The sequence below is a fragment of the Lacerta agilis genome, chromosome 17, assembly GCF_009819535.1.
Source record: "Lacerta agilis isolate rLacAgi1 chromosome 17, rLacAgi1.pri, whole genome shotgun sequence".
NCBI classification, from domain to species: domain Eukaryota; kingdom Metazoa; phylum Chordata; class Lepidosauria; order Squamata; family Lacertidae; genus Lacerta; species Lacerta agilis.
This window is the reverse complement of record NC_046328.1, coordinates 33,079,546-33,140,493: the sequence shown is the minus strand read 5'-3', so window position 1 is coordinate 33,140,493 and position 60,948 is coordinate 33,079,546. Positions and strand designations below refer to the sequence as shown.

Sequence of the window (60,948 nt, the reverse complement as noted above, 5' to 3'; positions counted from 1 at the left end):
AAATGTGACAATGAACGAACAAACGCAACCGAGAGGGAAACCTGTGGCCCTCTGGTTGTTCTGGACTCCAATTCCCATCAACCCTCAACCAGCATTGCCAATGGTCAGGGGTGATGGGAGTTGTAGTCCAGCAAGTATCTGCCTTAAAACTGCCAGTTGAAAGGTTTTTTTAAAAACTCTGTGTTTGGGGCCATTCCACACACAAGACTAGCGATATAAACACCTTTATTCATTATAATGTGACTGTTTGGCAATTTTGGAAAGAGCCACTCCTGCCAACCTGACTCATTCAAGCGTGGCTTGAGGCCTAGTGCAGGCCAGAAGCCCAAAAGACAACTGTACTTCTTTCCCTCTTCCTTGGTTTATTATTTTATTCTAATTCATTTTCAATGCCAAATTTGAGGAGGGCAACAAAGGCGAGGGTGGCCAATAGGGGCCAAAATGCCCTGAGGGAAGAGGACGGGGGCCAATCAGGTCTCCTTCCTCCTCCCCCGCCCCCACACCTTTATTTTTTTGCCTGCCGACACATCCATCCATGAGGCGGCCGGTTACCCGGATGTGGCGGCTAAAAAGGGGACCCATTAAAAAGGCGCCCCGCGGGGAACTCCGCCGCCGCTCGTTGGCCTCACGCGACGCCACTCACCCGTCCGGCGGAGCCAATGGGCGCCGCCAGGCGGGAAACCCCGCATCCGCCTCGCCGGACCATTGGCCCGAGCGCTCGTCGCTCAAACAGCGCCACCCAATGGGCGTCGTAGCTGGCCGTTGGGAGGCGGGCCGTGCCCGGCGGGGCCCGCTGCCCAATCAGGAGCATTGTTTGTGGTGGGTGCCGGCTCCGGCGGCGGCTGCTGGTGGTGGTGTCGGTGGCGCCGCGTCTGCTGTCCGCCGCCAACCCACCCCTTCCCCTCCCGGCTCCCCGCGCCGCCCTCCGCTCGGCCTGAGGGGCCTCGAACTCCACACGCGAACACCCCGTCAGGTGAGGGGGGAGAATAAAGGGGGCGGGGCCGAGGCGGTGACTGACAGGGGCAGTGCCCTATGGGGGTCCCCCAGCGGGGGGCCTTCAAATGAGGGGGGGTTGTGGACCAGAGTTTTTTGGGGGGGTCAGTTCGAATATTAGGGTTCCAGCGGGGTGAGAGCTTTTGTCTGCCGCACTGGGGTGTGGGTGGCCACCCCCGTGGCCTTTGAGCTTGTGTGGGGGTGCAATGAGAAAGAGCTTCAATTTTGGAGGGGGGAGGGGAGGGGTGCCATCTTGAATTTTGCAGTGCGGGGGGTGGGTGGGTGTCTGCGTGGCGTGATATTGGGGGCGCCACCCACGTGACGGGTGGGGAGGCTGTCCTTTTCAAGGGGTGCCTCTAGGGCCTTCCTTGGATTTTAGGGTTCAGAAGAAAGCAGTCTGGGTTTTCGGCGGGGGGTGTCGCCTCTTGCCAAACAGCAGCTGCTGCACCATCCCTTTGGGGGCTGGGGTCACTTATTTGTGTTGGGGGTGTCATTTTAAATATTGGGGTTCAGTCTGGGGTCGTCCGTGTGGTTTGGGGGATGCCGTTCAAACAGCCCTTCTGCTGAAATACGAATTGTGTGCTGGGGGGTGTTTGGAGGAGCCATCCTGGATATTGGGGTTCGGAAGAAGCGGTGTCTGTGGAGCTTTCCTGTTGCAGTGAGGTGAGATGCCTTCACGGTGGCTTTTGGGCCAGGATGTGTGTGAGCCCAATGAGGGATGGGGTAAGGTGTTGGTTTTTTTTTAAAAGCAGGTGCTATCATGGAAATCGGGGATCTGTCTGGCAAGGTATATGGGGGTGCCGTCCATGTGACTTGTGAAGCTGGAGGATGGGTGCGGAGGTGGCCTTCCTTTGATGTGTCTGGTGTCATATGTTTTTGGGGTTCAGAAGAGGGGAGTGTCTGGGGCTCTCCTACTGCAACAGGGAGGGCAAGGTGCCATTCTAACACCCTCAGGGTTGTGGTGGGCGGGGGTGAAGCCTTTTTTTTTTTTTAGGGAGTGCCGTTCTTCATATCAGGGTTCAGGAAGAGATTTACGGACACTAATTTCTTGTAAGGCATTTACATTGCGTTAATATCTTGTGAATATTAAGCTAGGTAGTGAATAGGTCCTGGTCTGGAAAGGTGGGGGGTGTCTGTGGGGCACAGCTGATGCAAGCCATGGAGGTACTGAACCTTTCTAGTGACAGGAGTATGTATGGGTCACAGGAAGGGGGTGTGCATCCTTCCCCTGCTATCCTGAATATTGGGAGTTCCAAAGCGAAAGAAAGGTGGGGTGGATTATGAAGGCTTGTCTGGTGTAGGGTGAATATGATGCTGTAGATCCAGTTGAGGGCTCTTTTGTGAGGTGTTCTGTCTTGAATATTGGGGCTCACTAGTGGGTTGTCTGGGGGCAGGGAAATGCCATTCTGGTGGATATCCATCTGGGGTTTTATGTGGGTTAGATGGAGGGTCAGGATCTTATTTCACAGAAGCCTGTCATCTTCAGTCATTGATACAGAAGGAGATGCCTGTGGGGATGTACCTATTCTGAAATGTGGGGGTGCTGCTGTGAGAGGGGCTTTGGCTGTGCAAGTCAAATGTGTAGTGGAGCTGTCCCTTTTATTTTTTGCGGGGGTGCTTGGGAGATGGGGGCATTTGGTTGAGAGCGGTGCCCTTTTTTCTGGGATGGGAGTAAGTTTTCAACAATAAAGTTATAGAGGACAACCTTAACGAAGGGAGCCTGAAGTGGGGGGTATTTTAGCCTGAATTTTGGGGGTGGTACAGCAGAAACTGGGGGTGGTGATGGAGAAGCTTTGGAAGTTCTTTTTAGAGTGAATGTAAGAAATGACAGAGATTAAATACTGATGGGGAGAAAAAGCTGTAAAGGAGTTCCTCTTAGGGAAGGTGAGTCTTCAGGGAGTTTTTCCTGTGGTGTTACTTGAGGATGGGGGAGAGAAAATGATAAGCCTGGCCTAGCAGAAAGGCTCTGAATCTCCTGCTAAGGGGTGACAGCACTGGCAGGGACAGATGATAAAATGGGGGTGTACACCAGGCCTTAACTGGTTTTCAGGTGTCGTTGGCCGAGTATTAAATTGGCATGTCTCAGATCGGTAGACAATGCAAGGATTGCAAGGAGCTTGTTTTAATGATGTGGAGCACACAGCTAACATGACACCGAGTCAAGAGGGCGGCAGTGTCTGTGTGTGGAGTTGGGGTACCTGCTTTATAAATTGCAGTCATCCTCTCAGGAGAAGATGTGGGGCTTGTCTTGTTCCTTTCCACCTGTGGGGTGGGATGCTGGAAACCCTGAATCCTGCTTTGGATTTGATGCCGGGGGGGGGGGGTGAGCCAGAGAAAGCAAATCCACCCTCGTGCCCCCCCCTCCACTGCTTTTTCATCTCCAGGCAGTCAGGGACACGTGGAGAAAGGGAAGCCTCTCCCCAAGAGCTTGGGGTGTGTGGTGGGGGGAGTTTGTCATCTGTCTAGTCATCACATAATCCTGGCGAAGGGTTTGAAGTGGGGGCAGCTGAGAAATTGGGGCTGGGGCAGGATCATTTTTTTAAAAAAACAACCTAGGGTTCTCTTCCCTCCCAAATCTGGACTGTGTGAGTATCTTAGCCCCTCTGTCTCCCCCCCCCCCCGCCACGGCTTTCTCATAGATTTAAGAATTGGGAGGGGGGAAGCATGGGCACCCCCTTATGCCTTTTCTTCACAGAGCCTAGAGTGAATCTGCTTTCTCCACCCACTTAGCCGTTGCTGGTGCCGCCACTGCCTCCCCTGTGGGTGGTAAGAGCAGGCTACTTGCATCCTTCACATTAAAATAATAATAACGATGATGGGGAGGGGGAGGGGCGACTTTTCTCTCTCTCTCTCTCTCTCTCTCTCTCTCTCTCTCTCTCTCTCTCACCCTGGACGCATCCTTCCTAGCCAGTGGGGCAGAGGTATGCCCTAAGGATGTTTCCTAACTGGAGAGGCACATGCCGGCACTGTCTGAAGAGCCCTGTGGGGACAGCGGGTGATGCGTAGGACTCCTTCTCTCGCCCCCCCCCTCTCCTCGGAGAGGACATTTTATTTAGGAGTGTGCTGCTTTCTTGTTCTTCTGCCAGAGTGGAGGGTTAATGCTTCGGAAGCTTTGACCGGAGATGGTGGAATCGACTGTGGGGGCGGGGTGGAGGAGGCGGCGTCTGGCCGGAGATGCTGCCTTATTGATGCCTCCACCTGACGGTCACCGCCAGTTTGTTAAGGGGAAGGTTTTGTCGAGCACAGAAAGTGGGTGGGGAAAGGGTCCAGCCCCTCATCTGGGATTGCAGGAGGGAGGGGAGGACGCATGGTTGTAACAAGCAACCACTTAGCGAGGACAATGGTTATTAAGCATCATGCGCAGCTGATTGGAGGAAACCGAGTCTAATTTTTTGTGCGTTTAGGGGTGGGGTGGGGGCACTGCTTGCAGCTCCGACTTTCTCCGTGTGCCAAGTGGTGGGTGGGGAGGACTCCCCTCCTTTGGAGATTTGGAAATAAAACCCTCTCAGCTTCAATCCTCAAGGCAGATGGGTTTCAAATTGCCGGAGGAAGAAGCTGCTTTGCTGGATATTGGCGCCTTTTTTACTGGAATGCCAGAGCCCCACCCTAGCCCAGGGCCACTGTGAGGTGTGTGTGTGTGTGTGTACACCAAATTACTGTGTTGGGCACATAGGTAGGTTCCTGAGCTGGGAGGTTTTTTGGTTCGGCGCTCCCTGGCCTGGAGCCCTTGCGGGACGCCTCCTGATGGAGCCGATGAGAGGAAGGGAAGTTAAATGTTGTCTGTATAAACTGGAAAAACCAATAAAAAAGTTCTATATTAAAAAACAAATGCATACACAGTCTGGGCCATTGTGCAAAGCTCTTTAGTTTGCTGCGGCAACAACCTGGTTTTGGAAGATCTCTGGGCATGGCTGCTGAGCCCTCATTGTCATGCCTTGGCACGGTAGACATCTTATACCTAGTTCTTCGCTTCTGTCGGATTTGCTCCCACGAGTTCAGAATTCCTTTCTCCACCCCATGTGGGTTGCTTAGGACTGGGCTTTGGAACACCTGACTTGTAGGGCCACTGCCATGAAGAGAACAGGATGTAGCCCAGTGTGATACAGGGTACCTGTTTTGCATGCAGAAGGTCCCAGGTTACGTCTCTGAATAGGGATGAAAAAAATCTGTGTCTAAGGCCCTGATGTGTAGCGAACATAATAGTTCCAGTTACAGGTAGGTAGCCGTGTTGCTCTGCCATAGTCAAAACAAAATAAAAAATATAAAAATTCCTTCCAGTAGCACCTTAGAGACCAACTAAGTTAGTTCTTGGTATGAGCTTTCGTGTCTGAAAAAGTGTGCATGTACACGAAAGCTCATCCCAAGAGCTAACTCAGTTGGTCTCGTAAGGTGCTACTGGAAGGAAGTTTTTATATATTTTTATTTTGTTTTAACATAATAGTGTTATTCAGAAGTTGTTGGACTCCCTGGTCCCAGCAGCCTTGGCTAGGATGGCCAATAGTCAGGCTGCTGAAAGCTGCAGTCCAGTAGCTATAAGGCATCAAGTTGGTTCCCCCTGGTGTAGAAATTGAGTTTAAAAGAGGATTAGACACATTCACAGATAAGCCTATCAATGGCTACCATCCACAAAGGCTATGTCCCACCTCCCCTCTTTGGCCAGTATACTTTTGAACACCGCTTGCTAGAAGCCATAGGAGGGAAGGGTGCTATTGCACTTAGTTCCTGTTTTTTCAGGCTTCTCCTTGGGGCATTGGGATCTGTTTGGCCACTGTGGGAACAGGATGCTAGGCTAGATGGGCCTGATCCAATAGGGCTCTTCTTAGGTTCTTGATACTGTGCTAGAGGGACTGGTTCCCTGTGAGGCAACTTCCTGTGTTCCTAATTTAGGTGATCACCTAGATTTTAAAACTTCTTCTCTTCCCAGTGTGGTCCCAGAGAGCCAGTGTGGTGTAGTGGTTAAGAGTGGTGGACTCGTCATCTGGTGAACTGGGTTCGCTTCCCCGCTCCTCCACATGCAGCTGCTGGGTGACCTTGGGCCAGTCACACTGAAGTCTCTCAGCCCCACTCACCTCACAGAGTGTTTGTTGTGGGGGAGGAAGGGAAAGGAGAACGTTAGCCGCTCTGAGACTCCTTCGGGTAGTGATGAAGCGGGATATCAAATCCAAACTCTTCTTCTTCTTCTTCTTCTTCCCCACCCACCACATCCTGCCAACCAGTCAAGACTGGGATTGGTCCAATGCCAGTGGGCTGGGCCCTTGCTGATCTTTGTTGGTACAGTAATTTGTTGTACCCAGTTGGTTGGGTCCAGCTGAACAATCTGTGATTGGACCCCATGTTGATTTTACTTTTGCTGTTAAAGAAGTTGGAGGGGGTAGGTGGGCAGGCTCCATCCTGATTGGACCAGTGGTACTGTGGAGCATTTAACCCTTCTCCTTTAAGCCCTGCCATGCTTTTGATTCTCCTCCCAAGATGCTGTCAGTCCCCGGGAACACAAAAAGGGTTTCTGGCCCTGATCCTCGCTGTTCATCATCCCAGAATGATTTGAGAGGAGGAGACCCTGTCTTAATACAAAGTCAAACCCACCAGTGTTGTCTACTCCAAGGGTGGGGAACATGCATTTCCCATTTGCAGCTAGACTACCAACTCCCATGAGTCCCAGCCGGCACATTGCCTCACCCATGGTTTCCCAAACTTCTGAGTTCATTGAACCCCTTTAATGAGTCATTATTGAGCCCAAACCCAAATTCTTAGGGATGTGCATGAAATAAAGCATAGAAATAACAATATACAATCAACATTTATTAATCATTGGTCACCATTAGTAGGAATCATAACACATTAAAAAATAAAGATCTTATTAAATTCAAAGCTTCCTCGTTGGCAAGGGAAGTGCGCTCTGCGTGCTCATGACCTTTATTCTGAGGCTTTTTGTGCTAAATATCATTAACTTCTTTCCCACTCCAAAGCTGTTTTCGGGCTCTTAAGTTTTTTATTCCCCCACCTCACAATCCCATCAACCTCAGGGGGCCATTATTGACCTCTTTGAAAAACCCTGGCCTGGCCAATGGTCAGGCGTTACAGGAGTTCCAAGGGAAGCACAACGTAAGAAGTCAGGCCATTGGTCCATCTAGCTTAGCATTGCCTGCACTGACTGGCAGCAAATCCAGGATTTCAAACTAGGGTCTCTTCCATCCCTACATGGACATGCCAGGGATTGAATCTGTGACCTCCCTCATGCAATGCAGTTTCTCTGCCATTCCTGAAAGATTTCCTGTTCTACTCACACACACAATTTATGCAGTGCACCCACAAAATCGGGATGCTGTTCTCAGTGCCGATGCCTCTACATGCTATGAGGATTACCACAGAGAAGTGCTTTGCTGGTGGATTGGGAAGGCCCAGAAAGCAATAGAACTTTCTGAAAGTGGGCCTCCTGTGCCCCCAGAAATTGTTGGGGAGGGTGAACTTTTGAGAAATGTTTTTGGCAAAACATTAAATTGCTTTTCCTCTGAGTGCCTGAATACCCCTTCTTCCCAATCTGCAGTGTGGAGATGCAGTCAGAGACTTACCGGTAAATGTTCCCACAAGCTGCCTTTCCTGTTTCCGTAGAATATGATGCAATTCCAAGCTCCTCAAAACGTTTGTAGATCTCATCTTGCTAGGCAGTAGAAAAATGTAGATGGGGGGGGTGGGTTTAGAAACGAGATCTCCCACCCATGTAACCTCTCTTTCCCCTCCTGACTGGTTTTCAGTGGGATGGGGGCACCCATATTTAGCCTGCATGTGCAGAGCATCAGCAAAGGGTGATCAAAGTCAAACCTACCACGTGGGCATGGTGACAATAAAATGGATGGGGAGAATCATGTCCTACCCCTCAAATTCCTTGGGAGGAAGTGCATAATTTTTTTGTTTCATTTTTAAACTCCATTTAAATTCCATTCATTTCAGAGGCCATTAAATACCCGGACAAAAAGAACAGCTTTGTCCAGATGGCTAACTGCTAGCAAAGTAGACATCTGATCAGTAGATATGCAGAAAGTCCTTGTAGTCAGCACAGTCCATTAAGAGCACCCCCATCTATTTGTTCCCTATAAAAGAACTCTCTTAAATTGGCTTTTTCCACCATCTGTTGTTTTATGCCCTTTCTTTCTGCCTTAGGTGGGGGTTGTTCTTAACCTCCTTGCTCATAACATGGGGCCCCAGATCAGCACCCCGGTTCTAACAGCAGAGAGCATCACAGGACTTTCACTGGGGTCTCCAACCTTCTTAAGCCCATGGGTACATCTTGGATGTTTTGAGTGAGTGTCATGGGTGCCACACACAACCTGTTCCCTTCTCTCCCACTTCCCAAGGGTGGTGCCCCCCACTTCCAAGAGATAGAAAGTGCACATAACCTCCCTTGAATTTCCCAAGAGATCTGAGTAAAAGTCAGATCTGATAGAATTAACCCAAGCCTTGAAAAGCACGCAGAGCTGAAAGAGGAAGTGGGGAAGGACGTCGCTCATCCAACTTCCTCTTTCAGCTGTGTACTTTTTAAGGGAGACGAAGACAACCGCCCACACTACCTGATGACCTAGGGGACAGTGATTAGTGGGGGGAGGCTCAGAGGGTTTGCCAACACCATGGGATGGCCTCAAGGCCACCATTGCACCCATGGACACCACATTGACAACCCCCTAAGACATTGTGGTCTGCGAAGCTATGATAATGAAACTTTTTCAGGTTTTATTCCAAATGTAGGGATGCAGGCAAGAGTTATACCAAGGGCTTGGGAAAAGCTGCTAGCTGTCGTGTGACTCTCCATTTCCCAAAAGGTGGGTGGGAAATTGAACTGCCTGCTGTTCCTGATAGGGGTGGAGAGGACCTACTGCATGAAAATGCCTGTTTACAGTAATGGGGCTTCCCCAAAGCTTTTTGATGGCCATCAAAGACATGAGCCCCCCCCCCTTCAGCCCATTGTGGCCAGCACTGCTGGCTCATATTACCACCACCCACCTGCAGGTAGCCTATAGTGCGGGGAATTGATCAAGGGGCAGGTGCATTCTTATTTATATCCCATATTTCCTCCAAGGAGGTCATGCATCGTCCTTCCGTTTCATCCTCCACAACCCTGTGAGGCAGCTTAGGCTGTGAGGCGGTGACTGGCCAAAGGGCGTGCCCACTGAGATCCTCATGGCTGAATAGGGATTTGACCCCTGGTCTGCCTAGTCTGGCACTCTAACCACTCAGGAGTTTGGGGGTCTTGCCCCTGCCCCCAGCCCCTTTACAAAGAGCATAGTATCTACATCAGGATCAAAAGCACCTCCTCCAAGGGTGGGGTCAAAGGGGGAAGAGGAACACATTCATCTTTTTGAAGCAAATGGAAAGGGGATACTTCTCCCTCTTTTTAGCTGAGGATGACAAGCTGTGCCTGGGCAGAACAAGGGAGCTCCAGTGAAGGTGTCTGGAGAGAGCAAAGGGGAGGAAAAGTGCAGAATGACCCTTTTAACTGCACCATCCCTCATTTTTCTGAGGAGGGGTCTCATAGCGATGGCAGCTGTGCCTCCGTTTGAAAATACCACAACGTGTACACCTTATTTTAAAAGAACGGGCACGCCTTTAAAATGCTAGGTATTTTTTAGGATATTAAGACTGAAATGTGCCTCCAGTAAACTATCAGTAGTTTGAGAGTTGGGCTTTTGACTTAGGAGATGGGCCGCCACCTTTAAACCCCACTTCTTCCCAAGGTCCCAGGTCCATTTCTCCTTCTTTTAGTCAAGTGGGGAAATTCAGGCCCTGGAGCCATTTGCAACCCACCCGGACTTCACTGCCTGGACCTTGGGACTTCTCCTCAGGTTGCACACTCTGACTCCTCCTCTTCTCCTGCCCCCGAGTGTTTTTGTCTCACTGGAATGTGCCCTTGAACTCTGATAATGCTTCTTGTTTGCCTGCATGGAGGATTGGAGAAGGATGTGTGTGTAGAAACAAGTCCACTGTAAGAAGGTAAAATTTACATTTGTTGCTCCTCCCACTTTTGCCTCTGGCCCTGCCCACCACTGGAACTCAGGCTGAAAAGGGTTCCCCCACCCCTGAGCTAAGTTTTGGGAAATCTCAGGTACCCAGTTAACTAGGGGTCTGTCCCCCCCCCCAATTCTGCCTTTCTAGCAAACTTGGGGTTATTTTTCTCCTAGCTTCATTTGGAGCCAGCTTCTAAAAATTTCCTACCGGCGGCTTTAAAAATTTGAAGTTGTTTCCCGGCCCTTGCTCTTTGTCCTTGCCAATAAAATACTAACTTTGCTCTTTTTCTAACAAGGCACATTCTGTGAAGTTGGTAGACATTTGCCAGATTTGCAAAGCATTCGGAGTGTGGAACTGGGTGGTGCACGTCTGTTTATTTTAGGCCAGGATACTGTCCCGTCGGTGTTAAAAGTTTTGGGCCAGTGTTTCCCAAATGTCTTAACCTGCCTAATTTTTTTTTAAAGAAATAGTTGTCAAACAGTAGCCTTCCATTAACATGGGTGTAGGGAACCTTTGGCCCTCCAGATGTTGCTGAACTACAACTCCCATCAGACCCAGCAAGCATGTCCAATGGCCAGGGGTGATGGAAGTTGTAGTTCAGCAACATCTGGAGGGCCAAAGTTTCTCCACGCTTTCTGTCACAGTCCTTACGTTGCCTCTGAATGCCAGATCCTCGGAATCGCAATTAGGGAGAGTTGCTGTTGCACTTGGGTCCCGCTTGCAAGCTTTCCATCGGGGCATTTTGTTGGCCCCTGTGGGAACAGGATCCAGCAGGCCTCTGCTTATGTTCTTAACTTCATTCTTACTAACCTACCAATTTTATGTGCAGAATGTTTGGGAGCAGGGCTTTGAGGAACATTTAGCCATGCAGACATTCCCCACTGCCCTAATTCTGAGGTGGCATCCTCAAAACACAGGTATTTAGCACCCCACTGAGAACTACGGTAAGACCCTAAGTGGAACAATGTAGAGCTACCTTTGGTTAACAACTAATTAGACCAAAGGCGGCCACAGGATAATCTCCGCTACCGCCTCCCCCCCCCCAACAATGGTTCGAAAGAAGCAGTCTGTTGTAGCCAATAGAATAGATTGTGCTGCTTCAGAAGGTGGTAGGCACTCAGACTACAAAGATTTTCAGGAGAGCTGCCATTGCAACCCATGAGGATCCTGTTCCGAGCAGGAAATCAGACTAGATGAGCTCTTAGGCTCCTTCTAATCTTCTGGCATGCTTTAATTTTTAATAAGTTACAACCCATCCTGGGACATGGTGAACGGCAGTGAAAAAATCTGATAAATAGTAATATTAGTAGCACGCGAACCCAGGGCAGCAACTCATACAGAGCAGTGATGGGAAAACCTCCTCTGTGGGTGAGTACTTTAGGTTCATTGAGTTTTTCTCTCTCTCCTCCCCCCCACTGTAATTTGACTTATTTCTCATGATTGGCCATTGATCGTACTGCACACTTTTGAAATTTACCACAGCAGAGCAAGTTCACATGGCAACTCCTGTCCCCCCCCCCCAAAAAAGGACACCCCCCAGCTGTTTCTCCACTTGCTTCCTTTCCTGCTCCTTTGTTAGGCTCATTTATGTCACTCGGTGGCACCCATCAACCAGCCACTCGGGGCGGCTCAGCCTGCAGAGTCTCAGTTGGCGATATTGAATCCTGCTTCCGAGAGGAGCGCGGACGACATTAAGTGAGATGGATAACTGGGAACTGATCGGGAGACAAGATTTTTACTGCTGAGTAGCTCTCTCTCCCTCTCTCTCCCTTTGAACGGTTTGCTTGTTGGGGTTTCCATCCTCTCTCCTCTCCCCCACTCCCACCCCTTACAGCCCCATTCTCGTTTGTATGAGGAGCAAGATAATTCACTTTAATGAATTATAAAACTTGTTTCACTGCAGTGGGTCTTCATTTTTCCCCACCCACCCTCTTCTCGCTGCCACAGATTTACTGTTTGGGAGTGGAACAGTATTAAGTTAGATCTCATTCCACTTGTTTCAAAAGACCACAATTCCCTGGCTGGTATGTGCAGTGGGAGATCCCATGAGGTATTTCACTTGGATGAAAGGATGCTTGCTAGGGGAGAAGGTTGGGGTGTGAAAGAGAGGTTGTTGGCCCTTAGCAAGGATCGGGGCTCGGGCCACTAGAACCTGGAGGGTTGGCAGGGGGTGGGGAGGCAGAAGGAGGTACATGGTCCTCATCCAGGCAGATCTTGAGCTCTAGAGAAGGGATGGGGAACCTTTTCCAGCCCAGGGGGTGCATTCTCTTCTTGGCAAGATATTGAGGGCCACTTGCCAGTGGTGGGCAGGGCCAGAGGCAAACGTGGGCAAAACAGGGAATGTAAATTTTCCCTTTGTAAAGTAGACTACACACACTCTCCATTCATAAAACCACTGTTATCAGAATTCAAGGACAGAGGGTGGAACCTAGCAGAGTCCCAGGAGCCCAGACAGAGAGCTTGGAGGGTCGTATTTGGCCCCTGGGCCTCAGGTTCCCCACCTTAGATGTCACTAAAGCTGTTGTGGCTGTTTCAGCAGGTGTTCTTCCAAGGTTACATAGTGAAACTAGCTGCCACCCCGTTTGCTGCCTAGCAACCCAAAGCCAGGTAATCCCAGATCTTACAGTCCTTGGGATATCTCATATCAGCACTGGGACAGCCTGAGAATGATGACACATGTCCTTTCCCTAGGTCTTAGTTGCTGGTGGATATTACTTGAATATTTGATAATACCTGAGCAGCCCATTTTTTTTTGCAGGGGCGGGATTGGTAAAATGCCAATCCACTTTGGGACTGGGCAGCCATAAGATTGCCCAGTCTCCTAACCCAAAGGCTTTGTGAGCAACTTCCCTTCTCCGACATAAAATCCCTCCCCTCTTGCATTTTTAAGAGCTAACTGTGGTTAACATTAACATGTGCACCAATCTCAACACCAACCATGGTCAGTTGCAAATTTAAAGATGGAACCAGGTTTGCAAACTCTTGGTTTGAACTTAACCACAGCTAAGACGAATTGCGCCCTTGGAATGCCAACCATGGCTAGCTCTGAAAAGGGTAGTTGTTTTACGCATGAGAGAAGAAGGGGCATTAAAAAGAGTGTGTGAGCCCAAGGGATGCTGCTTATATTTCCTAAGTACAGTTGGGTCAGCCTTGCATTAAGCACATACCTGTTAGCCAGGGGCAACAAGGAATTGTATGCAGGCGAGCGAGTCAGCTGTTGGAAGATGACACTGGTGCTCTGTGCCTAACCCTGACCCTAACCCTCCTCTGTGCCTAGCATAGAAACCAAGGCCACATCTGCCCCAAACGTTTAAAGCACCTTGATACCACTTTAAACATTCGTGGCTTCCCCCAAAGAATCCTGGGAGCTGTAGTTTGTTAAGGATGCCGAGAGTTGTTAGGAAACCTCTATTTCTCTCATAGTTACAATTCCCAGCATTACCTGGGGAAAAGAGGGAAATGTAGCTCTGGGAAGGGAACAGGGACTCCTAACAACTCTCAGAACACGTAACAAACAACAGCTCTCAGAATCCTTTTGAGGGAAGCTGTGACTGTTTAAAGTGGTATCATACTACTTCAAGTGTATGGCACAGATGTGGTCTTAAGTCACGTCCATTGGTGTCAATGGATATACTCTGTGCATGACTTAGTTGGAGACAACCCAAGAATTTTCAGCTCAGTTCCACTAGAGTGCAGGAAAGGCACAGAATATCAGCTTTTAATTTCAATTTTTTAAATAGCTTTTGTGGGCTTATTTACAAGGCTGGGTTAGGGGACCAGACTGTGTCGTCTACGCTCGGCCTTGGCGGTTCCAAAAGCCCTCTTTAAAAGTTTCCTGTTTTCATCCCTCAAAACTTGGCTTCTCTTCTTGAAGTTGTACATAGAGTTGCAGTGCTTTGATTTTGGCAAATCTGGAGGCTGCCTGTATGGAGACGCTGTTCAATTACTTTCTTCAGACCATTTTAAATTGTCTCGGGAAGTGGTGCAGGTAAAGATGGCTACTACATCTGTTTGCTTTGTTAAAAAGAAAAAAAAAAAGATAATTGGGAAGCTTCTGCCGTCTTTTCTTTTCTTTTTTCTTTTTTGCCACAAGCAAACTCCTCGCCCGCATTCGGAATGAGGGCGGCTATAGCTCGCTTCCCAATTTTTCCTCCTTTTTGGAAGAAGAAAATCCATCTGTTCTGGATGCTGGCATTCAAAATGGTTGCCTGGAAATGGGCTCCTCTCCTTCCCCCCCCTCACTGAACAAGACCAAATCGATTACGTATCTCTCTTCCGCCACCCCCACCCCCCCTTTTCACCTCTCTCCCTGAGTCATTCTCTAACTCAGGCAAGTCTCCCATCCTAATTCAATCAGGGACGGGGTGTGGGGGGGGGGAGCAGACTTCACAGCGGTAAAATACTTGAGGGCCTTCTTTTTTCAATAGCTTATTGTTCAGGTTTTCTCGACCATTATGGGGAAACAAACAGCCACAAGGGGGGCGGGAATCTGGGCATTCAAATGGGTGCTACCCAAGAGAAGTGGGAGAGAATACATTCCTATGCTTCGGAGTCAAATTCTCAAGGCACCTGGGTTTGGGGCTCTTTTCTCTCCTCCCCCCCCCTCCTTTCTTTTAGCCCAGGTGTCTGGTACACTTACCAGTTTGGCAGTATGGTTGGTGGGCAGAGTTCCACCAGTGCACAGAAAAGTCACAGAATGCCGGTTCTGCAGTTTTATTTTGATTTTTAAAAAGGGTTTCTAGGCCTTATGGCGGCAGAGGTAGGCTTGGTTGTGTGCGAGCAACGCCAGCAGAAGCCTCAGGCTCCCACTATTCCAAAGGTGCCTGAATAAAGGTTGTATCCAATTAAGTCTTACTGAGACCCATTGATATCAATTGACTTAAATGGGGCAAATTCACAACAGTGTAACAGCACTTTAAACAGTCCCCGAAGAATCCTGGGAACTTTAGTTTAAGGGTACTGAGAGTTTATAGGAGACACCCCCCATTTCCCTCATAGAGCTACAATTCCCAGAATGCACTGTGAAGAGTGATTGATTGTTAAACCACTCTGGGAATTGTAGCTCTCGGAGGGCAATAAGGGTCTCCAAACAATTCTTGTCACCCATAACAAACTACACTAAGTCATGACTGTTTAAAACGACATCATAGGTCTTGACATCAATCTCCTTTACAGTGGAACCTTGGGTTATGGCGGGGATCCGTTGCAGAGGCCCTGCCACAACCCGAAAACGACACAACCGAAAGCGTCGCATCTGCGTAAACGTGCACGCGATTTAGCGCTTCTGCACATGCGCGAACACAGAAGTAGCCCATTCCAGGACTTCCGGGTTTGTACCAGTCTCAAGCCGAGGGTGACGTAAGCTGGAGGCAACGTCACCAGAGGCTCCACTGTTTTGGCATAGAAAAAGTGCATCATATACATGGATCTTGACATATACAGTCATACCTCGGGTTGCGCTCACTGCGAGTTGCGCATTTTCGGGTTACGGATGCGCCAAACTTGGAAGTATCGGAACGGGTTACTTCGGGTTTCGGCGCATGCACAGAAGCACTGAATTGCGTCACACGTGTGCGCCGACACGGCCCTGCGGGTTACGGACGCTGCGGGTTGAGAATGCGCCTCCCGCATGGATCACATTCGCAACCCAAGCGTCCACTGTACAGGATGTGAATGTGGCCTTTGTCAAGTCCATTGATATCAATGATTCTACTCTGAATAAGATGTAGTTGGAGACAACCTGAGGATTTTTTGCTCAGTTCTACCAGAGTACAGGAAAGTCACAGACTATCATATTTTAATTTCATTTTTAAAAGTTTCTAACCCTCAGGCCTTCAAATACAGGCTTGGACGTGCGTGTGAAATGCCTGCCTAAACCTCAGGCTTCCCCAAAGGTTGGCCGCATAAGATTTTCCAGCTATCAGCAGAGTAAAGAAAAGTAAAGGTAAAGGAACCCTGACAGTTAAGTCCAGTTGCAGACGACTCTGGGGTTGTGGTGCTCATCTCGCTTTACAGGCCGAGGGAGCTGGCGTTTGTCCGCAGAGTACTTCATATGAATGTCTTAATATCTCTCCTCCCCCAATATCTAATAGTAGCAGTGCTAATTATATGCAAGTAAGCATGGAAACGGACATCATTTTTATGCAGGTTGCAGAATTAAGGCTTCCTGAGCACAGAATTTGGATTGGCTCAGGTAAGGATTTTGGTTTGTGTTTATGCATACAGGCATGCATAACTTCAGTACAAAGTGCAATATCTGCAGCCTGTTCTTAGTGCAGAGAGACTCTTTCGGGGAATGTAATTATGTAAAGTGCGCTACAACGGGAAGGTGCCCATTAAGAACACAAGAGCCCTGCTGGATCAGAACCAGTAGCCCTTCTAACCCAGGATCTGGCCTCCCATAGTGGGCAGCCAGATGCTGCTGAAAGCAGAGCAATGAAGATGATAGCTGGCCCCCATTTCCTCCTGGTATTTGGAGAGAGAGTGCTTCTGATCGCAGAGGTTCCATTTAACTATCACTCCCTCTAATAGCAAACTCGGGATGCCGAGTGTTGATGGCTTTGTGGTCAATATGAAGTTACTGAGTAACTAGAGGGGAGGTATCAATATGCTTAGGGGAGGACCACAGAATGGTGAGTATCTCCTGGCAGGGGTTGGGAAATGGAAACCAAGAGGGTAGAGGATTGGAATTAGAGTGTCCTGGAAGACATTGTGGTGGGCACCTGAACAGGAGCACTTCATACTGCAACACTTGGTTGCAGCTCCAACTTAACATGGAGACTAGCCATTGGCAGAGTTCTCCATTCATTCATCCTATCCCCGTTTAAAACCAGAGACTATCACCACATCTTTTGCCAGGGAGTTCCACCAGTTAACTCCATGCTGTTAGAAGAAGCGCTTTCTTTTGTCTGTCCAGAAGCTGCTACCTGATGGATTTCATTGAGCCACTCAGAGCGTTATACAAGCTTTTCTTGAGCCCCATCTGGAATATTTAAACCAGCCTTACAAATAAGGAAGTCTTGATGCTCACAATGGTTGTTTTGTTTGTTTTTAATAGTTGCCCTGCATTGTGTTATTAAGGGAAGGGGGGAGATCCAAGGTTTTAATGAGGTTTCCCTACCTGTTGCCTGGAGGCAAGTCTGACTCACCATAGGAGAGTGAGCTACTTACCAACTTGGCATTGGTTTACTGGGATATTCTTGAAGAAATCTTTCTAAAGAGACCCTAATTTTCCTTTAAAAAAAAAAATGACAACTACCTAAAGATGCATGATTGCTATGAAATGACAGCTCCCATAAATCCATGTACCTCCAGTTGCGGACGGGATTCGTTCTGGAGGTCCGTCCGGATCCTAAGGTTTTCGTAACTGGGGAGTGATCTTCTGTGCATGCGCACGCAGAAAAAACGTGGAAAAATACTTCCAGGTTTGCTGCTTATGCATCTTGAAGTTTTCGTAACTGGAGGGATACGTAAACGGAGGTACCACTGTACCTTTAAAAGAATGGGAATGGAGACTGCTTTTTCCCCTCCCTGGTTTTCCCCTTTGCTTGCCCCCCCTTTTTTCCTCACCAGAACTTCTCCCCGCCAGCCACACCACATTCCTTCATAAACTGTAACACCTTAGAAACAGAGTGAATTATACAAATTAAATGTAATTGACTGGATTTGCATAGTTCTAAGTAGAAAATTTGGAGTGGAGTGGGAGAGTTAGGATTTCTGTGAATTCCAGTGTGAACGGACCTGATTTGCACCCCCAAGACTAAAGTGTGGTTTGGAACATAATTTTGCCTTTGCCCGAATTTTGTGATGCAATTCTCGGCTTAAAAAAAAAACTGCCAGGAATGCTTTCAAAATGTGTATATTGAGATAAAACCCATTTAGAAATGTACCCATTGAGATGAACAATGCAAAATTTAGTGGCAAAATGTTTTATTTAAATTTGTGTTTGAACTTGTACTCTAAACATGAATTTTCTTGGAGTTTTCCACGATTAAAATTTACCGATTAACATGAAGTCTGAACTGGGCTTAAAAACAGGCACGTGTCCGGTAGGCCAGGACTGCAAAGAGACTGATCCATCCATCCCTAGAGGGGAATACACCCTTCCCTCTGCATAATTACCCATTAATTACCTTTCTTGTTTCTGTTGTGGGCCAGAATGGGCCACTTTTCCTAATAAGCTCAGCTTGGTTGGCGCCAGGCTGGAAATTCTACAGCAATTATCAGTTTGAATTAGGGCCACAGCGTTTTAGTTAGTTAAGACTAATCATTTGAAAACATCTTTTGATCAACCAAAAAACTCTTCTGGTTAATAAGCAGGCAGGGTGAAACCACTGCCCCACAGGCTCAAAGACAGTCTCCCTCCGAGTACCATTGATTGGGGAACAAACAGAGCCACTCTTTGCTGTGCTAGAGGGCTTCCTACTGTTGACATCTGGAGGGCCACAGTTGCTCTGTCCTGACCAGTAAACAGGACCCAGCATGATGAAGGGTCTAAATTCTGAATTCTGCGGGACTCATCAAGCAAGATTCCATTTTTGGCACAGATATCCCTGCAAACTGGGGTCATCTAGGGCGGTGTTAGCAACCTTCCCAACAGTGTCCCAAAATTTACAGTTTTGCTGTCATGTATATTGATGGCTGCCATATTCCTTCTACAGAGGAAAGAGGACCAGGGGAGTGGGGGCAGTTTTGTTACATGGTGGCATCTTGGACAACCATCCCTTGTCTTGGATCAGCCTTTAGCAGCAGGTATCCCTGGGGTGGACAGAAGGGCCTGGCTTGAGGCAAGCTGCTCCAATAATCAGCCATGCGTTCGCAGCTGGGGATACGCAAGAAATTCAATCCAGGTTGAGGCGAGCTTGCATAATTCGCACTGTCCGAAACAACATAAGAACCAAAGGACACAGCAGTCCTCTGAAATCCACACTTCGACGAATTTTGCAGTGCATTTCTCCAGCCTAGCAGCCCAGAAATGCAGGCGCTGGGGTTAAGGCATGAATGAAAATGCATATATCATTGAAAACGCCATTTCATAATGCATTATATTAAAGGAAATTATTTGCCAGCGGGGGGACGGGGACGTGTACATTAGGTAAAATCGGCATATAGTAGGCATGTCTATTAGGAAAAATTCGCACTCAGTTACTGATGAATTTTCAGGAGGACCGTTTTCTTTGAAAAATCACAAACTGGCGGGGGTGGGAATCAAAAACTGAACTGAACTTGAGAAATGAAATGGGACAGCTTTGCCCATCCCTACTCCCATGTTGAGGCCAGCTTGCATTGGGGATCATGCTGGTGGAAAGGGGACTCAGCTATTGGAGTCAGCCAAGGTAGTACATGCGTTGCATTGTTACCTGCTGCAGTAGAAAGCTCCCCCCCCCTTGCACACATACATTTGTGCCTTTGCTCACTTGGGAACATTTACTTTGGGTGAGCCATCAGGTGCTTTGAATGCACAGCCTCTGAGTTTGGATTAGTCCGGACATATTTGTGATTGACCCTTATGAGGGTAGGGGGCTGGCATCTACCATGGATAAGCTCTCTTCAACATAGAGCGGATGTGGGGAACCTTTCACCCTCCAGAAGTTGCTGAACTATGACTTCCATAATCCCTCACCATTGTCCATGGGTGTAGGGGCTGGTGGGAGTTGTAGTTCAGCAACATCTCGAGAACCTAATGTTCTCCCACAGTTGATGGAAAAACAAGGGGGGAAAAACCCGAGCAACGTGTAGGCTGAACTTTGGGTACTAAATCGAAAGCCACCATGAATCTCGTGATGGTATGGTAAGCATGTTGCTCTGTCTTTACAACTCTGTGGTGAAAGGCTGATATTCCTGGCATTAGCCATTAGAGTGCCAGCCACTTCCATTTAATACCCAAAGTGCTCCTAAGGACTGGACTGGGACTAGTCCCCTGACTTTCCACCCTGACCAATGGCCCAGATAGACCCGGTCAGTGGTAGGTTGACAAAGAGTCTGGCCAATCAGACAGGGCATGTTGATTAGATTTCCTGGTTTGTTTGCTCTGTTCGCATTTGGGCATGTGGGAGCCTTGGGGAGAGAGATGTGTCTGTCAGAGCACTCATCACTGCAATAATTCCTCCAATAGAACCTGCTGAGGGCAGGCCGCCTCGGAGCATTGGAGCCTAGCAGCAAAAATTGGTTCAGAGACCGTCAGGCAGAGCGATTTGCCGAATGGCCGAAACCAGTCTTGGAGGCGGCCCGGGAAAGTTTGAGCTGAGGAGGTTATCTTGGTTAGCATGTCTACACAGCTTCCGGCCTACCTCGCGTGGCCTTGTAGCAAGAACCGAGAGTGTGCTGGCCTTGACACTTTTAGCACTTAGGTCGTCACAGTTGGCCTTGGGTTGGAAGATGGCGTCTGCAGCTCACAGCTGACAAGGCGTTTTGCAACAGCTGAGTTCGGAGGCAGGTTTTTGACCCATCATGCTCAACTGAGCACCCGTGACACATCTTGTGACCAGTATACAACTGTGAGGGGTGGGTGAGTGTGCCAAGGCTTCTCCCTTCCTTGAGTTCTCTTTCGCTCTCTCACAATATTGCGCACATTTTTCTTTTTCTTTTTCTTTTTTCAGAATAATGGGCTGTGCATTGGTTCCACCTTCCTGTTTTTGCTTGATTCCCCTCTTCACAAGATGTTCCACCTTAGGTGCTTCAGGTCAAAGGTGCCTCCCAATGGGACATCTTTTTTTTTTTTTAAAAAGCCAGCCAGCCAGCCAACCCACAACCACCCAGGGAACTTATTTTCAGCTGCTAAATGGTTAAAAGACCCTTGGAAGCCAATGCTTATGAATGAGAGAGGCAAAGTTTGGCCAGGTGCCAGGATACGCTTTAAGGAGTGGGGGCAACCCAGCGAGAGCGTGAGAGAGACCTGATGATGGAATCCTTGTGGGGGGGGGAAGGCAGGGAAGGGAAGAGGGGGCGCCCGCAGAAGCCACGCAGCTGACTGCCTCCGATGCCACGACCAACTTAATTTTTATATTTATTTATTTTTTTCTTAAGCGATAATTCCATGTCCTGAGGTTACAAACCGGCTGCAACTGGTTTTATTTTTTCTTCTTCTTCTCTCCCCTTCCCTTCCCCTGCCCCCGCTAAGCATCATGGGTAAAAGTAAGCATCCCCCCCTTTTCTTTTGTTTAATATAACGGCACCACAGATGATTGGCAGGGACGTGCCCGTTCCACGACTGGGCTCCGGCAGGTCCCTGGAGGGGGATGGCACGCCGCGGCCATCCATGTTCCACCGAGGGGGCTTCTGGTGAAAAAGCACCCTGGCTTTCCCCCTTACCCTCCTCGCGGGCTGGCGAACCGACTCCCCCTCCATCTGTCTGTCTCTCCCCTCCTCTTGACAAGTCGGGGAGGGAGTGGGAACACGCTACCTGTAAGTATATTCCTCCCTTTTTTCTTTCTTTTTTTTACTGCCTTAAAAAAAAAATCTCTTTTTAAAATTATTATTCAAACAAAAGGTTCTTTAGGGATTAGGGAAGTCCGTTCCCCCCAAAAAAATCTTTCATCACTCTCGAACGTCGGGTTTTGTATTTTTATTTATTATTATTATTATTTTTAAAAACACCCTTACTGTCTTGTCTAAATGCAATCATGGATTAATTCATTGATTTTTGGCTTTTGCCCTCCCTGCTCACCCCCCCCCTTTTCACATGGCTACCGGTTTGGAGCCACGGAAAGAGAATATATTTTGTGCTGGGGGTGGCACGGGCGGCGGAGGAGGAGGAGGCAGGAAGGTGGCTTATTTCGGAGAATGTGGCAAAGGCATTCTATTGTCTCTCTGGCATGCTGATAGTTTGATCGAATACCCGAACCTTCTCTCTCTCCCCCGTCTCTCTCTCTCCCCCCCCTTTCCATCTCCACCCCCCCTTCCTTTTCATGTCAGCTACAACCCCACTCTGTGAATGGAGGCAGCCAGCTGACGAGGGAGAGCGCTGGCACGGTGCCAAGGGCTGGGAGACGCGTTTGCGCGTGTGTGGAGCTTATACGGCGAGCACAAAGCAGTGGCAGGGAGGTGGAAGCGGCATGTGGGGGGGGGAGAGAAGAGAGAGAGAGAGGCCTTCCTTGCGGTCTAGGAAATCGCAGCCTATTATATAAGGGAGTCTGCGTCACTCAGGCTGACGGGAGGAGAGTCGGGGGGGGGAGAGGAGAGAGAGAGAGAGGCTGGTCTCTTAAACCTCCTTTTGTCGTTCCCCCCACCCCTCTTTTTTCATTCTGTTTACAGTGATCACCGAGCTAATGCTGACAGCTTATATTACTCCCCCCCCCCCCAAAAAAAAAAACTTCCTCTGCCCTTTCACTGAAAGAAAGAACGAAGAAAAACCCACAGCTTCTAAGCAAGCCTGTGTTCCTGGAGGATTTCTTTGCCACCTTTCCTTGCAGAAGGGAAGGGAGAGGAAGAGAGGAACTCCTCTTACACACACATGCACTCCCACCCCCTCAAAAAAAAATGCCCCCTCTTCCTTCTCTCTCCGACCTGACCCACTAAATTCGAGAAATGAGGCATTTCTACCTTGAAAGGTTCCTGGATTCCTCCACATCCCTTTGAGTCAAAGATTTCGTTTGCTGATGCTGCTTTCGTTTGCTGTCGCGGAGCGGCTTTCATCGCCTGCTTCTTAATAATGTTGTCTGCTTTGGTTTGTTTGGGGCTTCGCCAATGTGGTGGGCCAGCTCCTGCGAAGGTATCCCATCATTATGTTTCGTTTTACTGGTGTGGGGTTTTTGTGTTGTTGGTTTTTTTTGCACCCTCCGCTTTGAGAAGCCGCAAGGTTGTGTTGGCCAGCAGGGGTTTCTCTGTTGGCAGGGAGAAAGGCACTCTGTACCTGCTCAGTGTATGTCTTTACGCGTTGCAAGGTTTCTGTGGCTAAGCTCTAGGTGAAAATTCACACCCAGGGGGAGCTGAATTCAATGGGAACGAAGAGTTGTGAGCCTGCTCTTGCTCAAAGCCTTCCACTCTGTCCATGGCTGAAATGAAACCCGAGCCCCTAAGAACAGGAGCAGTTAATGCCTGTTGGGACTGGCAGGGCAGAAGGCAGAGAGGCCAACCGTAGCTGGAGCCAGAACCAACCAGAGGCAAAGCCAAGGGCAGGCTGTAATCCTAGAGTAAACACAGTGCGGCTTCCTTTGCTGGTAGACTGCTCAGGCAGGGACAACAGTGGTGGCTGGTGTTCATTGGGACTGATGGGGTGGAAGACCAGGAGCCCAACAGTAGGTGGTGCCAGAGACAATGAGAGGCAGAGCCAACCAGTTCAGGTTTTGTTCACACCCCCTTCCTGCTAAGTTCTACGAGGGTCAACACTGAGACCAAGAAGCTGGCAGGCAGGGCCACCGCCTAGACTGGTTGTTGTAAGCGGGTAGGTGGGGGCTGGCTGAGGGCAGATAGAGGTTGGTGGGGCTGTGCCTTGTTTGCCCAAGTGGACCACCCTCCACTCCATAAGACGACCCCTGGATCTGTCCCTTTGGCCATTCTGTTTCCCACAGGGGCTGAGCTGGTGGCCTCTGGGAAGGCCCCAAGTGGACCATGAAGACCGTAGCCCATTCCTGGTACCTGTGACACACACACACACACACACACACACACCCGCAACTGGTACTGGAGGTAAACTGCCTCTGAACCTAAAGGTTCCATGTAGCTATTGTGGAAAGTCACATCTGATCAGCTTACCCACTCTAAATGTATCTCATCCTTTCTCAAAAGGATGAGGAATCTCCAAAGGACTCCCATCAGCCCCAGCATCCCCTTTTCTTCACAGCGGCCTGCGAGGCCCTTCTGGGAAGACCACATGAAGGCAGCACCTTCTGTTTGGCTATGGTTGTTGCCAAGCATTTGGAGGAATATTGCTGCTAAACCTGGTGGTTCTGCTGAGTTATCATGGCGAGCACCGATTGATGCTGAGCTTTAACCCTCTATGATGCATGGAGATGGTTGGTGCTGGTAAAGTACCAAGTTAAAGCCCCTGGCTGACTGCCGGATGGAGTTGTAGCTCAGGGGCAGAGCAGGCACCTTGCATGCAGAGGGTCCCGGGTTCAATCTCCAACATCTCCAGGTAGGGGCTGGGAAAGACCCCTGAAGAGTCACTGCCAGTCCGTGTAGACAGTACTGAGCTAGATGGACCAACAGTCTGACTCTGTGAAAGGCAGCGTCGTTTGTTTGAGGCGCTGAAAATTAAATGAAGTCAGACGGCAGCATGATGCATGTTCTTTCCATAGGAAAGATCCCATTTTCAGACCTCCAGTATCTCTACTTATGAATTGCAAAGACTCTGTTCTGAAATTTGGAGAATCGGGTTAACCAATACTGAGTCGGGTGGGCAATGGTTTGACTTGGTATAAGGCAGCCCCCGACAGAACTTTGTGTGCCCCCAAGAGACAACTCTATCCACTTGAGACTCCTTGTTTCAGTGAGAGTGCAAGGACTTCTCTGAATGTTGTCTGCAGTCGCTCTCCTTCCTTTGCTTTCTCTCTCCCCACTCTCTGCTCCCCACCAGTGGGAGTGTGCTCCCCTGGCCTACTGATGGAACAGAGTTAGGTGGTAGAATCCTGAGCTGGTAGAATAGACTCTACCACTTTGGATTGAAAGACGCCTAGCATCATAAATGACTGTATCAGAAGAAAAGTTCCAGTGCAGCCTTCTCTGTCTGTGCTTATTCCCCCTTCCATGTAAAAAGCTTTCCAAGATGTAATCCACTCCCTTCAATCTGACTTGACACAGTCCAGGTTTTTTTTTAGCCACCACCTTATAAACCAGGCCTGTTCTGTAGAGTAATGTGGTTAAGAACCCCAAGCTGGTAGAACAGACTGTAACGTTTTTTAGATTGCAAGTCTGGCAAAGCATAGATCCCCCTCCCCTGCATTTAAAGTGCAAAAAGATACTCCCTGCAAGTAGAAAACAAATGCAGCAAGGAGCAGGCCAGGCTCCTTGCTGTTCTAGATTTATTCTTGGGGAAGTATAGGTGTTTGGGGCTTGGGTAGCTGTTGATGTTTGGGGCTTGGGCATATGTCCCTCGCTTGCAGCCTGAAATGGCGCAGGGACTAAGGGGTGGTCATTAAGAAACCCCCTCCTGAACCCTCCATTCTGACTCTTGTCATCTCCGGGCAAGAGAACTGCAAGAACTGATATGAGAACCCAGGTAGAGTTAGGAGCTAAGAAGGTGAGCCATGAGTCTGGAAGGTCCCTGATAAAAAAAATTACCCTCTGCTGGGAATCCTTGGACTGGCCTATGGGCAAAGCTGGCTTTTGTTAAGCAAACTGCTTTTCCCTCACCTGCAATAGAAACATAACGAGCCTGTGGGGAATCCTCAGGCGGGACCTGAGCAATAGCAGCTCTCCCCTGCTTGCGGTTCCTAGCTGCTGATAACCAAAGGCCTCCTTCCTTCCCACAGTGGAGTGAGAACATAGGCATCATGCCTGGCAGCCACTGATAGCCGCATCCTCTGTGGATTTGTCTAAATCCCTTTTAAAGCCATCCAAGTTGGCGCCCAGCAGTACCTCTTGCAGGAGTGAATTCCATAGTTCAACTGTGCTTTGCATGGAAAAAGTACTTAATTTCACCCCAAATCTTCCAACAGCTTCATTGGCTGTCCCCGAGTTCTAGTATTAGGAGTAAGAGGTGTGTACAATGATAAAGAAAAATATACAGTAGTTCACGGTGTAGAGAAGGTGGATAGAAAGAAGTATTTCACTTTCTCTACACCATGGATAGTTGTATATAGCTTATTATGTTTCCCCACCCCACGGGGGATAATAATGCAAGGGAAGCCCTGCTAGTTCACTTCATCCTGTACCTGCTGTTCCCCTAAAGGCCCAACAACCACCCCTTGCCAATGGATCCCCTCCCAGCAACTAGTATTCAGGATGAGGCAGCCTCTGAAAAATGCAGGTGCTGCTTACAGCCGTCAAGGCCAGTAGGTATTGATAGGCTGCCCTACTCCCGCAGTTCCTTTGGCTACAATTCCTTTGGCTAATATCCATCACCACAAACAAAGCCCAAGGAAGCTGTCCTCTAGCCCAGTAGTGGCTGCTCTGAGTAACAACGACTCTCCAGGGTTTTGGGCAGAGAAAGGTCTTCCTCTGTTACCTGATCCTCTTTAGCTGATGATGCCAGATACTAATCCTGGCACCTTCTGAGTAGCGCACTCTCTTTGTCATGTGACAGTGAGTTCCGTAGATTAATTCGGTGCTGCATGCAACAAGTACTTCCTTTTGTGTGCTTGTCAGTTTTGTGGGGTGCTAGTCAGTTTTGTGGGGTGACTACCAAACTCCAAAGTTTCTCCATCCATAGTTTTATGAACTTGCTCTGTGTGTGTGTGTGTGTGTGTGTGTGTGTGTAATATGGCATTGTGTTCTTCGTCATCGTCTTTTCATCCCTTTTCCCCAGCGTGGAATTTGCCAGCTTCACCCCTGCACACTGTTGAGATGTTTTCCATTCTGTGTTGGACCGCCTTATGGGGCTGGTGTAACGATTAATGTGGCCATACAGAGGAAAATGCTGTGGAGCCTCCCCCAAGTTCTTTCATGGGTGTGAAGTGTATACTGTATACCTTTTGAAGCAGGATAAACTGCCCTCTCTATGCAGCTCGGTAGTCAAATTACATGTACTGTTACTTTCAAATGATTTCACTTTCTTCAAATCCCAGGTAACCAAAATTTCCCCTTGTCCGCCCTCTGTTCATTTTTGCTTGCTTGATCCTTCCTGCCTTACCTCTGATGTTCCTCTGGGAAAAACCATGCAGGGGTGGGAATGTCCCCATTCTAAAACCCCAGACGGCCGCTGCCAGTCAGTGTCAGCAGTACTGAGCTAGATGAGCCCAGCTGGTCTTACTTGGTATAAGCGTCTTACGTTCCTATGTTATGGGGAAGGGCCGTAGCTCAAGCACCTTCTCTGTATGCAGAAGGTCCCAGATTCAATTCATGGCACCCCCCAAGTAGGGCTGAGAATGCTCCAGTCTGAAATCTCGGAGAGCGGCTGCTGGTCTGTGTTAACAATACTGAACTAAGTAGTCAGTATAAGGTCGCTTCCTGCATTCAACAAGCCCGCTTTAGTGCGAGAGCTGTTGCAATGTCTTGCGGGGTGAGCTGCTTTATTACAAGGTGAGCTTTCCAGCACCTGTGGATAATTTGCTTCCGACAAGCTGTAAGGAAGATGCGGGGTGGGGGGAGAGCCATTTCAATGAGCTTGCGCCGAAATGGCTCCTATGGATAACTGTGCCGGCAGCTGCTCTCTCTGCTTCCTTCGAAAACAAGAGTCCGGTTTGTCTGGGGACGTCTCGGTCTCTCTCATCTCCACTTCTCCGTACGCACTTTCTGAGAACTGTTGTCTTGCTGTCGTTGGGGAGCGTGATTTGTAATCCTCCCCCCCCCACACAACTGCAATGGATCGCGGTGGAATTTGGATTGCGGGCTCCTTGGAAGAAAGCTGTGGTTTGTTTGTAAGGCGAGCTTCTTTTACTTCTCCCCAGTCTCCAGACTCACAAGGCACAATTGCTGCGGAGAGTATCTCTTTTTGCCAAGTTGGGTGCAGAATGAGAAACGGGCGAGGGGGGGGGCAAGAGAGGGTGTGTTGTGCCAGCATAGGCACTGGAAGGAAGAGGCAGGGTCTGAGCCAATCTGAGAAGGGTGGCTGGGAATGGCTTGATCTTCTCGCATCTCTCCTCCCCGTCCTGCTCCTCGGACCGCCTGGCTGTCAAGTCCCGGTTTCCTTTTTTGGCGATTGTCCTTTTTATAGCATTGTATGGAAACGTTTCGTCTTGGGAGACAGCCATTTTGTGCGTGTCCTGTCTCGAAACGCATCTCTCTTTCTTTTCATTCTTTTTTTTTTTTTTAAACAGCAGTGACATCCGCTTCGCTCTCGGAGAAGCTGAGGTGGAGCAGCTTTTGATGGTGGTGGTGGGGAGAGCTGGCAGTATTGAGCCAGCACTGGCACCCCTCTCCCAGACCCAGAGGGTGGGGTGGGGGCACTAACCTCTGCAGGGTGGGCTCAGAGCAAGGCAGAAGAAACTGTGCCAAAGGCAGGGACCACGTGTGCCCGTGTGATTCTTAAGATTGTGAAATTTGGAATCTCGATGATGTTGTACAGTACTGTCTGTTGTAGGCTGAAGGTAAAGCAGGATAGAGACTGTCCTGAGCAGAGAGGTATTTCAACAGCTTGTTAGCCAGCATGCTACATAGATGGGGCTTTCCACATAACAGGGGCAGTGAGCCACAGAATGCCAAATTCTGGGGACAGGCAGGAGGTGCCCTGCAAGTGGGATTCCCAGGGGCAGCTGATTGACTGCTGGGGTGAAAATAAGATATTGCACTAGATCAGGTTGGGGAACCTTCCTCAGCCTGAGGACCGCATTCCCTTCTGGGCAGCCCTCTGAGGGCCATGTGCCAGTGGTGGGTGGGGCCAAGGGCAAAGTGGGTGGATCAACGTATGTAAATGTTACCTTTGTGCCATAGGCCAGTTTCCGCACATGCTCACACACCCTTCTCTATCCTCCATCCGGGCAAGCATGCATCATAATCGCAGAGTTCAAGGAGATCTTCCAGGCAGGCAGAATACTCTCTGAGGCTGGTGGGATGTGTGGCCTGAGAAAAGAGGTTGTGGCTCATGGAGAGGTATGGCCCAGCGAGATTCCCAAGGGCCAGATGCTGAGCCCTGGAGGGTCACATTCAACCTTTCCCACCCCCTGCACTGGGCAGACATTTGGTCTGACCCTAGAGGGCTCTCTTGGTGTTTTCAGATGACCGGGAGTGAAGAGCCAGGTGAAAGGCGTTGTCTCCATGCCCTGAGGGTGACCTTTCAGGGGGACTATGGCTGTCCAGAGTTCGGAAACAGAAGGGAGGACTAGAGGGCCCCTTGATCTGATTTGGCAGGGCAAAAAAGCATCACATTTCTACAGCACTGGGGATCAGCAACGGGCAGTTCCTGGGGACAAATCCAACCCTTGGCGGAGTATTCCTGTCCTCTCATTTGCCAGCATCAGTGAGGGATGTGGGAATGATGGGGATTCGATGCTGCAGGATTCTTTGGTGGTGGTAGGGCTAGCGATTGGGCTTTCTTCTCAAAGCAGCCCTCCAGAAATACTCAGTTGCCTACCTCCTTCTGAAACAAGAGATTTGTGAAACCTTGCACGTTGTTTTCCCGTAGTACTGTCTCCCGAAGAATGAATAGCAAGCTAGAATAGAATCTTGGGATATCCATAGATTGGATAGCTAGCAGATGACCATGCTGTAAGCTTGCAGTAGAGTAGTGCACGGTCTTCTCTCCAGGAAGTGGTAGCTGAAAGAGTATGTTGCTGCCTCTGGAGCGGTCAGGCTCTGGGACCAAATGTTCAGATCCTCCTATGGATCACAACATCCTTGAAAGTGCCTCATCTCAGTGTTAGAGCACCTGCTTGGTCCCGGGTTCAATCCCTGGCATCTCCAGGTAGAGCTGGGAGAGAACCCACTTGGAATACCTAAGAGAGCTTCTGCCAGTCAGTGTAGACAGGACCAAACTAGATGGACCAATTGACTGATTTGTTATAGGGCAGCTTCTTAAATCATCCTGTTATTCAGAAACATGAGGACTGGAATCTTGGTTTATTATTGGGTAAAGGACTATAACTCATAGGGGTAGACAGCATGCTTTGCATGCGGAAGGTCCCAGGCAGACTCAGTCTCTAGGTAGGGCAGGGGGAAGACTCTGGTCTGGAATCCTGGGGAGCCTCTGCCCATCAGTGTAGGCAGTATGGAACTAGATGGGCAAATGGTCTGACTCAGTATGAGGCAGGTTCTTGGAATTCCTATGGAATACACTGGCTTGGGAGCAGGAAGAGGGTCTTTTCCATGGCCGTGCCTAGGCTCTGGAACTCTCTCCCAAGGGAATCATGTCTCACCCAAAACGTAGTCAAAACCTTCCTTTTTTAAAGACGGCATTTGATTCATAGATGGCTGTTTTGTCTTTATTTTTTATTATTATTCAGGGTTTGATGTGCTACTCTGGTGGTATTGGGAGTGGGGGTTGTTCAGTATTTAGTGTCTTAATGTCTCTGTAATTGATATTTCAGATTGTGCTTTGATCTTCTTATTAGCCTCCTTGAGTTTTTAAATAAGGAAAGGCAGGGTGTAAATGCATTTAAAAGAAAGCAGAGAAATTTACCACCACTCAGAATTGCACAATTATGGAGCACCGACAGCAGCCTTCTGGGCACGGCGTATGAAACCCCCAAGGAGAGGAGTGTGTAACATTCTTTTAAGGACTCGAAAACATTTCTTCATCTTTCCAGTGAAAACTGCAGGGGAAAACACTCTTTTTTTGCCACACCTTAATTGAAACGCAATAGGCCCCCAAAGGAGCAGAACAGGTAAAATTTGCTCTTGTAGTCCATTGCCAACCACAACGAGGGTAGGAACAGGGCAGAACGGTGTCTTTGTGGATCTTTTGTTGCTGACGACTCTTGCTGGAGAAGGCCTAAATGCCTGCAGTTCTTCTTTACCAACTAATTAAAATAAAAAACAAAATTGGAACAGGAGCCAGGAATGTTGACTGCACCCACTGTCTCCCACACAAACCTTGCCAAGGGCACAGGCAATGGGCTCCGCAAAGACCTTCCCTCCTGCTGTTGGCTGTAACAGAACCTCCTCTTCATGCACCTTGCCTGCTGGCTTTATGTGTAGGCTGAGACTCAGGATTTGAGTAGCTTTGAGTCATGTAGGAGAAGAAATCTTGAGAACGTCTGGTGGTGGCGGCAACCCAGGACAGAGACAATTAAGAGAGTCCTGATCACCCAAAGAAGAGCATCTGCTAAAGCCTTCGTTTTTTTCCATTCAAGAACTTATTAAGATCTTTTGTCTGTGTGGGTTTGGTTGGCTGAAGAAAGAAGCCACAATGAATAATAAGGGAGATCCTTAGGCTTTGGGGGCTAGGTCTGGTATCAAGACAGGGATCTGAACTGAGGTTGTCTCTACTTCCCTATCATATGCAGCAGGGATGGGAAATCAGGCCCTCCAACTACTCCTGCTCTCCAACTACCATCATCCCCAACTGTTGGCTGTGCTGTCTGGCAATGGTCCAAGGCGGCATCCGCATTGATTACCCAATCGTAGAGTCCACCCATGCTAGAACGCTTCTTGCAATATGGGTTAAGGCAGCTCAACACTCCATTCTACCGAAGGGAACCTTTCCCCCCCCCTCTCCATTGCTTGTACACTGTGCAGAAATGTGGTGTATAACAAACTGCTCTTGGGTTACTTTATTGAAGAACTGGATTTGTGAAAGGAGTGCTGAAATGGCAGCAACTGGAGAAAATCATAAGAACATGAGAGTAGCTGGATCAGGTAGGTCCAGCATCCTGTTCTCACAGTGGCCATCCAGATGCAAAGTGAAAGGCCCCCAAGTAAGACCTGAGTGCAGCAGCAACTCTCCCCTCCTGTAATTTCCAGGAACTGGCATTTCCGGCTCCAGCTGTGAAGGCACAGCATAGCTGTCATAGCTAGTAGGCACTGCTATCCTTCTCCACAAATTTGCCTAATTCTCTTTTAAAGCCATCCAAGGGCCATCACTACCCTTTGTGGGAGTGAGTTCCATAAGTTTCAATCGACATGCAGAGTCACTCTTCCTCTATGCATGCATCGGATACTTGATGGAAGTGAACGAGAGAGAGAGAGAGAGAGAGAGAGAGAGATGCTATAGTTGTGGGTTTCCAGCAGGCCTCTGTGGTCAGAAGCCCAGTACTAGTAGCTCAGTACTAGATAAAGGACTAGGTAGACCTTTCAGTCTGAGCCCAAGGGTTGGGAACTTCAGGCCCAAATGTGGCACTCCACACCTCTCTCTCTGGCCCTTGGGACTCTCCCTAGACCACCCCCTCCAGATTCCATAATTTTTTTTAATATTTTTTTTTGCCTGGCTGGAATGTACCCTTAGCCTGTGACCATGTCTCTTGCCTTGCTTGCATGGAGGATGGAGAGGCTTGTGTGTGGAAGCCCCTGTCCTTTGCATGGCTGGAACGCTGCCCACTACAGAACTCTTCAACCTCGAGTCCTCAGATGCTGTTAGGCTTCAAAACCCACAATCCACCGCCAGCTTAGGCAGTGGTCAGGGGTGATGGAAGTTGTAGTCCAACAGTATCGGGGGAGCCAGGGTTTGAAAACACTGGCCTTATCTATACATCCATTGCTCCACCCACTTTTACCTCTGGCTGTCCCTGCCCCTGGCATGCGGCCCCCAGAAGATGGGTCACGAGTGAATGTGGACCTCAAGGTGAACAAAATTCTCCACTCGGGTCTGACCTATAAGGCAGCTCCCATCCTCTTGCAATCAATGGGTCACTCAGAGCACAGTCTGATTTATTTTTGTGTGTGTGTTTGTGTGTAGCTTGAAACAGAACCAGATGAACAGCATGCCAAAGCCCTTTGGGTGAGATGCTGTCTAGCCTCCTCCATGTTAGCCACGTGGCCTCTCCTCATTCCCAAAAGCTTTGCAGGCCACAAATCTATCTGTACGGATAAATCTGACTTATTTGATTTCTCTCAGATTGCTGTGACTCCAGGCCTGCATCAGATCAGCTGGCTGTCCCTTGGGTTTTGTTCCAACATTCTACTTTTTCGCTTCTCCCTCCTCCTTCCCCCTCGCTCTGCATCTCCATTGCTTTCTTGGTACCTACACTGCTCCTGTTTGCCTGCTGCGCCCCCCAAGGGTTTTACAAGCCCTTGTGGAGCTTCTTGGGGAAGGGGAGGGCAAGACTTTGCCTCTGTGGGATTTTAAAACCAGCACCTCCTGCAGCCCATCTGGTCCAGCATCCTGTTCTCACAGTGGCCGACCAGCATCCCTAGTGGGAAGCTTGAAAGCAGGACTTGGAACACAAGTGCACTCTCCCCTCTTGCGGCTTCCAGCAACTGGTATCGAAAAGCAGTACTGCCTCCGACCATGGAGGCACAGCATGGCCATCATCGCTAGTAGCCATTAATAGCCATCTCCTCTGTGAATGTGTCAATTTTTCTTTTAAACCCATGAAAGCTGGTGGCCATCGCTGCCTCCTGTGGGACCGAATTCATAGAAAAACTCTGCACTCCATGAAGAAACACTTTTTCCTGTCCTGAATCTCCTAGCGTTCAGCTTAATTAAATATCCATGAGTTCTAGTGTGGCGAGAGAAGGAGAAGAAAAGCTTCCCCCTATCCATTTTTTTTCATTCTGCGCATAATTTTATAAACTCATATCCATCCTATCTAATATATGGTGGTTTACCTATTCATTTTTCCCTAACCATGTTTGCAATAGTTTTCTAGTCTGTATGTTGTCCCAAAGCATGAAAATTAGCGCAACGTTGTGGTGTTGCCCCCTGGGAACCATGGCTTTCCTTGGAATTTTTCCAGGGTTACACTGTGCAGAGATAGATAATGCTTAAGGCAAGAATAGGGGGATCCAGACCTGTGGGAAATGCAGACCTGGGGTCCAGTTGTGGTCTTACTGGCATATCTCAGAGCTTTCCCCAGTTCCTGCTTCATGCCCCTCCTTGAATGTTTTCCCCTATCTTGGATGACTCCTTGGATTCTGATTATGCCTCTTGCTTTCTTGGATGGAAGATAGAGAGGGGTGTGTGTGTGTGTTTGTGTGTGTAGAAATTCGCTTACAGCACAAAGTTAAAATTTTCATTCATTGCTCCACTGATTTTCGCCTCTGGACACGGCCACAAATGGCACGTGGCCCCTGGAAGGTTGCCCAGGCAGGGTTGTGGCCCTCAGACTGAAGAAGGTCGCCCAGACTTAGAGAATATCTTTCTCTCTTGAGATGTACCAGGACGTTTATGCTACACATTCCAACACTGTCCAAAGCAGGGTCGCTGAGCATGTGAGGCAGGGCCTTCTCATTTGTGGCTCCCAGACCTCAGTAGAGCCGCACTCAGGAGGCCTGTTGGACAGTGTTTAGAATTCGCCAGGCACATTTTGCACCTATCGGCCACTTGCAACCAAGTGAAGATGCCCAGGTGCCAGGATGGCACCTGACATCTCTACCATCTGGAGGTGCATGCCTGGGGATCCTTGGATCTCGACTGTTTTCACACACTAGCAACACATCCTGTAGAAGTCTATCCATTATATTTTATCTGCACAATCAGAATGAATTTTAGGAAACAAAAAGTTGTATTGAAAAATATGACACTTGAGCCATCTGGCCCAAAATTGGCAACTAAGCATTTCATTTTGGTGACAGTAACCTTGGTTTAAGGAGGCATTTGGTGCCTAGCTTATATATCTGAGTTTGTAACACTGCTGTTGAACCTCTTGCCTCTCAGCCTTTTGTAGGCTTGTGCACCTTGTTTAGATAGACCTTGGGTTTGGATAAAAACCACCAGGCTGGTTTTCATTTGACTCAGTTTATCTTTTGTTATCAAACTCCCCCACCTTTGTTATTCTGTTAGTTATCCTAAATCTCACCATGAGAACATGGGGAACTTTAGCTCAGTTATGTCTATGCTGGCTTCCCAACCCTTCCTGCATGCATGTCCCACACTCAACCCCTGGCATTTCCAGAAGGGACCAGGAGAGACTCTGTGCCTGGCAGCCTGGGGAACTTCTGCCAGTCAGTGTGGACAATGCTGTACTAGATGGACCAGTGTTCTTAGTCAGTAGAACACAGCTTCCTGCGTTCCTATGTGTTAGGTATAGTACCTGGGACCTTTGCCTGGCAAAGCACTTTGAGCCACAGCCTCACAGACTCCTGTCTGAAACCTCAGAGAGTCACTGCTAGTCAGTGTATAGATATTTATCTGCATGGACCAGTGGTTTAACTTGTTATGTCAGGGATGTGGAGAATGTGGCCCTCCAGGTGTTTCCAAATTCCCACCATCCCCAACCATTGGGCCATGCTGCCTGGGGCTGATCGGAGTTATAGTCCAAAACATCTGGAGAGTACTAGGTTGAGGAAAGCATATTTAAAACAACAACAACTTACAAGCCGGTATAAGACATAGTGATTGTGACTGGGTGAGCTGAGCTGAGGTCTGAATTGAGAGGAGGTGTCTGTTGTGCTTGCAAGAGGAAGAGGGGAGGTTGGACAGGAGCCAGGGGCCAGGTTAAGTGGGGTCATGCCAAGTGGGGACTGAGACAAAGGGACGCTTGTGCCAAGGACAGCTAGGTCAGCCCTGAGGCCACAACATTTGATGCAGAGCCTTCCAAACAATGGCTTGAGTTTGGACCAGTTACAGGTGGGTAGCCGTGTTGGTCTGCCATAGTCGAAACAAAATAGGAAATTCTTTCCAGTAGCACCTTAGAGACCAACTGAGTTTGTTCTTGGTATGAGCTTTTGTGTGCATGCACACTTCTGGTATCTGAAGAAGTGTGCATGCACACGAAAGCTCATACCAAGAACAAACTCAGTTGGTCTCTAAGGTGCTACTGGAAAGAATTTCCTTGGTATCTGAAGAAGTGTGCATGCACACAAAAGCTCATACCAAGAACAAACTCAGTTGGTCTCTAAGGTGCTACTGGAAAGAATTTCCTATTTTGTTTTGAGTTTGGACGTAATGCTCGACCGCAGATCAGTGCCATGGGAATAGGCCTTGGCAAGCACCCTCTCTCTTTGCTTCTGGTGCAGCCCCAAGGACCAGATCAGAAGCTCTCGCTTAACCACAGTTACTCATTCCACCCAAGCTGTGTCACTTCGGTAATCCAAACAGAGTGGCACACAAACCAGGATTGTGAACCACAGGTTGAAGCTGGCTTCTTTCCCTAAGCCAGCCTTCCCCAACATCGTACCCTCCAGGGTTTCCCACAGCATCTGGTTATAAGAACAGGACTAGATGGGTCATTGGCTGTTCTTGTGTCCTTGTGACTCCCATCAGCCTCAGCCAGCATTGCCAGTGGTCAGGGATGGTGGGAGTTGGGATTGAAATTGGGGGAAAGTACCCTAAACCATAGTTAAGACTAACCACAGTATATGCTGGTTCGGACATAGTGAATAAGTATGGTTATTTGAAAACCAAAGCAAATATTTCCTGGTTCCTCACGGCCTTGCCTGAGGAGTGAAAGGGAAGTTCTCAAGCTTTGAGGCTGATGCACAAAACTTATTGCCCATGGTTTAGTGTTACGTGCAAGCTCGGCCAATCAGGCAGCCAGGATAAAAACCAGTAGGGGCATGGGCTTTGAATGGCCCCTGTGGCTTTCTTTAATCACTAGGCTCTCCTGTAGGCCTTGAATACCTGAATGCTGACCTTACTAGGGATCAAACACATGTCTCAAGGAAGTGCATCTGTGAATTCTTGGGTACCTTCCTTGGCATCCCAAGTTCAGACAAAGCAAACAGTCACTTGCCAAGTTCTGGGTTTTTTGGCAGGAGGGAGAGAGAGAGAAAAACCCCTATTTGTGTCACTCCCAGTCCCTGCCAGAATTTTGTCCCTGTAGATCTTGGTCACATTGGGATTAAAGGAGAACATAGGTGTGCCCCTCGCCGCATGCTCCCTAACCCCAGATGATGCAGCCAGAACAAACTTTGGTTGCAATTAAAATAACTGCACAGCAGCAGGGTGTTTGTACTGAGGTTTCTGTAGTCCCCATTAAAGCAACGGTTTTCTGTTGGGAACTGTTTCCATAACCATCTCCTCTGGAGTCTGGGAAGGGTCTTTTTCACAGGTATAGAAACTGGGGGGCCGGGGGCCGGGAATATTTACCAACCTGCCAAATTATTTGGCTGCAGGCATCTTCGCTAAACAGAAATGAAGGTCACTTAGGAACATAGGAAGCTGCTTTATACTGAGCAAGTGTTGGTCTATCTAGCTCAGGGGTCAGCAAACTTACCAGGCCTCGGGCCGGAGCCTCCAGCACCAATTGTGCGGAGGGCAGGGGAGCGCGCGCCCATATGCGTGTGCACACGCTATTTCTGGCGCACTTCCGGGTTGGAGGAGCACCGAAAATAGCTTGTGCGCATGTGCACGGGCCTCAGACCCAGATGTGCACCGGAAATTATGCTTGCGCATGCGCACAAGCTTTTTCCAGTGTTCCTCCGACCCGGAAGTGGGCAGCTGGTAAGAGCAGGCGGCAGCAGCAGGCAGTGGGGGTTGCCGTGGCCCGGATAATTGAGTCCCTCAGGCCGTATCCGGACCGTGGACCGTAGTTTGAAGACCTCTGATCTAGCTAGTTATTGTCTGTATCGACTGGCAGTGGCTCTTCTGGGTTTCAGGTAGGATATTCCCAGCCCTGCCAAAAGATTGAAACTGGGGCTTTCTTCATGCAGAGCAGATGCTCTCTCCACTGAGCTGTTGTGGGCCTCTAAAATACAATAGTAAGATTTCGCTCCTCACAGTTCTAAAGAATTTGATGGTTTTAAACCTGGGACCTTCCGCACACAAAGCAGATGGTCTTCGTCCCTTCCCCAGGCATTTACCCAGGAGCAACCCCAAGTTTGCAACAACTGAGATAAAGAACTCCCCTACATGAAAAGGGTGAAGCATCTGGGACATGCTAGCTTAGAGAATACGCGAGTAAGAAATGACATGATAGAAGTTCGTAAAATTATGCATGGCATGGAGAGCGTGGGTAGAGCAAAGTTTTCCTCCCTCTTTCGTAAGCCTAGAAAACATGTGGGTGTCCAATAAAGCTGAATGTTGGAAGATTCAGGGCAGATAAAAGAAAGTCCTTCCTCATACAGCGCATAGTTAAACTATGGAACTCACGCCTACAGGAGACAGCGATGGCCACCAACTTGGAAGGTTTTAAAAGAGGATTGGAGAAATCAGCGGAGAATAGGCTTTAAGTGGCTAATGGCCACCGTTGCTGTGCTTGGCTTCTCCTGTTGTAAAAGGCTGATTAAACTTGTTGGAAACTACAGGAAAGAAGAGGGTTCTTGTGCCCAGGTCCTGCTTGCGTCTGGTTGGACTCTGCAAAAACAGTGTATTGGATTAGTTGGGCCATTGGCCTGATCCAGCAGCCAAGCTCCTCTTATGTTCCTAAGACTACAGACTTAATCTGCCATTTAAATTGAGCGTGGTTCCCCTTGGACTCAGTGAGAATTGCTTCTGAGCAAATTTAGGATTGATCCAGCAGCGCATTTGTAAGCTTTGAAATGTGCAATAGGTGAGGTACAAATCTTTTCTGTGGTGCTGAATTTTAGCTTGTGGGGCTGGTGTTAAGTACCCACATGCCTGTTTCGTGAGGTTATTTTTGTTTGGGTGCAAAAGGGAAGAGAAAATGTTAAAGGTATTGTTTCATTCTAACTCAGAGTGGTGGGCTTTTTTTAAAACTCTTTTTGTTAAGCTTTTTCTTTTTTAAAGAAGGCTTCTGTGTTGGAAATTTTTCTCAAAAAGGCAACCTTATCAGAATGGAATCAATGAATTGGTTAAACAAGGAGGTGATTAAACAGCAGTGGAATGATTTAATCACCTGACAAGGACTGGTTTCTGAGACACACACTTAAGTGTGTGTGTGTGTGTGTGTGCGCGTGCACACACACAAACACACACACACAAACACACACACAGTGAGAGAGAGAGTCTGCAGTGCACATCTTCCCTCTAAACATGTGCCTGCATGCCTGACTGTCTTCTGGCTCCAGGCTTGTCCTCCAAAATGCGTTCCCAGCCAAGCCTGCTCCGGAGGTGGGGGAGGTTTGCCTTCAGGGCTGTGATAAAAAGTTGTCTGAGGACAGATGAAAGCATGCCAGCGTATTGTTTATTGAGCCGGTTTTGCTGCTTGTGAAGATTTATACCCCACTTTTCTCACAGAGGCTCGGCAGCAGCTTATGGTGTGTCCTGGCGCTACCACTCTGCTTACTGGACCAGGAACGAAGTTCTTTTGTTAATTCTCAGAGCCCTAATCAACTTGGGCTCTGAGTGCCTTAAGGACAACCTGCTTCTGATAAGTCACTTATGGTGGTCCTCCGTTACCCTGAGGTTCTCTGGTCTATACCAGGAACTGAGCCTTTAGTGTCATAGCTTTTAGTATCCGTCTATCATAACACTAGAGCGGATGGCACATCCTGAATGATGCAAGATTCGGGGCAGATAAAATACCTTCTTCACACAACGCATCACGGGAGGCAGTAATGGCCACAAACTTTGGCTTTGAAAGAGAATTGGACAAATGGAGGAGAAGGCTTTCAAAAGCTACTAGCCATGGCGGCTATGTTCTCCCTCCGCCAGAGGCAGTAGGCCTCTGAATACCAGTTGCTGGAAGCCACAAAAGGGGAGAGTTGTGCTTGGGTCCTGCTTTATGGTTTCACACAGGCATCTGGTCGGCCACTGTGAGAACAGGATGCTGGACTGTATGGGCCACTGGCCTGTTTCAGCAGGACTCTGATTATGTTCTTGGGTTCTTATTAATCTCTTACTGCAACAGAGCTGGGTAGTCTTTGGTCTGTTTGCACTGAGTCATCCATGGAGCCCCCCAGATCAAAGGATGGCAGCCACAATGTGGGAAATCCTGTTATCCTCTGCCGAGGCTCAGTGTATTGTTTTTATTTCTCCCAGCCTTCCCCAGCCCTCTGGATCTTGCTAGGCTCCCAACTCCCACCACCATCCCTAACATCTGGCCATGCTGACTGTTGCTGGGACTAACAGGAGTTGTGAGTTCAGCAGCAACCAGAGGGTACCACATTAAGCAAGACTCGGATCAAGAATGAGGATTTCCTGAGCTTCAACAGAAGACCGCATAGAGTTTTCTGAGCCCATTCAGCAACATCAAATCATTAGGAATCGCATGTTATGTAATGCGCTTGTAAATGATTGTCAAGTGAGAAACCTTCACTGTAGAACACAAAGACGTGTGAAAAGTATACATTGAATCCCATCAACATCGGGAGCAAAAACGGGGAAGGGAGATGAGATAGAAAAACGGAGGCACAGGCACACTGCTCAGTTCTGGAGCATAGCATTTGTGTGGAGGAAGCCCAATTCATCCTCTGGCATCTCCATTGAAACAGGCATTTCTGGAAAAGACCTCCATACCTGAGACTGCAGGCAGCTCCCACCAATCAGAGGAGACAGTCTGATTCCCAAGCGGCTTCATATGTTCTGATTAGGGATGTAAGAACGAGGGTGATTTCTGTTTCCACCTGCCTTCGTCACAGCCTTGTTTCCATTCCACTGCAGTTCAGCTTCCGCCAAATACTATGTTACTCGTCTCGCTGTGCACTGTTTGACACACTTATTTAAGTAATTTATGGATTTAATGTTGTTAAGGACTTGTTTCCACACCTTTCTTATAAATGCTAGGGAAACACAGCTTGAATGGTGAAGAACTCCTCATTTATATATACTTTGAGGTCTGAAAATGGTGAATACATGTTGGTGTTTGATGGATTTAATTTCTATTCTGGGCATGGGATGAATAAGCAGACACCAGCAATTTCTGTTTCCATTTTTGATGGACTTCTTTGACATCTCTAGTTCTGATACACTCATTATCAGTCTGCTACGCTCCTGTCCTCGAAATCCTGTCTCAAATGTCACTGTAAAAGCAAGCTGCTTTTTAAAGCTACTCGTTTATCCACATCATATAAAGCCACGCACAAAGCAATAAATGTCCGAACTCCCGTTCCAGCCCAAGAGGAACCCAACAATTCTTTATAAAGGAAATCAAATAGTGTATCAGGACTAGCGTTCTTCTCAAAGGCTTCCCAGCCGTATGTAGCACCTTGGCTCATCTATGGCAAACAAGTGGTTGCTTCCAGCAGAAGCTTCACTCTTTTAGACTGTTGAGTGCCTAAAAAATATGTGGGCAAGCAATATAGTGAGAGATTTTTGTGGATTAGTGTCTTCTAAGGACTTGCATGCAAGGCCGTCAAATGTCAATACATGTCCGAAGAACTGTATTTTACTTTTTCTGAGGGGAGCAGGGAGCGGCCATTAGGGATGAGGGACATATTCTGTTTGGTTCGCATTTAAAGGTGAAAGTACCTAAATTGCACTTTCTGAAACAATACGTGAATCAAAACAGCTGTCCTGCAAAATTCACACCTCGCTGAATTTTGCAACACAGTTCTCTGGGCAAGTGGGGTGAAGTGTGCATAAAAATACATCTACCAGTGAAAATAATATACAGGCATGCATATTAGGGGAAGTTGCTTTGCAAACGTGTGTATTAGGCAGAGTTGCATCCGAAACTGTATGCTGGGAGTAGCTCACACTTGAATTATGATCAGTTTTCGTGAAGGCAAATCACAAACCAATGTGAAAATAACTGAACTAAGGATTAGAAATGAAAGAAACCTGAAAACTGCTAGTTTCCTTGAAAACTCCTCTCTCTTTATTCATTCATTTTCCTACATTTATATCCTGCCTTTTCTCCAGTCCTGGAACCCAAGGCAGCTTACACGTGGTTCTCAGGAGGTATCCCATCCAGGCACAGACCAGACCCAGGCCTGATTTGCTTCTGCAAAGCGGAAACCATGTGCCTTCAAACCATACCCATGCAAATGGCATTTTGCACAGTGGCCCACCAGATGCCTCTAGGAAGCCAGCAAGCAGAGTATGGAGGCAGCAGTCCCCTAGGGTTTGGTTTGGTATTGTTCCCAGCAATGAGTATTGAGAGTTTGACTTCTTCTGCACTTGGGGGGGGAGGTGTCCGTTTTTAGCCATTGCGGCCAATAGATACTGATTGGACTCTCCTGTTCTGTAAATTTGCCTAGGCCAGAGCTCAGAAACCTGTTGCTCTCTAGTTGTTCTTGGGCTCCAACTCTCACCCATCCCCAAATAGCATGGCCAATGGTCAGGAGTGATGGAAGCTGAAGTCCAACAACATCTGGAGGGCCACAGGTTCCCCATTCCTGGCTTTGGAGGTGTGATACAGTGTCACATCCTTGCCATCATTGTTTTTCCCCTGACTGTATCCTCTGCTCTCCCTTACCATGGCAGGATGGACCGTATGACAGAGGACGCCCTGCGCCTGAATCTCTTGAAGCGGAGCCTGGACCAAGCCGACGAGCGGGATGACGTCCTGGCCAAGAGGCTGAAGATGGAAGGGCATGAGGCCATGGAGCGCCTCAAGATGCTGGCGCTGCTCAAGAGGAAGGACCTGGCAGGCATCGAGGTGCCCCATGAGCTGCCCGTCAAGCAGGACGGCCTGAAGGTCTATGAGGAGAAGCTGAATGGGAACATGAGGCCCCACACGGACAGCCGGTCTTCGGGGAGGCCAGGGAAGGAAAACATCAATGAGGAGCCAGTGGACATGAGTGCAAAGAGAAGGTAGGAAGCCCTTTTGTGTTTGTGTGTATATCTTCCTATATACATAAATATGTAAGGCTGTCATCATGCAGCTGCGCTGGAGGATTTGTCGTGCCTTATGCTGGGTTTCCATGAAGAAAAACCAAAGAGACCAATAAAATTGAGCTTAGTGGTTGCATGGGGTAGGAAAGGGAAGCACTAGGGAGTTAATGTGGGGGGTATGGCAGGGGGTGTTGGTTGCTGAGTGGAGTGAGCCGGTGCATGAATGAATGAATGAATATACCACCTTTCATTCTACAGTCATAGGGCTCTGTACTGAAGGTAAAATAAGAACTGCAGTACACCGGGTGGGGCAGGCGTCAGCAAGGTTATCCAGCCATGGGCCGGATCAAGCCCACGGAGAGCGTCCGTGGGCTGGACATGCGCAGTGCGATGCCAGAAATTGTGTCTGCGCATGTCCGTGGTGCCGGAAATTGCTTCTGCGCAGAAGCATTTTTTGGCGTCTGGACATGCGCAGACGCAGTTTCCAGTATCTGCGTGTGCGCAGATGCAATTTCTGGTGCTGCGTGACCTTTGTGGGCCGCATCCGGCCCATGGGCTGGAGGTTGCCAACCAGTGGGGTGGGGTGTAGTGGTCAGACAGTGTCGGACTAGGACCTGGGAGAGACCAGGGTTCAAACCGTCCACTCAGCCATGAATTGTACTGGAGTAACATTGGACCAATTGATACCTCTCAGCCGAGCCTACCTTGCAGGGCTCTTGTGAGGACAAAACGAGGAGGGAGAAACCCACATACAGTTGTACCTTGACTTACGAGCAACTCGACTTACTTAATTTTTGAGTTGCGAATGGGTCCTGGAGCTAAAAAAAATGGCCGCTGCTTCCGAAATTTTCGAGTTATGAAGGGGAAGCGGCGGCACGATACCTCTACGTACGAAGATTTTAATGCGTTTTTTCCGACTTGCGATGTTTTTTTCCGAAGCTAGATGGCAATCTTCGACTTACGAATGCCTTCGTCTAGCGAGTTTTTCGTCTTGCGAGGCATTCGTCTAGCGGGGCACCACTGTAATGTATTTTTCACTCCATAAGACGCACTTTTTTCCTCCCAAAAAGTAAGGGGAAATGTCTGTGCGTCTTATGGAGCGAATAGTGGTCCCTGGAGCCGAATTGCCCAGGGGTCAAAAGCAGATCCTGCTTTTTTTTTAAGAAAGAGAGAGAAGGGGGTGTTGAAAGGACCCTGCTCAGCAGCTGATCAGCAAGAGATCGGGAGAGAGATAAGACTCCCAGCTCCCACTGGGCCCCGCCCCCTTGCCCAGGCCTCCATTGCTGAATGTGCCTGCAGAGGGAGGCTGTTTGTTTCCCCAGCCACATGTAACTGGCTGATTAAATTATCTTTCTGCAAACTGTAGAAAGGGCTCCTTAAGAATCTGCAGAAATGTGAGTTGAACCCCATAAAAAGGGGGCTTTTCCTCTTGCTTTTCCCCCTTTGCAAAAGCTTTGCTTCCCCCCTCTTTGCAAAAAAGTTTTGCTTTCCCCCTTTGCAAAAAAAGCTTTGCCTTTCCCCCTTTGCAAAAGCTTTGCTTTCCCCCCTTTGCAAAAAAGCTTTGCTTTTCCCCCCTTTGCAAAAAAGCTACACAAATCTGAGCTGATCCTCAAAAAACCAGGGCTTTCCCCCTTTCCTCCTCTAAAAACTAGGTGCGTCTTACGGCATGAAAAATACGGTACATCTTTTGTCGATTTCTCCTGATTCCAATATGCTATGAAATGTCTCTCAAGTTGTAGTTTTTATATAATTCATTTTACGCGGTGTTCTCTTACGCACGCGCACGCACACACACACACAAATAAAAATCTCTATAAAAATCTCCAGCCCTACCATTATTTATTTAATTTATTTATTTAGTAAATGTCTATACCGCCCTTCATCTGAAGATCACAGGGCAGTTTGCAATATAAAAACACAAAAATGCATAGCATAATAACAAACGAAAACAGTTTAAAAGGACATAGAGAGAACAGGCTGTCTCAGGCTGGGCAGTAGCAGTGAGGTCCTGGGAGGGGACAGAGTCGTGCCTCCTGTGTGGGCCACACTGCACCCCAGAGCTGACACGGTGCCCTCAGATGGAAGCTGACATAGGAAGCTGCCTCATACCTAGTCAGGCCCTTGGTCTATCTAGCACAATATTGTCTCCACTGACTGGCAGTGGCTCTCTGGGGTTTCAAGCAGGGGGCCCTACCTGGAGATGTCGGGAATTGAACGCACGACCTTCTGCACAAAAAGCTGGTGCTCTGTCCAAGCTGGTGCTTTTCCCTTCACCCCCAGCCATACCCTGGCTTAGTTCAGTCATGCTGCCGGTAACAGAGGAAGAGCCATTCCAGCCGGTTTCTCTGTGCAAAAGGGGGACATTGTCCGTTGCCTCAGGCGGCAAAAGGCCCTGGGCTGGTCCGCCATCAGCATCCGTACGCCAGTTCTTCTTTAGCGAAATCTCAGCTGCTCTGGTGTTTTGCTGGAAGGGTTTGCTCGAGTTGATTGCTTTGTTTTGAATGCTGTGCTCAGCGGGCATCACAAAAGCATGAGCCCTTGCCTGCTGGATCAGGCCAATGGCCCCTCTAGTCCAGCATCCTCTTCTCACACTGGCCAACCAAATTGCGAACGGTTGTTCTCCCAGGAGGCCTCACCCGTAGTCTCTCTACATGGGGACCTCACTACATCCTTCAATCTGCCCACCCGCCCCTGCCTTTATCACCGGTCCAGGGGGAGGGAACAGGTGTCAACCAGCCCCAAAGATTGACTGACATGGGCTCCACTCAAGATGTGAAATCCTGACTCACTCGCGCAGCTCAGAGGCGCAGTGCCAGCCGTGGGAGGGAGCAAAGCGTCTCGTAAGGCAGGAAGCGCCACAGATGCCACTCCATTTGGCGGGTGGCAATGCTGATGGCAGCAGCCCAGGCTGCCTCTCTGCCATCTGCTCTTCCGCCCCTGCTCGCCGGTCATCATCATCCTCTTGTTCCCTTTGCACTCAAACAGAAGGATCTTCCGGGGAGCTCGGGGTGCGGGGCTTGGTCAGCAGAAGGCTGTCACCGACTGCTCGAAGAAGACCCCCTAAGAACACCAGAAAAGCCCTGCAGCTTAGAGGAGGCATAGCATAGCCATTGTGGATGGCAGCCATTGATACCTCTTTCCTCCTTGAATTTGTCTAATCCTATTTTAAAGCCATCTACCCCTAACCCCTCTCATCAGGCAAGAGGAGGAGGCAGGCGGAATTGGAAGAGCTGGGCAGATCAGACCCCTGGGGACTGATCCACCGCAGAGGATCTTGCTCAATTGTGTCTCTATGTTAATTGGGGGTTAGTGGGGTAGTCTGTGTTTTCCGCCCTAGGTAAAATAATGCCTGTAGCAACACTTCTGCATACGCAACCTTTCCCCCAAGCCCCCAAAGAACTGGGGAGAGAAGCTCTGCAGTCTATTTACGCTAGGGGCGTGGAAATCTGTGCACCTCCAGAGAGCGTTAGATTCTGGCTGACAGCAGCTAGCATGGGCAGTGGTTAGGGCTGATGGAAGTTAAGAAGCAGGAGGACAGGCGTTGCATTGATAAAGAACATAAGAAGAGCCCTGCAAGATCAGGCCAGTGGCCCATCTAGTCCAGCACCCTGTTCTCGCAGTGGCCAGCCAGATCCCCGTGGGAAACTCCCAAGTAGGACCCCAAGCACGAGAGCACTCTGCCCTCCTGCATTTCCCAGGAACTGGGATTCAGAAGCGCTATGGCCGTGGAGGCAGAGCACAGCCATTGTGGGTAGCAGCCATTGATCGCTTTCTCTTTTGTGAATTTCTCCAGTCCTCTTCTAAAGCCGTCCTGGTTGGCGGCAGCCGCTGTCTTCTGTGAGGGCAAGTCCGTAGCTCAGCTATGCACCATGTGAAGAAGTAGTAGTGGAGGGTTGCTTTTTGAACTCAACAACATGGCGCCCTCCAGGTCTTCCTGGAGTCCCATCATCCACAAGGACCCCTTGGCTCATGCTGACTGCTGGGACTGATGGGAACTGGGAGTCCAACAAGCTCCAGAGAGCCACCGTTCTCCCACCCCTTTGCAGATCCTTTGCTGTCTGTGAGAGGCTGAGGGTTACAGAGCAGGTCGGGATCTGTGTGAACCTATGGATTCTGAAAATAGCCTTTTCAGACACCCAGTCTCCTTTCAGAGCGGCATTTTCCCTCGCTTGAGATTGATTAAAGTTTAGTGTGCTTGTCACTTTGTTCCACCCGCCCCCCTCCTGAAGTGTGACATAAAGCCATCTGTGCTGGGGGAGAGCTGTGCAGCATTGGCCACACCAGTCCCACTTGCCTGTAGAGAGAGGGAGGGAGGGGTGGAGGGATGGAGGGAAACATCTTAAGATCCCTGTCAAAGGAAGGAGTATTTGCAAGGAGTTGGTTCCTTCACCCCGCCCCACCCCCCAAAAAAGCTTCAACAAAAAAAAAAAAAAAAGATGACTGAAAGGCTAAGGACCCGATTACAGTTTTCATAAACCACGAAGTGATTTCATGGCATGAAATGAGTAGGCAAAGCTTATGACACAGATTGGGATTGAAGCAGGCTAAATCCTACTCAGAGAAAGACCATTGATGGATTCTAGTTCATCATGGCCCTGATTTTGATGGGTCTAGTCTAGAGTAGGATTTAGCTGGATGCAACCCGTTATACCGAAACGTAATCCGTCTCATTGCTCGTGGATCTTCAGTGTGCTTGAAGTGAATGTGTCCGTCTTCTGAGTGTACGGAGCTCTGTGTTTGCACTGGTGTCCTCTTGCAGTTTCATACCTGAGGCACAGTACATGCTATAATGTCTTGAAGCCGAGGCCTGTTGCTCTTGTCAGGATCCTACAAAGTGCAGCTCTCATCTAGAGACTTACAAGAGCCCCTCAGGCTTCCATCCCTCAATGTGTCAGAGAAAAGTTAGAAAAGCATGGAGGGAATCGTTTGGGCCTCATGGTAGCAGAGGTTTTGAAAATGTATGGCCCCTGTATCAGTTGGTAGAATCTTGCGCAGGGTTCCTTATAATATGGAATCCAACCTTTTCAGGATTATCTCTTTCGTGGGTGCATGCGCCTAGTCCTCTTAGGAATGCTGCAAACGTGTAAAAACAGAAAACTTTTGGCTTTCGAGGATTAGAACAAGGGGAATATGTGGCCCTGTGCACATTACCCTTTACTCCTCGTCCTGTGCTCTCCCACTGCTGGTTTCTGAACCCGAGCACACATGGCACGAGCCACATGCCATATGTATCCTGTACTTTCCGGAGAAATCCTGCTGTTTGGTGTGCTTTCCCTCAAACCTGCTTCCATCCGATTTGAAAAAGTAACTCACCATTGAGCATGCTCAGTTGACAGCTTCACTTAATAGGAGTTTTGGGAGGAGCTGCAGGCCTAGGGAAACAAATCAGATAATTCACTTCAGGTGAAGGCACCCCTGCCAGCTGCCGGCTGTGTATGACAGTGTTAAAATGTGACTTGAAATGTGTGGGGGGGGGGGTCAGGGAGAGAATGATCTCCCTGCGTTTCGGCATGCTAATGTGTACATCGCCTGTGTGTCTGATGCTTACTGCATGGGGGATATGCGTGTTCATGAGCACGCTCCGCCCAGCCCTCCATCTCTCCTTCAGCGCCATTCCTAGTTATTCTCCTCCCTTTCAACTGTTCCTCTCTAGTATTTGAGGCACACACACCCTCCCAGCCTTAATTTTACAAAAGCCCTAGTCGTGTGCACAAAATAAACTGTACCAATAGCATAAATTTACACACAATGCATTGGTCAGCCGAAGTCAAGGGCAGAGACAGTTTTCCTGTTACAATGCTGATTTTGGGAGGGGGCTAGTTGCCAACAAAAAAAAAGCCCTGTGTGATGTCATAAAGCATGGCAGCAGTGCTTGGTTACCGCTGGATGACATCGCCCCGTCTCCGAGTGACAGGAAGTGGCGGCCGCTGTTGGTTGCCCAGTGATTCCACTTCCAGGTCACTGTTTGACCCAGACCCTGCTTACAAATCCCTTCCTGAAAGGGAGAATCTTTCCAAGGTTGCGATGAGTATGGAGTTCAGGTATATCCTCTTTCCTCGTGAAAACTATGGGGCTTCTCTTATAGCTCCCATTTTCTTTATTTTGCAGTCTCTCTAGTTTAAAAATTTCTTGCCGCACGCCCTTTCTGGCTTTTCATGGAGCGTCCCCCTTAGAATCAGTCTTCCTCTTTGCTCCCTCCCCCGTTTTTGTTGAAACCCTGCAGCGTGCAGCTCCTTCACAGGGGCCAGAAATATTCGTGGTGCCTGGCTTGTTCATCTCCTAGAAAATCTAATTCCCTGCTTGAACCAAATTAATTGGCCAACTATATGTTAATTGAGGATTAGAGGTTGACCTCCTGTCAGTTAATTGGTGGGGTTAACAAGCAAAGACCCCTGAATTCAGGACACACTGGCTTGTCTCCCTCTTGCACCAAGTTTTAATATAAAGCGGGATCTTGAAAATGTGACTTTTTATTGCTGTTTGAAATAAGAGTAGCAGCTAATTTCCCCTCTTTCCTGGTGGAAGGAGCCTGGCTTGCCAACAAAAATCCACAAGCGTCAGTCTCCTACTCACCTAGGCTAGCAATATGTGGAGTGACAGAAAGGAGCAATTTTTGGTCTCTCTCTCTCACACACACACACCTCTGATTGCCTGAAGGCAACACCGACTCGCCACAGGTGACTAGCTTAAATGACAGTTTGCAAGGCTGGTTTTCTTTCAGTGCAATGAAATCATAGGCAGCCAAAAATCAATGGGGCTCAGCTGGCAATAGGTTGGCTGCCTGATCCAGCCTTCGGGCTCTTCTCATGTTATTCATGGCTAAGGAAGGGGTTTCAGCGTTTCCCGCGATTTGCTAGCTTTCTGCATGCAATGCAGGCTTCTGTGTTTTCTTATGGGGAAGGATTGAACACTGTGGCATTCACACAGGGCCTGCAGTCCGGAACAGTACCAGCCCAATATGCCTCTGAATCACAGGTGGGGAAGGTGGCCATTGAACTTGGGTCCTTACGGCAAGCTTCCCACCGTGGCATCTGCTTGGCCACTGTGAGAGCGGGACACTGGCCGAGATGGGCCCTTTTAGCCTGATCCCAGCAGCAGGGGTCTTCTTAACATTCTTAGAATCCTGTTGTGATTCCGCACGATGTGCGCAGGAAAGCTCTGGGCATCTCCACTGAGAGCACCTCAAGGCTAGGAAGGACCCCTGTTTAGGGCCCACATTCGCGGCACACACAGCCAGCATACCCATGTTGCTTTCTCACTGTCAGATGTGTACAAATTCAGCCTCTTGATCAGACCTCCAGTCCACCCACCGATGCAATCGAATATCCCAGTCAATATTGCAGCAGAGAAATGTAAGGAAATAGACACGGAAGAAAAGGCTATAGAGCCAGTGATCTGTCCTGGGTAGAGATGAGCCCCAGTGTTTGCTGTCTCCATGGCTTCCTGCATCAGGGTTGGGCAGCCTCAGGCCTGGAGAGGGGGAGAAAAAGTGGTCCTCCGGACTCTTCCCCAGCCACACACCTCTCACTGTGCATTGCCATCCCCTGGGCCTTGCTTCACTCTCTTTGAGTGTTTTTGCCCAGCTGGAATGTCTCTTTGAACTCCGATAAATTAAAACAGGGATGGAGAACCTATGTGGCCTTCCAGGCATTGTCAGAGTCCCAACTCCCATCAGCCCTGGCTGATGTTCGGTGTTAATAACGTCTGGAGGGCCAAAGGGTCCCCTTCCTTGCGTTACAGACTGTGGGTCGCAGAGAGAGAGAGATGTGCAACTCAGCATCTTTCTCATAATTCCCTATCCTTTTCTTTTCAATTCAGCAGTGACCAGGACAGGGGACGGCTCACCCCCTCGCCAGACATCATTGTCCTTTCTGATAATGAGGCCTCCAGTCCCCGTTCCAGTTCCCGCATGGAAGAGAGGCTCAAGGCTGCCAATCTGGAAATGTTCAAGGTAAGTGGCCCCTTAGGCCAAGGGACTGAGCACATCCTTAAGCTGCGAAAGAGTGTGTGCAAGCTCTCGGGCCACACAGAACGCTTCTTCAGGTGGCTGTTTGTTTCTCATTTTGAAGCTACTACTGCAACATGTCTTCGTAGGCCACATTCATGCAATAGGTTTAAAGTGCTGTGACACCACTTTAAAATGGCTCCCCCCCCCCCGGCCCAAGAAGTCTGGGAGCTGTAGTTTGTTGAGGGTGCTGAGAGTCATTAGCATGCCCCTTGTTCCCCTTACAAGAGCTACAATTCCCAGTTTCCTGAGAAGAGGGATTAATTGTTAAATCACTTTATGAGAACTGTAGCTGCATAATTCCTGGCAGGACAGGGGATGTGTCCATTCTCCAAATGGACTGCAAGTTCCACCATCCCTGACCATTGGCCATGCTGCCCAGGGCTGATGGGAGCTGGAGTCCAAGAAGGTTGCTGAACTACAGCTCCCATCGTCCCTGGCCATTGACCGTGGTGGCCACAGCTGAAGAGTGGCGCTTCCAAACCAAGCAGTCCTGCTTGATGGGTGTGGGCTGGCAGGCGAACTGCAAGTGTCTCTTAACCCTCCTTTCTCCTCCTCCACCACCACCATCACAGGGCAAAGGCATTGAGGAGAGGCAGCAGCTCATCAAACAGCTGCGGGACGAGCTGCGGCTGGAGGAGGCCCGGCTGGTGCTGCTGAAGAAGCTACGGCAGAGCCAGCTGCAGAAGGAGAACGTGGTGCAAAAGGTAAGGCTTGGGTGGGGCCATTCTGGCAAAACGCAGGAGGGCACTCAGACTTCCCACCAGGGCACAACACCGTGCCTTGAAAATGTCACCGCACAATGGAACCGTCCGTCACCCTTTGCTCATTGGAGCAAGGAGACCGTGGGTGTGTGACATCTGTATAGGGAGATTCTCAGAAGCATCACCCAGACGTGGCCGGAGACCACTGGGGACTTGTAGGCAGAAGGCAGGGAGCCCAACAGCAGGTGGCACCAGAGAGCCAATGGCAAGCAGAGCCATCAAATTGTAGTTTTGTTCCCCATCCTCCTCCTCTCCTCCCTGCTGAGTTCTACAAAGGTAGAATGGAGACTGAGGAGGAGGAAACAACCAAGACTACCCCCTGGGCTTGTTGTGAGGCTGGGAACTGGCTGAGATTGGGGGGGGGAGTGCCTCATTTGCCCAACCAGACTAGTCTCCACTGGCATCGCTAGTCCCTGCAACGCATGCTGCCCCACCATTGCAAAGTGGGTGCACCTCCCCATTACTCCGGAAGTGTGAGTTTTTCCTTTGCATAAACTGAACGTTGCCTCCAGTTTTGAGCCAATGAAACTCTGCTCCAGAGATGGAGAGCTTTAGAGAAGAAGTGAAAAAGAGTTTGGATTTGATATCCCACTTTATCACTACCCGAAGGAGTCTCAAAGCGGCTCACATTCTCCTTTCCCTTCCTCCCCCCACAACAAACACTCTGTGAGGTGAGTGGGGCTGAGAGACTTCAGAGAAGTGTGACTAGCCCAAGGTCACCCAGCAGCTGCATGTGGAAGAGCAGAGACACGAACCCGGTTCACCAGATTACGAGTCTACCACTCTTAACCACTACACCACACTGGCTCTCACCACACTAGATCATCCCAATCACTTGAGCCTCCCTATTTTCTTTCTCCCCTCTAGACTCCGGTTGTCCAAAACGCAGCATCTATTGTCCAGCCATCTCCTGCCCATGTCGGACAGCAGGCTCTGTCCAAACTTCCCTCCCGGCCTGGAGCTCAAGGGGTTGAGCCCCAAAACCTCCGAACATTACAGGTAAGAGGCCTGCAACATGGCGGCGTGTCCTCTTCTGCGTCCCATCTCTTGAGTGCCTCATTTCTGGAGCCATGGCAGTGTAGCTGTTGTGATGGGAGACGAGATACTCCTAAAAGTTAACAGTCAGAGAAGAGTTAAGGTGTTCACTTTTGTATATACTAAAGCGGTTTGCTTAGCTGCCTGGTGAGCTGCCATAATCAGCCGCATGTAATTGGCTCACCCCAAAACTATTAATTCTGTATGATAACCAGCTTTGTTAATTTGACTGTTGTCCAAGTGGGCGAATCCACGCATCTTCTCCCCTTTCTGCGCAGACATTTTTGAAGACAAAGTGCTGTTGACCCTGATCACACTTGTGTGGTGCAGCCAAAGCACTTTTTTATTCCAGTCAGTTTTGGTTTTAGAAGAGGACTAGACAGAGTCACGGTTAGAGGTAGCAATGCTTCTGAATAGCCATTGCTGCAAGCCACAGGAGAGAAGAGCTGTCTTGTGCTCAGGTCCTGCTTACCAGTTTCCCACCGGGGGGAAAGAATGCTGTACTTGATGGGCCATTGGCCTGATCCAGCAGACTCTTCTTATGTCTGGGTATCTTAGTGGTTTGATACAGAACCACACAGGTCCCTTTGGTTCATATCTCTCCTGGTTGAGCTGCAGGACATGGAACCTCGAGGCCATGTGCTTATTTCAGGCCCTGTTGAATGTGTTCTGTGCCGTACCTATACATACCTGGAATGTGGACCTGGCTGTAAATGGAGGCGGTGCCTCATTTGTTGCTGCCTCATCTCTCATCTGCCATGCCTTAGACCAGCAAAGCGGGTTTTTCCGTTTAGCGCAGGGGCAACAAACCTCCACCCCATGAGTCTGATTGGGCCAAGACATGCCCACCTGCCCTAGAGCATCTGGTATAAAGGAGGTAAAGGCAGAGCTTTTCCAGATCGACGGCTCCCCTCGTGAAGCACTTCCCAGGAAGCCTTTTGCCTGTGCTGTTCAAACCAGATCAAATCCTTTATTATGCATTCACAGACCCACTAAGAGCATGCCGGAAATAAAAGCATGAGCAGTGAAACACGTGCTTGCTTAAAATACAATATAATTCAAGGGATAAAATCATACATACATCTAAAATACTATAGGCTACAAATCATGAAAAACCTAAGATGCAAATTGGAATTAAAATGAAAGTATCATCTTGCGAGAACCTTGAACCCACACAGTTTGATTTCTAACCGGGGGGGGGGGGTCCATTGACTGGCAGGTGGGTGGCTCCACCCACCTGTCAAACATGACACACAGGGGCCTTGTTGTTGTTGTTGTTGTTGTTGTTGTCCGACTCTTCATGACCCCATGGACCAGAGCACGCCAGGCACGCCTATCTTTCACTGCCTCCCGCAGTTTGGCCAAACTCATGCTAGTCGCTTCGAGAATACTGTCCAACCATCTCATCCTCTGTCGTCCCCTTCTCCTTGTGCCCTCCGTCTTTCCCAGCATCAGGGTCTTTTCTAGGGAGTCTTCTCATGAGGTGGCCAAGGTACTTCAGGATCTGTCCTTCTAGTGAGCACTCAGGGCTGATTTCTTTAAGGATGGATAAGTTTGATCTTTTTGCAGTCCATGGGGGGCCTGGGGGGGTATAAAGGATCTGGCCTGCCAGCCAGATCCTATTGCCCACCCCTGCTCCATAGGTCTGTCCAGCTGCTTCCAATAAATAGCCCCCCACTCTCTCTCCCTCTGGCATCATTGTCGCAGTTCCCAAAAGTCCATCATTGTGCTGTGCTGACCTTTATTTTTCTGTGCAAACTCCACCAAGTTGGAAGAAGGGTCCATGACCCTTTTCACTGGAATGGAAACCATGCCAAGTGCCTCTGGGGCAGCACAGGTGAGGCTTTCCTGGGAAGCTATTTTTCTTCAAAAGTCAGTTTATGAAGACCTACCTGTGCACCCATGCCTCCGGCTGTCCCTGTAGAAAATGCCACAGTTCAAAGGACTGGAAAAAAGTAGTGCAGTTTCCATTTCCGGGAAAGGTTTTGAATGGACTTTTGGCTCACAGCCCTGCCCTGGCATGGGGATAAGGGGGTTAGGGCGCCTGTCCTATGAGAAAAGCAGGAGGGGGAGCTGCTGTATACCTGAATCTCCCAAGTAAAGCTGAGAAAGAGCTACTGTCCATCAGCGTCAACAACACTGAGCTGCATGGACTCAGGATAAGGCAGCTTCCGATTTAAATCAGCCAGTTATCCGATGAGGGCTAGAATAGTAGCTGTAGTTTGGATGGATGCACGTGCTTTGCAGACAAGAGGTCCCAAGTTCAGGCTGGGAGGGACCCCATCTTGAAACCCTGGAGAGCCTCTGCCAGTGGGGTATAGACCAGCCTTCCCTAACCCAGTGCCCTCTGCCTGCTTTGAGCCCCAGCTCCCAGCTACGCCCTACTGGGATTGGCATGGGGATGTGCTTTGTAGGTGGACCTGTGGCACCACAGAAGTTGCACATCTCGCCTTTGTTCCATGCTCTCCATCTCTCTAAAATACACACTTTTCTCCTCTTTGGGGCAGGGTCACAGCGTCATCCGGTCCGCCACCAACACGACTCTCCCCCACATGCTTATGTCGCAGCGCGTCATCGCACCAAACCCCTCCCAGCTCCAAGGGCAACGTGTCCCTCCGAAACCGGGCCTCATCCGCACCACCACTCCGAGCATGAGCCCCGCCATCAGCTACCAGCCAGTGAGTAAAGCAGCCCAGAAAGCTGGAGTGCCAATGGGCCTGAACTTCTTACACGGCCACCCTGTCCACGCGGCAGTTTGAAACTTCTGTTTTTGTGGCGACAAGTTGGGGGTGGGACTTTGTGCAGCCCGAGGACAGCATTTCCACATGGGTAACCTCAGCCAAGGGAGGGGCCAGAGACAAAAGTGGGTAGAGCAATGGGTGCATAGATCACCTTTGTACAGTAAGATAGGTTTTATTTATTTATTAAGGGAGGCGGGTGGCGCTGTGGTCTAAACCACTGAGCCTCTTGGGCTTGCCGATCAGGACGTCGGCGGTTCGAATCCCCGTGATGGGGTGAGCTCCTGTTGCTCTGTCCCAGCTCCTGCCAACCTAGCAGTTCGAAAGCATGCCAGTGCAAGTAGATAAATAGGTACCACTGTGGCGGGAAGGTAAACGCCGTTTCCATGTGCTCTGGTTTCCGTCACGGTGTTCCGTTGCGCCAGAAGCGGTTTAGTCATGCTGGCCACATGACCCAGAAAACTGTCTGTGGACAAACGCCGGCTCCCTCGGCCGGAAAGCAAGATGAGCACCACAACCCCATAGTCGCCTTTGACTGGACTTAACTGTCCAGGGGTCCTTTACCTATTTGTTTGTTTGTTTGTTTGTTTGTTTGTTTATTATTTTAGCTATTTATTAAGTGTATGTGTTCAGTTGAAGATCACATTCCAGACAGGCAGAAGCACTCAAGGAGGGTGTGAAGCAGGGCTGCTGGTGAGGGAGTGTGGCCTGGAGAGAGTCCCAAAGGTCAGAGAGAAAGGCCTCGGAGGGCTGCAAACCTTAATGTTTTCTTTCTTGTCCCCTCTACACCCCTGCGCCTTTCCTCTGCAGCAGTCCAGCTCGGCCGTCCCCTGCCAGCGCACCACGTCGTCCGCCATCTACATGAACCTTGCCTCCCACATCCAGCCGGGCACGGTGAACCGGGTGTCGTCGCCCCTGCCCAGCCCCAGCGCGCTCAACGACGCCGCCAACTCCCAGGCGGCCGCCAAGCTCGCATTGCGCAAGCAACTGGAAAAGACCCTCCTGGAGATCCCACCCCCCAAACCGCCCGCCCCTTTGCTCCACTTCCTGCCCAGCGCAGCCAACAGCGAGTTCATCTACATGGTGGGGCTGGAGGAGGTGGTGCAGAGCGTCATTGACAGCCAAGGTAAAGGTCGGGAGCGGGGGCCACAGCATAGGCGGTGCAACTGGGTTGAAGGAGGGTGTCAGAGGGAAATGAGCAGGAAATCCCGTTTCCCATGCCTCCTGATTCAGTGAACAGGACCAGGAGACACGGGCAACTAGCCTATTGCTGTCCACCAGGGGGCCTGATAGAGTCGTCCTGTCACTGATAAAACTTTTAGTTATTGGTATGCTTATAAGATTTTTTAAATCCAAAAACTTTTATTATTCTGCTCTGGGGTACCCTGACAATGGAGGCAAACTGGGCCACACTCACTCACGTTTGTTCCTCCACCCCCTTTTTTCGCATAAATGAATGTTTAGCTTGTGCTAAAAGTCGTTCAAATTCTGAACCCTGGAGGTCTTCTCCGCACCCCTCCCCCTTGGCCTGGAACGGTTCCTGAGGGAAGGGTCCTCTTTCCTTTGTGTGATGCATCATCCCTGCGTTCTTCTACCCCCCTTTCCCAGGCAAAGGTTGCGCTTCCCTCTTGCGAGTGGAGCCCTTTGTTTGCGCCCAGTGCCGCACGGACTTCACCCCGCACTGGAAGCAGGAGAAGAACGGCAAGATCCTGTGTGAGCAGTGCATGACCTCCAACCAGAAGAAGGCGCTAAAGGCTGAGCACACCAACCGGCTGAAGAACGCCTTTGTCAAAGCTCTGCAGCAAGAGCAGGTGGGTCCCTGCTGCCCTGTCAGAGGGAGGCGAGGGAGGCGAGGGGGTGAATCCAGGTGAACTGGAAGAGGTGCGCGCTTCCTGACCCTCTGAAGAAGAGACATAGCTCAATGTCAGAGCTCTGCAACCAGAAGGTGCCAGGATCATTCCCCATTCCACGAAGGGCTGAGAAGAGGTTCCCTGAACGAAACCCTGGCGGGTTGCTTTCCATCAGTTCAGGCAACACTGAGCTCAATGAACTCAGTATTAGGCAGCTTCCCATGTTCCCCGTTTCTCAACGTACATTTTGAAGGGCTGTAGCTCAGTGGTAGAGCGTCTGCTTTGCACGTGGAAAGATCTGGGTTCAATCCTCAGCATCCCCAGGTTGTTGTTGTTGTTCAGTTGTTCAGTCATGTCCGACTCTTTGTGACCCCATGGACCAGCATCCCCAGGTAGGGCTGGGCAAAGATCCTTGTCTGAAACCCTGGAGAGCTAGTCAGTGTCAGCAGCACTGTGCTAGGTAGATCCAATTGTTCATTGACTCTTTACAAGGTAACTTTACAAGATCCCGGTTGAATTCTTCGCCCGTGTTTTCTCCTTGCACTTTTATTCAGTATGAATAAAGTGTTTCGGAAACCAACTTTGAAACAATCATCGTAGTTTCCCCTTCCTCTTCTCCACCCTGACCCCTTGGGGCACTGGGAATTGTAGTTTGGGGAGGCAGCAATCCACTGAAATGAATGCATGCAGTTAGATCGGCAAGATTCACTCCCAAGGAAAACCAGCAGTGGAAAGCTAAGTTTTTCAGGCCTTCTCGAATGCCGGAACTGAGCAAGTGTTAGCTGGAAGAGAGCCCCACCAGTAGGAAGGCCCTGTCTCATGCACTTACCAAGCTAGCCAATTTCACTGGCTGGCACACAAGCCGGGCCGTGGATATTAGACTGCAGGCAGGGTCATCCGAACGTAGGTTGTTTGCGGGGTGGGTGGGTGGCCTGTGTGCTGCCAGATAACAGCCACACGGCCCAACTCATGACCAGCCTCTTCTTTTTCCCTCCGGCAGGAGATAGAGCAGCGGTTGCAGCAGCAGGCAGCGTTGTCCCCCACCGCCACTCCCGCCAGCGTGTCCAGCGTTAGCAAACAGGAGAGCATCATGCGACATCACACACTCCGTCAGGTGAGAAGCTCTTCCTCGCCCAGCCCCTTCTGGCAAAGTGGCCCCTTTCGCACCCCACAGCCGCCAGCTGTTCGGCTACTGCCTCCCCTCAAAACAGCCTTCTGATCTTGTCTCCCGGGCAGCCCATTCCCCTCCCCTCCAAAAGCAAAAGGTTGTTGTTGTGTGATGTGGGGGTGGGGAGGGGAGAGCATTCAATCTGAACATTTAGCAGCCGCAGAAGTTTTGTGGCGTGCTTCTGAAATTTTGCCGGCCACTCAATAGCAGACCCCCTCAAAATAACCTTCAGCGAAGGAACGGAGGATGGCAGGCTGGTCCTGCTGTAACAATAGTTAAACGGACAGTTCTAGCTAAAATGAAGCGAAGGAAGGTTTGAGAGATCATGAGATACATGATTTATGATACGTATGAAGCAGCAGGGAGAGTTCCACATTTCGGAATGATGGAATATTAGAAAAACCTATGGTTAAGGTTAATAATACACCACTGAGTAATACAATTCAAGGTGTGTTTGTTTTTATAATGATGATGTAATCATCATTATTCCCACCATAATTTTGTGATTGTCAGTTGTTTGGAACTGTTTTTAATCTTGTTTTAATCTTTAATTGTTGTTAACCCACCCTGTGGCCTTAGGTAGGGTGAAGGGCAGGTAACTGATAGTGCAGTGTGTGTGTGTGTGAATGAGAGAGGGAGAGAGGGAGAGAACACTGGAGGTTGGTCCATTAAGGTGAATGGGGTGCTGTCCCACCAACTTCAGCCAGCCCCCACCTGCCTGCCTTCACAACTGGTCCACGGGGTGGTTCTGGCTGTGCCTGCCACAGTCTCTGGCTCTTTTTGGTCCCCTTCCTTCTTCCCCACCAGTTCCAGCAGATGCCAATCACACCTCCTTTATTGGATGTATTTGCTAAATTGAGTAGCAATAGTAATTTTTAAAAATGAAATGCAGCAGAGCTTTGAAAACGCTGTGTGTCTTACGCAGACATTTATCTTAACCCTCCACACAAAATTACTATGCGGTCTTCTTATTCCTGTCCACTCACAACATATCTGATTGCGTGCTGAGTAATTCTTGTCGGCAGAAGATGAATCTCCAACTCAGCACTGTGAATCGCCAAACACCAAGTGGAGTTGGGACCCGATGCTTTTATTTGTTCGTGCCCCACTCATTTTCCTGCTGTTCTGTTTCCTCTATCCTCCCCCCCTTCTCTCTCCAGGCGCCGCAACCCCAGAGCACCCTGCAGCGTGGCATCCCCACCTCGGCCCGCTCCATGCTGTCCAACTTTGCGCAGGCCCCGCAGCTTTCTGTGGCGGGAGGCCTTCTCGGCATGCCAGGTAGAGCCGTCCAGAATTTGGGGGGTGGGGTCAGAGATGCGCAGAGGACCCTGCCTCAATATATATCCTGCCCTCTGCCAGCCGATCCCAGCGGAGGTCCCACAGGAAGGAATCATTCAGCCCCCGGAAGAGAGAATGGGTTGCCCAGATTGGGGGGGGCAGTTTTTGGGTGGCTGGTACACATTCAGACCACATGGCTGAACCTTTGTAATGGGTCGGGGGGGGGGGGGTCCATCATAGTGAGGGCCAGATAGTGTTGGAAGGGAAGACCAGTGTATTGCAAGACACACAGAGACATAAATCCCTGTGCCTCGGGGCAAGGGAGGAATCAGTCTCTCTTACATGCATTGAATAATGCAAATGATGCAGACGGATTTGATGAAATGTGTCATCCTTTTATAGAATACTTTACCGATAACCCTGAAAAACGGCAGCTACTGTAATCACAGATTGGGCTTTAGCAAACTTAACTAGATGGATCTATCCTGGAGTGGGGAGTGGGAGGCGAGTTGGGGTTCCGTTCTTGTATCTTTTTGCTCTTTTCTGTAATTGTTATATATCAGAAATTTTAAAAATGTATTCTTTTTTAAAAAGACAGGAAATGCTAAAGGGGCATGTTTCAGCCAGGCAAAAGCACTTCAGAAGGGTGGAAATCGGGGCTGAGATTGGGAGGGGCTGCGTTTGGCCCCTGGCCCTGAGGTTGCCCACCCACGCATGAGACACATTCCCAGTAGAGGAATTGGCTGCCTGTATCTCGTAGCTGAAACATTCCTACCTCTTCCTCTTCCCAGGTGTCAACATCGCCTACCTGAACGCCGGGATCGGGGGCCACAAAGCGTCGAGCCTGGCGGACCGGCAGCGGGAGTACCTTTTAGATATGATCCCGCCACGCTCTATATCGCAGTCCATCAGCGGGCAGAAATAACGCCAGCTATGCCCCCCCTCCCCACCCTTTCCCCCCCACCACCTGCCCCCCCCCATCCGTCGCATGCAGTGCCTGTACTGGTGCCTACCATATGTGGAGGAAAAGACAAAAGACGAAAAAAGACAAAAAAGAAGACGACAAAAAAAAAACCCACAAAAAATGAGAAAAAAAAGACAAGAACGTTTAAAAAAAAAAAAAACACTTCAGTGACCTGCCCTCTTCCGGAACCAACTCTCCCTCCTGCTTCTCTTCTCATCTCCGGATTTTGTTTGCGGGGAGAGGCCAGGCGCACCCATCCCTCCTCCCTCCCTCCTTCGCTCCGTTCCCGAGGTCAGAACGCGTCTGCTTGGATCCTGCACTATACACTATGTTAATGCTTTGTTTTACGCTCCCTTTTATTTTATTTTTAAATTTGTAATGATAACGCGTAGAATTTTTAAACTTGTTGTGTTCTTATTTTTATTTCCCTTTGGCTTAAAACGGACGGCTGACAGAGAGAGAGAGAGAGCACCTTTTTTGTTTCCTTTTTTAAAAAAAGGAAATCTTTCTAGAGACGTTGAAAGGCTCCTCCTCCCGAAAGCTGATCGAGGCTGACTCGGGGCTTTCGGCAGAGTTGTTACAGAGGCAACCCGAGGTGGGGAGGTGTAGGCCACCCCCATGGGTGTGGCCCAGCATCTAGAAGGCACAGCCCTGGAAGCCGATGGCGTCTCAGAGAGTCACCCCTGGTTTGGGTGGGTTTCTTTGTTTCCAAAGGAGTGGGCTAGAGGGGCACGAGCTTGCCGTTGGCAGAGGTGGGGCACCCATCTCAGAAACATCCATGCCGGGGAACTGACGCCGCCTGCGCCCTTGGAGACGGGCCTCCGAAGACGAACTGTGTTGGGCGCTTTCAAACACTCTTTGGCTCTTTTCACCCCTCTGGGCTGTCGGTTTCCCCCAAGCTTTCCACCCTGTCCGGTGTCCGTTATGCCGCCCCTTGCCCAGACCAAAGGAGCTCCAGGCATCATGTC

General features: G+C 49.4%; 1 protein-coding gene across 7 annotated transcripts; it reads left to right on the top strand.

The window, feature by feature from the left end:
* Window positions 1-798: 798 nt before the first annotated feature.
* GATAD2B (GATA zinc finger domain containing 2B) lies at window positions 799-60,432 on the top strand. 7 transcript variants are annotated; one of them, XM_033174566.1, is made up of 12 exons: window positions 800-973; window positions 21,170-21,393; window positions 41,828-42,157; window positions 49,997-50,129; window positions 50,759-50,890; window positions 51,815-51,946; window positions 54,490-54,660; window positions 55,531-55,846; window positions 56,329-56,531; window positions 57,571-57,684; window positions 58,899-59,016; window positions 59,808-60,432. In XM_033174566.1, exons 3-12 carry the CDS (start codon window positions 41,829-41,831, stop codon window positions 59,939-59,941), a joined length of 1,782 nt encoding a protein of 593 aa, XP_033030457.1. In that variant the 5' UTR covers window positions 800-973; window positions 21,170-21,393; window position 41,828; the 3' UTR covers window positions 59,942-60,432. The 7 variants fall into 7 exon arrangements, with proteins under 7 accessions (XP_033030461.1, XP_033030460.1, XP_033030457.1 ...); XM_033174567.1 differs by having other exon boundaries at window positions 41,825-42,157; XM_033174570.1 differs by lacking the exon at window positions 21,170-21,393 and having other exon boundaries at window positions 799-973; window positions 50,000-50,129.
* The last annotated feature ends 516 nt before the right edge of the window (window positions 60,433-60,948 follow it).

What these genes read in the sequence shown, in the direction of transcription:
- GATAD2B (XM_033174565.1), top strand. Translation starts at nt 41,829, where the DNA reads ATGGACCGTATGACAGAGGACGCCCTGCGCCTGAATCTCTTGAAGCGG. An exon ending in CCGCCATCAGCTACCAGCCA is followed by an intron (nt 54,661 to 55,530) that starts GTGAGTAAAGCA and finishes TTTCCTCTGCAG; the next exon opens with CAGTCCAGCTCGGCCGTCCC. An exon ending in GAGCGTCATTGACAGCCAAG is followed by an intron (nt 55,847 to 56,328) that starts GTAAAGGTCGGG and finishes CCCCTTTCCCAG; the next exon opens with GCAAAGGTTGCGCTTCCCTC.